The sequence below is a fragment of the Rhinolophus hipposideros genome, assembly GCF_964194185.1.
Source record: "Rhinolophus hipposideros genome assembly, chromosome: 1".
Taxonomy (NCBI): domain Eukaryota; kingdom Metazoa; phylum Chordata; class Mammalia; order Chiroptera; family Rhinolophidae; genus Rhinolophus; species Rhinolophus hipposideros.
The window spans coordinates 54,422,332-54,494,420 of NC_138047.1; positions in this window are offsets into that span (position 1 = coordinate 54,422,332).

Here is a 72,089-nt window from a genome sequence, read left to right on the forward strand (position 1 = left end):
GATTCTGCCTGTCCAGATGAGATGAAAAGCTGTTGGAAACCCAGACATCCTTTTAAAGGGCCCACGCACAGACTCACTCACTCGCAGCCCCTCATCTTGGGTTCTGGCAGAAGGGCAGCAACTCGAGAGGTTCCAGAGACATACAAGGAAAGACTGAGTTGTGAGGCTTCAGAGTGAGGGCTAGAGGGACTGCTTCCATTATCCCTATATGAAGCCCACTTTCTGTGTAATCTACAGATGGGCACCATCTTTCCTGTGTTGAGCCCTCCTCCACACAGCCAAATCTGAAACCACATTGGCCCAGTGCATACCACTAGCCCCACCCCAGTGATTCCCTGGGACCCCGCCCCACCCAACTGAAACAGCATCACCAACGGTACTTTTGGCAAGAGGGCAACCAGTACCACCCTATACACATCAGTATGCTTTCTCAGTGGCTGAACCTTATGGGCAGTTGGCAGATGGTGTAAGGCTTTGGGGTGCCCTGAACCTTTGGCTAAGCTACCCCAAGCCCAATACTGCTGGCAGCCAACCTTGGTTCTCAGCATGGCCACCTGCATACACCTCCAGTTTCAGCACAGGCAGCAACCAACTGCAGATAGCTTTGTAGCTCCTACCAGCTAGTCACAGGCAGTGGCTGAACTTGGCTTACAATGGACCACTCCCAAGAGATCCCAGCAACAACACACCTGAAGGTCAACTTCAGAGCACAACAGAGCACTACATGACTAGCCCCACTAGTGGCACACCCAAAGGGGTGGTCTCAACAGGCACAGGAGCCCACTGAGGCAAATCCCCATTTGAGAGGTCAGCTCCCACAGAGTACCTCATATGCTGTGGGCATGACCAATAGTCATAGCCACTCAGCATGAGATTCAATCCCACCCAATGACATGCCAAAAACAATCAAGGCTCAGTTACAATAGGAGAGTACACTCCACCCCCACAAGGGATACTCCTGGAACACACACACAGGTGATCAGAGAGACTATACCACTTGGCCATACAGAACACCGACTACATAAGGCCACCTGGCAAAGACTGAGAAACATAGGAGATCTACCTAATACATAAAAACAAATGCAGAGAGGCAGCCAAAATGAGGAAATCAAAAAACATGTCTCAAATAAAAGAATATGAGAAACTCCATAAAAAGGACTAAATGAAATGGAGGCAAGCAACATACCAGAGACAGAATTCAAAAAACTGGTTATAAGGATGCTTAAGGAACTTAGTGAGAACTTCAGTGAAGTAATAGAAAGCATAAAGAAGGACATGGAATCCATGAAAAAGAATCAGTCAGAAATAAAGACTACAATAACTGAAATGAAGAATACACTAGAAGAAATCACAGCAGATTAGATGAGTCAGAGGATAGAATCAGCAAGTTGAAAGGTAAGGTAGCAGAAAATACCCAATTGGAACAACAAAAGAAAAATATTTAAAAGAAAAAAGATAGTTTAAGGGACCTCTGGGACAACATCAAGCATAACAACATTCACATCATAGGAGTATCAGAAGGAGAAGAGAAAGAGCAAGGGATTGAGAACCTACTTGAAGAAATAATGACTGAAAACTTCCCTAACCTAGTGAAGGAAATATAAATACATGTCTAGAGAGTGCAGAGAGTATCAGACAAGATAAAACCGAAGAGGCCCACACCAAGACACATCATAATTAAAATGTTAAAGATTAAAGGCAAAGAGAGACTTCTAAAAGCAGCAAGAAAAAGACAACTAGTTACTTATAAGGGAGTTTCCATAAGACTATCAGCTTATTTCTCAGCAGAATTTTTGCAGGCCAGAAGAGAGTGGAATGAAATACTCAAGGTGATAAAAAGCAAAGCTCTACAACCAAGATTGCTCTACCCAGCAGGCTTTCATTTAAAATTGAAGGAGATAAAGAGCTTCCCAGGCAAGAAAAAACTAAAGGAATTCATTACCATCATGGCAGTATTACAAGAAATGTTAAAAATGACTTCTTTAAGAGAAGGAGAAAAAAATAGAACATAAATATGAAGAATAAAATGCAATGACTACATACCTATTAATCACCACTTTAAATGTAAATGTATTAAATGCTCTAATCAAAATACATAGAGTAGCTGCATGGATAAGAAAATAAGACCCATACATATGCTGCATACAAGAGACCCATTTCAGATTGAAAGGCACACATAGACTGAAAGTAAAGGGATGGAAAAAGGTATTTCATGCAAATAGAAATGGGAAAAAAAAGCTGGGGTAACAATATTTGTATCAGACAAAATAGACTTTAAAAGAAAGACTATAATAAGAGACAAAAAAAAAAGCATTACATAATGATAAAGGGATCAATCCTACAAGAAGATATAACCATAGTAAACAACTATGCACCCAATATAAGAGAACCTAAATATGTAAAGCAAATATTGACCAACATAAAAGGAGAGATGGACAGTAATACAGTCAGCCATATTAGGGGGCTTTAACACCCCACTGATATCAATATATAGACCTTCCAGACAGAAAATCAACAGAAAAACAGCAGACTTAAATGACACACCAGTCCAGATAGATTTAATTGATATTTTTAGAACATTTCACCTCAAAGCAGTAGAATATACACTCTTTTCAAATGCACGTGGAACACTTTCCAAGATATACCACGTGTTCAGCCACAAAAACTGAAAAACACACCAACGTGTGGAAGCTGAATAACATGCTACTAAACAATGAATGGGTAAAAAATGAGATCAAGAAAGAAATCAAAAGCTGTCTTGAGACATATGAAAATGAAAATACAACACAAAATCTATGGCACACAGCAAAAACAGTCCTGAGAGTAAAATTCATACCAACACAGACCTACCACAAGAAACAAGAAAAATCTCAAATAAAAAAATCTCACTTTACATTTAAAGGAACTAGAAAAAGAAGAGCAAACAAAGCCCAAAGTGAGTAGACAGAAGGAAATAATAAAGATCAAAATGGAAATAAGTGAAATAGAGTCTAAAAAAAATACAAAAGATCAATGAAACCAAGACCTACATCTTTGAAAAAATAAACAAAATTGATAAGCCTTTAATCAGCCTCATCAAGAAAAAAAAGAGAGGACCCAAATAAATAAAATCAGAAATGAAAGAGAAGGGTCAACAGAAACCACAGAGATACAAAAATTATAAGAAAATACTATGAGAAATTATATGCCAACAAATCGGACAATCTGGAAGAAATGGATAAATTCTTAAAACATCTTCCAACACTGAATCAAGAAGAAACAGAAAATCTATTTCTGACTGATTACTACTAACAAAATTAAATCAGTAATCAAAAAACTCTCAATAAACAAAAATCCTTGACCAGATGGCTACACAGATGAATTTTACCAAACATTCAAAGAAGAGTTAACACCAATCCTTCTCAAACTATTACTAAAAATTCAAGAGAAGATAAAGCTGCCAACCTCATTTTACAAGGCCACCATTACCCTGATTCCAAACCAGACAGACATTACAAAAAATAAATAAATGAATAATAATAATAACAATAATAATAATAATAGGCTGATAACCCTGATGAACATAGATGCAAAAATCCTCAACAAAATATTAGCAAACCAAATTCAGTAATACACTACAAAGATCATACACCATGATCAAGTTGGATTTATTCCTGAGGTGCAAGTTTGGTTCAATATTCACAAATCAATTAATGTGATACTCCACATAAACAAAATGAAAGACAAAAATCATATGATCAAATCAATAGATGAAGAGAAAGTGTTTGACAAAATCTAACATCCATTTATAATAAAAATTCTCAGTAAAGTAGAAATAGAGAGAACATACCTCAAATAATAAAGGCCATATATGACAAACCCACAGCTAACATCATACTCAATGAGGAAAAGCTAAATGTGTTCTCCTTAAGATCAGGAACAAAACAAGGATGTCCACTTTCACCACTTCTATTAATACAGTACTGGAAGTCCTAGCCACAGCAATCACACAAAAAATAAATAAATAATTTAGCATAGCATCCAAAGGAAGGAAGAAGTAAGTTATCTGCAGTAAATTATTTGCAGATGACATGACACTATAGAGAGAGAACCCCAAAGATTCCATCAAAAACACTATTAGAACTGATAAATTAATGTAGCAAAGTAGAAGGATACAAAATTAATATTCAGAAATCTGTTGCATTTTTATACACCAATAATGAACTATCAGAAAGAGAAATTAAGAAAACAATCCTGTTTACAATTGCATCAAAAAAAAACACCCTAGAAATAAATTTAACAGAAGAAGTAAAAGATCTGTATTTGGAAAATTAGAAGACATTGAAAAAAGAAATTGAAAAAGATACAAATAAATAGAAGCATATACCGTGCTCATCGATAGGAAGAATTAACGGTGTTAAATGTCCATACTACCCAAAGCAATCTATAGTTTCAATGCAATCCCTATCAAAACACCAATGGCATTTTTCATAGAACTAAAACAAATAATCCTAAAATGTAAATGGAACCATAAAAGACCCCAAATAGCCACAGCAATCTTGAGAAAGAAGAACAATTTGGCAGTATCACACTGCCTGATATCAAATTATACTACAAGGCCATCATAATCAAAACAACATGGTATTGGCATAAAAACAAACACATAGATCAATGGAACAGAATAAAGAGCCCAGAAATAAACCTGCATTACATGGTCATGTAATCTATGACCAAAAAAAGGCAAGAATATATAATGGGATAAAGACAGTCTATTCAATTAATGGTGCTCAGAAAACTAGACAGATATATACAAAAAATGAAACTGGACCACCTTTTTACTCCATATACAAGAATAAACTCAAAATGGATTAAAAACTTAAATGTAAGACCAGAAACCATAAAACTCATAGAAGAATGCATAGACAGCAAACTTTCTGACATTTCCCTTTGTAATATTTTTTTTCTGATTTAGCTCCTCAAGCAAGAGAAACAAAAGAAAAAGTAAACAACTGGAACTACATCAAACTAAAAACATTTTGCACAGCAAAGGAACCGCGGACAAAATGAAGAGACATTTTACTGAATGGAAGAAGATATTCACCAATGATACATCTGATAGGGGGGTTAATATCCAAAACTTATAAAGAACTCATACAACTCAACACCAAAAAATCAAACAATCCAACTAAAAATAGGCAGCGGACCTGAACAGACATTTCTCCAAAGAGGATATACAGATGGCCAGTAAACAAAGAAAAGATGCTCACCATCACTAATCATCAGAGAAATGCAAATAACAACCACAATGAGATTTCACCTCACACCAGTCAGAATGGCTATCATCAATAAATCAACAAACAACATATGTTGGTGAGGATGTAGAAAAAAAGTAATCCTGTGCACTGTTGGTGGGATTGCAAATTGTGGCCTCTATGGAAAACAGTATGTAGATTCCTCAAAAAATTAAAAGTAGAACTACCTTATGGCTCAGTAATTCCATTTTGGGTATTTATCCAAAGAAATTCAAAACACTAATTTGAAAAGGTATATGCACCCCTATGTTCACTGCAGCGCTATTTATAATAGCCACGATATGGAAGCAACCTAAGTGTCCATTGATAGACGAATGGATAAAGCAGGTGTGAGATATATATTATATATATAATTATACATGTAATATATGTATTGGAATATCATCTAGCCATAAAATATAAATTCTTACCAGTTAGGACAACATGGATGGACCTAGAGGGTATTATATTAAGTGAAATAAGTCAAAGATAAATACCGTATGATCTCAAACATATGTGGAATCTAAAGAACAAAATAAACAAATAAGACAAAATAAAAACAGACTCATAGAACAAACTGATGGTTACCAGATGAGAGTGTGTTGAGGGGCTGGGTGAGAAAGGTAAAAGGATTAAGAAGTACAAATTTGTAGTTACAAAATAGTCATGAGGATATAAAGTACAGCACAGGAAATATGGTCAATAATATTGTAATAAATATCTAAGTGCCAGGTGGGTACTAGACTTATTGGGGGGAATCACTTCATAAGTTATATAAATGTCTAACCACTATGCTGTACACTTGAAACTAATATTAAATAATGTTCAATGTCAACTATGATTGAATATTTTAAAAGAAAAAATTTTTTATAAAGACCCTATGAGTTCAATAGCTGAGTGATTCCATAGCTGTTCTTGGTCCACAATCGCCTATGAAACAGCAAGGTCCATCTGAAGAATCAGACTACCATGTCAGAATAGGGAGTTTACATCAATAGTCTGTATAAATACCATTTTTAAAAAACACAAACCTAGCTTTTATTAAACATAACGTGAAATAACAAGAGCAAGGACATAATTTGAAAGAGAAAAAAACAAAGTGAATTGCATTCTCATTATTACAGTCATAACTGATTATAAAAAGAAATATTCTATAGAATAGTGTGATTAAGGATTTTTGTTTACTGTAAACCAAGAAAGCTAACCAGCACTTCTGCCATTTTCTTGACATAGTACACCTACTTCATTTCCTGGCCTCTTTTCATTGTTAAACTATTTTTGTTCTTAATTCTCTACTCTCTGGGGAACCACAACATACAAAACAGGAAGTTCTTTAATACAACTTAAAATTTTAGAAGGGAAAACCCCAAGCAACTGACGAAGAAATGAACATTTTAGTCAAATTGTTGTTTTTCATGTCACCAAATAAACAGTATGCTTTTATTCATCGGATAAACTAACGTGAATAGTTTATTTAACATCAGATGTTAAAATCAATGTTAAAACACCAACAAACTAGTAGTCTATTTGTACTATATCAAATTAGCAACTTTTACTATTTCCTGAAAAAAAAAAAAAGGCGGTCTTTCTCAATATACATTTGTTCTAGGAGCAGTAAATATTGTTAACGAAAGCCACATAGAAGCAATGGTAACAAAACAATATGTAGTCACCATCATCTGTAGTATTTAGATTCACCAATCATGACAGAACTAGATTCGATGTTAGATTGCAATATCCAAATAACTCAAATGTATTATCATTACATCTATCAAAACTATACACAATACAATTTATCCTCCTTTGACAAATTATTAGCCACTATAAAATTTTGCACCCTCAGATAAGGACAGGCATGACCTCACTTGCTACTGAACAGTGCTGAGATGCAAAGGATATTAATAGATTTGATGGAAACTATTGTGATCTTGTGAAATCAAAAGGCATCACTTTAATTTTTTTTATAAACTTTTTGTTTTGGGATGATTCTTCAATTTACAGAACAGGTGCAGAGATGGTACAGAGGGTTTTGTGCCCCTTGCTCAGTTTCTCCCCATGTTAGCACATCATATTCGCCTGGTGCTTTTGCCAAAACCACTGAACTATCAGTCAATTAATAAAATGCAAAGCTTTGTCTGCCTTCTGCACCTCCAGTGTCCTTCTCTGTCCTGCTAATTTTTTTTTAATCCCCCTATGAACTTAATGATTCCGTTTCTCTCTGCAATACAAATTCCCAGGCAGCAAAAGCCTCCTTGGCTTTTAGCAACTGTCATTTTTTCACCTAGGGTTTAAGGGATGTTTTTCCAAATGATATTGTCTTCTACACTAAATCTCTTCATTGTCATTAATTTCTCAAGATTCAGAAGCTTCTATATTCTTTTATTTTCAGAAGCTTTGCACACTGTTTTGTAATATCATTGCTATGTGCCTAGTCAGCTCTTTCCCACATTTTATACTTCCTTCACTTGCTCTAGGTCAATCAAAAAGTTTGTCGATAAACATTTATAGAGTTCCCATCATGTGTCAAGCACATTATTTTCACTACATTTACTGTCTGAATATGAAGGAATAGACTTAACTATTTCAAGAATTGATGTTTATCTATTCCTATAAGATTTATTCCAAAAAACATTCCTATGCTTTTCCATCATGAGAAATTTTGCAAAAATAGGGTTAGGCCATGATTCTTTTTCTCTAGACTAACCTTGAAGTGTCATACTTAACATAATTTTAGGCGTAACGATAATAATAAAATTATAAGCACAGCATTTTAACAAAACTTATTATTTTCCACCAGATATATTTAGCTTCCTGATACCACTTTAAGATAGGAAAGTAATTTTTTAAAAACATATGACTCATTTACTTGTGTTTGCTTGTGAAATTACTGTGACTTTGGAAAGGTCATTGGACCATAGATGGAGGCATCACTGCAGTGGTTCAGTTTGAAGCGCTTACAGAAAACTATCTGGCTGTGGGGATTTAGGCAGATGCTAAGGATCACAAAGCTTTATTATTTTATATTAGCCAGAAGAAATACTTCTTATTAAGTCTCTTTTTTTTCAAATTGACTAAATCTCAAGATTATAAAAAATTTTTTTTTTTTTAAAGAAGATCTGGCCAATCATCCCATGCTAGAAATGCTTTCATAGCCCACCATCCCACTGTACAGAGGAAACCCAGAACCCATAACCTTCACCTATGACAAACTATGGAAGGTGCCTGATGATTACCAAAACACCCTTGAAAATTGTGCCTAACCAAATTAGATTCGGTCAGGATCTGAATTATTAGAAGACTCTTAGGTGATTCTGAGTTGAGACATAACTGAATTAACGTGTATCTCCTTTCCTATTTAAATGGAGGGCCAATGAACACACCAGCATTTCTTAGCAAACATGCAACAATCTACCACCAGTTGCCAAGACCCAATGGAGTTCTAGCTCTCAATTCCTGCAGGTGCTTCGACTGAACCTTTGGGTGCTCAGTTTACTGGAGACAGAGGAAGCAACATTCTGGCAGCAGGATTCAGCTAACGATATAGTCAGAGTCAGGAGATCAAGAAGTCTCCAAATAAGCAGCTGAAACACACTATTGAGAAATCAAGTTCTGGGGGTGATTTATGAGGATGCAGACGACTGGGCCTGCTACATTTTTATACCCTGTGTGGGCAAGGGCAGCAAGGGTCTCTAATATCTACCCAAAAAATCCACATATAATGAAAACTACTAAATTCATGAAGAAATGCCCGGTTCTAACATTCAGTAGTCAAATTATCAAAATTTGTGGTATTATTTAGAGATGAATATAAGTGAATGCCTCTGGGTTGTAGCCTTTTGATTAAATGCTAGCTAATCCCTTTGGAGTGTACATTTCTGACTAAGGCAACTAACCACAACAAGGGTAGAGATTCAAACTAACACAGATGCATATGTTCGTGTCACACAGTCTATGCTGAAGTACTTTAAAGAAAATACCCAAGAGATGCTGACCCATCTCTGACCCAGAATATCTGAAAATCTGCCTTTATACAAGTTCCCATATGATGTCTATGCACGCTGGAATTTTGTGAACCAAGGCCACAGATATTCTAGGGGCTCTCCGGGAAACAGCCTTCTGTTAGAATCCTGGCTCTTCTATTTTATAGCTATGTACCTTTGCAAAAATTATTTAAACACTGTGATTAAGTTTCTTCATCTAGAAAATGGTCATAATCATACTTAGCTTACATGATTAGTGTAATAGTTCATGGAGGTTATTCAAGTAAAGTTCGAGGCCCCATGCTTTGCACACATTGTGATCTAAATTTATATGAAATACCCTGAGTTTTCTCTTCTCCAGAAAACACAAACCCTGGATAATGCTCTGATTTTTCTATCCCCCTTTTAGTTGAAGAGATCACCACTGAATGCGCTGTCCCTATTGTGATCGGAACAGGAAATAATAAAACAAAACTCTCATAGTCCTTACTCTGGAGAAAACTTCTACAAATGCTAAACTCACCGCAAGATTTTTTGGAGATCATATCACGTGATTGGTTTGCTCTTACTCTTAATTAAAATACAGAAGTATTCTTTACACATACTGTTACAAAGTCAAATTTATATGTTCCAAACTTTTTTGGGGGAAAACAGTTGTAAGATTGCATATCCTTTTGAATTTCCTCTCGTCAAATACAACATATTAAGATAGTTTTGAATTCTTATGCTGTCAGGTAACTTAGTTGCTCTCCTCCAACTTCATATCATGTGTAAGTGTGATTAGTATAAAAATAAAATTTTACAAGTCTTTGATTTTACAAAATGTTAGACACACCAGAACGTGCCAACCAAGTTGGACTCATTACCCTTGGTGAGAAGTTGTCATACCAGTGATTTGTCTCTTCCATTGTTGCTATATTCAACTAATGGTTTCTCACTTTTTCTACAATGATATCATAAGCAAGAATGTGTCAAATTCCTTGATACAGATAGGCCAAAGAATACCATGTCTATCATAGTACCTTGCTCTATCAATTTTTACAAAGAAAAAAAGGTAAAATTGTTATGACATGATTTATTTTTATTGAAATGATATTGAGATTATGAAACTTCCACTTTTTGTTTCTAAATAAGGAATAGGTTTTAACTCATGTGTCAAAAAACAATTAATTTGTAGTGATTGCCTAGAGCACAGTTTTGACAATGATTCTAGGTCCTATCCAAACATAGCAGTCAAGAATGCCATCATCTGATTATTTAGTAATGTCTTCTATGGATATACAAGGTAAGAAAGTGGTAGCACTCTTGTAACATACTTATGTGTCATACTTGGCCTGGATTTTGAAATCTAGCCCTTCATTTACGAGACTCTAGAATCTTAGCTGGCCTGCCATTTATCGAGTCCATCTTTTCCATCCTGTGGACAGAAATGATATATACCAATTTCCCAGTGTGCCAATGTCTCCGATTTTTCATATATCTTCAAGATAGGTGAAATGTCTCAGTGACATGATTTGCGAGTTTTCTTAGTACTTTAGGATATAATTCATCTCAGTGAAGATATTTTTCACTCATATATAGCAAGAAAAGTGTTCTATTATGTTTTCAACTATACTGGGCTTCCAGTTATCCTTGTCAATTTTTTGACAGCTTTCAATTAAATGATTGGTCTTTATGACAAATTTTATTTTCCAAAGATAGCCACAATAATCCCATTCTATATACTTTACTTACAATGTGAACTTGACAGTCCACAAACCTGGACAGGTCTTTGTAACTCCCTCAAACTTATATAGTATGATAGAAGTGACATTATGTGACTTCTAAGTTATGTTATAAAAATAACACATACTCCCATCTTGCTCTCTTGAGACGTTTGCTCTTAGAATACAGCTGCCATGCTATGAAGAAGTCCAAATTATCCCATGTAAAGAGATACATGGAGAGGCCACATAAATATATTACAGCCAACAGCCCAGCTGAGGTCTTAGCCAACAGCCTTCAACAACTACCAGGCATGTGAACAAAGAAGCCTCCAAATGATTCCAGTCCAAAGCAATAGTCACCTTCAGCCTTCAAGTCTTAGTTACTAAGGCCTCAGACATCATGGAACAGAGACAAATTGCCCCTGCTATGTCCTGTTTGAATTTCTAAACCACAGAATCCGTGAGCATAATAAAATGGCTGTTTTATGCCACTACATTTTGGGGGGGTCTGTTGCACAGCCATAGAAACTGAACAATCTCCTTGATAGAATAGACAAATACAAAATAGAAACTCTCTCTTTAGATGTCATTGTTTCTTAGTTATTGCCCACATTGGAAATACGTGGTATGCTTGTTAAAATTCATATTTCTAGACACACACACAGGTGCATGCACACACATGCATATAGTGGTCCTAGAACAACTATACCAAACTCAAGGGCATGGTGGAATCACAGGCCTTAGAGAAGGCCAGCCATACATGTGTGTTGAGTACCCTGTCCATTAGGGCTAACTGAGCACGGATTGAGAAATCATTGCCTGACCATTCCAGAAAATCCTGGCACTCTTTCAAAAGTCCTAGTTCCAAAATTCAAATTTTTTATTATTGAACAAGATTCTAAAAATAAATCAGGGTCAGATAAAAATGAAAAACATATAATTTCAACTTGAAATGGATAATGAACGAAAGAAGAAAATTGCCCAAAACCACAATAACATCATCTTTTTTATTATCCTGACCCCAAAGTCCTGGGATTGCTCCTGGCCACTCATTGCCTATATGGGAAGGAACTGTCCAGCACCACTGCTTTCTGAATGAAAGCCATTAAAGCCAGTGGAGGAAATCCTGGCTCAGCCTCCCGCATGTGTTCCAGGACTGAACTCCTCCCTTAGAGGGAAACCAAGGCCCTTACTCATCTAAACTCCATAGTGAGCCACACAGCCCCACAGGTATGAAACCACGCTAATGCCACAGTCAACAAATGATGTAGAATGGGGCCAGTCTACTCAACTTCTTAGCCAACTAGAACTTCCATAATCTTTGAAACATAGGGGAATTTAAAAGCTTATCTTTTCAGGAAAGCAGAAATTGTACTCTCCAATTGTCTTCTTGCCTACTCACTAGATTCTAAGATGAACTTAAACCATAAAAAAAAAAGTTAAAATAAGCAACTTTGTTATGATTACTATTAAGGAGGCACAATCAGCTCTGGAAAATAAAAATGTTAGGTGATGATTGCCAGGGATCCTTAAACATGAACAATTGTGTGGGCATAATAAATTTGACTGCTTCTCTCTCTGTAAGTAGCTATTTGTTGAGGTTTTTTATATTAAGTTCTTTTTCTTTTCTTGAAATTTACTGACTGAAAAATAGTTTGAGAGATTAAGAATCTTGCCATTGATGTCATAGATTCATGCTCACGAAAGGTAGGGGAGGATGAGATGAATGTTTATGAAATGGTGATCATGTTTCAAATGTTTTAGAATTAGCATATTTTAAGATCAGGTTTATAGCTTTTAATGAAGCCTATATTTATCCCATTTTCAAATTTATGTTTTTTTAATAAAGAATATTAAGAAAATAGGATGCCAGTGGAGACAGTAACTCAGATAACAAGATATGAGACTAGGTGTTATAGAAGATTTTAAAAATACAACAAGATGCAGGTAAGACATGCTCCAGCTCCATATGGCCCACTCCATGAAACATTTGGACTGTTGCATTTATCATATTTTTACTTTTGTTAAGCAGTTCTGCAAACTACATTTTCTAAATAATAAATGATAAAGACCAATCCAAATTTTGTATTTTCTGGCAAAACATATCTCTGCTCCTTTTTTTCTGCAGGCATAATTTTGTCCTACAATTCATACATGGTTCATATTTATTCATATAGAGGAGAATATATTTTATATTTTGATTCCTGTCTTCTGTAGAGGATGTTATTTAGATTTGTTCTGTTGGATTCCAAGTATGCAAGATAGGATGATCAAATGGTAACCATGGTGACAGAAAGCAGAGTTCAGATCTTAGCAGGGTCATGTCATTCTTTCCCACAGTGCAGAACTCACATTCTAAGACTAATCCAGTATCTTAAAATATATCTCAGAACAGCTCATGTTGCCATTTATGGGAAAATATGACTGAGTCAGTTAACTAATCTTCCTGTTGCTGAAAAAGAATTCCCGGTTGGTAAACTAAGAGATCCCAGTTTTAGGGAAATGAAATGACAAAGGAAAAGGGAGAACTTTCTTCTCTTCCAGAGTAATTCTTGAAGCTTAGAGCTACCTCTGAACCAACAAAAATGCAAAGTCAGATCCAGAGATAAAAACTACCACAAAAACAATAATGATGATAATAAAATAACCGTATTTGACAGTACTTATGATATAGTTACATACACAGTGGCAAAGAGGTCACTAAAAAATTCCTCCAACTGGGACTTTCTCACAAATCGATCCACTACTCTTTAACTACTTGGCTTTGTAACTGGCTCAGACCCTGTGACCTTCATCATGCCATAGAGTAGCTGGTTCATGAGCTGATTGTGCATATGACCATGGCTCTGTCTGTGCGTGGTCAGCCCCAGTCAGGTGTGAGAGACAAACTCCATACTTCTCACGCCTACTCTGAAGTTGATAATGAGAGGCTTTGTTTTGATTTGATTCATGGGCTTCAGATTAGGTCAATTCTGAATAGCAAAAACGGCAACCAGAGTGACAGAATAAAAATCTTAATTTACTTGCAAAAAATACAATTATTAAGTAACCAATCTAGTTACTTAAAACTAGCATAAAACAGCTAAATTTTTAAATCACGCTTTACTAGTTTATTTTATTTCTCAATCTTAATTAAGCTTGTATTTTTTATCTCAGCTCCTTAGACATCCCAAATTTCCGTCACCAGTTCTTTCACACTCTTATTCCAAAACTGAATTAAAATTACTTCTATTATACAACAGTTATCAACTGTAGTCTATTGTACTACATTAGATTCTCAGATCTTATTTATCTTATAACTAAAAGTTTGTGCCCTTTCACCAACCTCTCCCTATTTCCAACCCCCCCAACTCTGGCAGCCACATTTCTACTCTATTTCTATGAGTCCTACATCGAATAATCACATTGTACACATTAACTGTCTCACAATTTTATTTGTTAATTATACCTTGATAAGTCCGAGGGAAAAAAATCTATTTCTCTTTCAGCTCATTGGACATTAAGGAAGAATGTTTCCTCTGTCTATTTCAGTTCCTGGACCTTACTTTCAAACTTAGGCCATGCATCTCTAGGTCTTAACATTTACCAGTTTCCCATTTACAAGGACTTCCTCCCTCCCAGCTACACAGTATATCTCTATTCTCCCCAGCTCCTTTTCCAGTGTTTAAAGCTTTCAAGTGGTGCTATCATATGTACGGACACAACTTAAGATGGACTCACAGCAAAGACTGGTGAAATGTCTATTATTTAGCAATACAATGTTTGTCCATTGTAAATAAATGTGTGTGTGTGTGTGTGTGTGTGTGTGAGTGTGTGTGTGTGTGTGTGTGTGTCAGGCATGGCAGAAAGAAGAATAACAAAGCACTTGTCTTGAGAAGCATCCTGAGTTGATGGACTCGGAGTAAGCAAGACAGAGGACTGGAGACTCTTTTGTACAATTCTGGAAGAAGGGATTGGTGCTAAAAGGGAAAACAAAGCTATTATAGAGTAACTGGAGAAGGCATATAAAGTGTGATGGCTAGAGAGAACAGCCTTAAGATAAAGATAGCAAGCTAGTTTAAGTACATGACCATGTGTAACTTATCTTTCTGGAAACAGTTTGTACCCTGAGATGTTTTCACAGACAGAAAGTAGTTTTGCGATCTGGCCAGCTAACCAAATGGGAACAATCACAAGGAACAGGGATAATGAGGAACTGTGCATTCCAAAACCTCCGTCTCTAGGAAAGAAACTTCGGGAGGTGGCAACTATAGCAGAAAATCTAGAAGCAGTGGAACTCGGAGCTTTTCTGTTTAGGAGATTAGGCACATTTAGTCTGAGATCATGATATTTCTTTTTTGGAGGAATGCCAGTTTTTAAAGTTACTGAATTTAAACCAAGAGATATGGCTTTAGCCCTAGGGCAAAGCTTGGAGGCACAGCCCTTATTCATTCAGCAGAGCACCTACACGGTGCAGGACATAAAAACGCATGAGATTCCTTAGAGAGCCAGACCAATAATCAATGCAGCCTGACCCCAAGATGGCTAGAGTGTACGCATGTAGCTCTAACTTCCATAGTATTGTCCACAAGACAGAGAATCCTGAGAACTTCAGCGCCTTTTATTTACCTAAAGATGAGGTAAATCTCTGCCAGGTTTTAGTTTAAGGCAGTGCAGAAAAGACTTAGAACTCTAAGAGATAGATACTGGAGAGGTTTACAACATGGGGCTTTTTATTCTCCACTCAAAATAATATTCAATAATACTCAAATAGCTCCAGTTCTAGTTTTCTACTCTCTGCTGGTGAAATTTCTCTCCTTGAATTATTTTCAAAGTCTGAATCGTGAAGACCACTCTACTATATCAAGAATATTGGACACAGGCAGGTTTGTCCTTCAGCAAGCTGTGTGGCCATCACCTGGGTTTTTTGCCCCTGTAGGCTAGATGACATGTCTCCCTCTTTTATACCAAACACGAGTGACAGTGATGAGATCCCATTATAATTCTTCTTTTCTCATGTAGCCCTGAGAGGGGGGACTTCCTCCACTCACCAATATCTAGAAACATCGAGGAGTAACAGGTGAGATGACATGGAACAAGATATAAAATTTTCGAAGATTTCATGACTTCTTTCCTCCCCTTTATTGTTAAGTCTATAACGTATCACTTAGGAATGGAGTAGCCCACGCCTTAAGGTACTATGCTATCCCATGAGAGTTTACCAAGTCTATCCATTTTTCAGATGAAAAAAGGATTGTCATAAGTCAATAAGAGACTTGGATTCCTGAAGCAGGATTGTCCAGAGTTTCCCGGCATCCTAATTACAGGTATATTAATGTATGACTGAATCATTTGCTTGAATAGATTGTGTTTTCCCAGCACTACAACAGAGATGGCAGTGCTCTCAGATAGGCCATGTGCTTTCTCTCCTTGTGGTCAGCATGGGACTCTGGGCCTGGTTCTGGCTAATGCCCGTGAACATTCGAAGTACTTAAAAGCAGGTGAGTTTTCCACACTGTCTCTCCCCTTACACGAGTGACCCTGCAGAGAGCTTAGGTTCCCCCACCCTTATAGGGTGGTGCAATGCCCTGGAGCACCAGGCAATCTGCATTGGACTTCATAGGAGCAAGAAGGAAACCTCTGTGATGCTTAGCCACTGACAGCTCACGGTCCATTTGTTCCTGATATATAGTCTACCCTAACTTGACAAATTCAAAGGGAAATACATTTTACAAGTTTACTACCTATTGCTCCAAGTCCTGCCTTTGTGTATTTGTGTGTGGCAAACTCATTCCCACTTCAAACCCAAATATTCGCACTGAACAAAGCCTGGGTTAGAATCCAGGTCCTGCCACCTACTAGCTGTACAACTTTGGGTTACGAAACTCCAAGAGTTTGAATTACTTCATCGCCAAAATGCATTTAATAATATTACTTAGTTCATAAAGTTGTTGTGAGGATTAAATGAGTTAATATATACAAAGTACTATGGACACAGCATAAGCACTTAATAGATATTATCCTAGACAGTTCATCATAAAATTTTGGTCCTGATGCTCCAAAGATGAATTAAAGTGATACCAGGACTGTAGGGTGAAGAGGGAATGGTAATGGTGCTGTGGTGAAAGGTGATGGTTGTCATACTGAACATGGGGGCAGTTCTGATGCTGGTAGGGGTGGCTGCGATTGTGATGGTGGGGGGCTGGGGGTCGATGGAAGAGCCAATGGGTTTTTAAATAAGGATCTGAGATCATAAATCTTGCTAGGAAACTGACTTACAGTGAGAGGCCAGCTACACTTAGCTCCATTTTCCTACCTTCATTTCAATGGCAGACGAAGGACTGTAAAAATATCACCCATAATATTCAGCAAATCCTTTCCCTTAATCCTTTAAGAAAAAACGGGAAAGTGCTGGCTTCTGAGCTGTGGGCAGTATCAGTCAATGGAATGAAATGTGCCCATTTTCTGGCTTGGAGAAGAAGCCACAGTTGTCTGTCCTCTCTCTAACCCAGGTTATACAAAAGTGGAGGAACCAGGGTGCTATGGAGTTTTAACCAAATCAAAAATGATGGGCAAGTATGGTGACTTTATCACTGTCAGTGAACTAGCGTTGACTGACAGAACATCCCCTGTCAGCCACTAGAAGCCGTATCTCTACTGAGGTGGTGGCATTTGGGATATAGAAATAAAATGCCCCTCACAAATGTCAGGTATTAACTAAAGAACAAAACAAACCATCAGCTATTATTTTTAAAACTTAAAAGAAAAAAATTAAAGGGCAACTATATAAGAAACATATTGTGTATGTGGGAGGGAAGGAGGTAAAGATTGCTTATGGAAAGAAACATCATACCTTAGAGAAGACAGCAATCTGGAAATTCCTTGTGATTATCTGAGGCAGAAGTCAGAAGCTGAAAAAGAATAAGAGTAATGGGACTGTGATGAAGGGATTAAGTAAATGTTTTCCTGTCAACAAAACATCAGAACAAGTTAATTTCCTCTTTCCCCTTAAGAAATGTTTCAGGAAACATGATTTCTCCTCTTCAGTCCTTCCCAGCTTTTAATATAATTAGCAAACAGTACAAGGATAGAAACCACATTCTTTTAATGCAGGTGACTGGAAAGAAACATATGTCAAGTGGAAGAATAATTCAGAACTATCTTGGTTACAGTGTGTTAGTAACTTCCTCTTTGTTTACAGAAAACCGCACATTTTTCATGAAGAGGAATTTTAAAAGCCTGTCTCTTTTTGTTCTGAAGATTATAAAGCCACCGATTCTTTGATGTAAGACAGTACAGGCTGTTGACACTAATTTTCTCATTTTCCAAATAAGGCCCCTGAAGCAGAAGCAATCATAGATTTTTAGTGACAGAACCAGGACTAGAACACAGCTTTCCGGACTTCCATCTAAAGTACAATCTTTAGGGTATATCTGAAAGCCAACAGTTGTTCTAGGTCCTTCACATCTGATCATAAATTCCGATAGGAAGTCTCAGATTTCCAAATTCAAATGTAACCATCTCAACTTTAGCTGATAAATGCAACTGTAGCATTGCAGCCTCCAAAAGATAAGTGCATATGGAAAGCAGAGTTATGTGAACGTAGGTATTTATCTTACACTGTGTTGCCAGGATCCATTCCTGGTATGATTAATTTATTTAACAGGTATTTCTTGAGAGTCAAATATATGCTAGATACTATTGTGCTGGATACTTGACAGAATCTCGTCAAAATTAATGACAAACCATTCAACTTTTACTCCTATGAGTAAGATGCTGTATAAATAAGGAGAGGGGGATAAGAAAAGGGAAAGGAGGGGAGAGAAAACAAAAACCCACATTCAAGTGAGCAGTGTTTTGTGTACACTGTCACATTTGAGAATCTTATCAGTCAGCACATTAAATATGGCAGGTGACCACATGACACTAGAATGTACCCAAAACTAACTAAAATGCAAGATTTGAAACTAAACTTGCATCATTTGATTGCCTCAGGAAGACTCATTGGACCAGCTTGGCATTGCCTCAGCCAAGGAGAAATAACGAAATCCTATGTATTTCACCCCCTACCAGGGTTCATGAAAGGAATACAAGCTAATAAATGCAAATTTGAAAATTACCTTGAAGATCTAATGATAGTCATAAGACAACAAAGTGAAAAAGGTCTGAGGCAGTCTTTTATTTTCCTCAATTCTGTGTACTTCTGCACTCTAAACCAGCAAGTGAGCAATTTGTCTTCCCTGCCCCTCCTATAGTCAAATCTCTGCTGTGACAAAAGAGATGGACTTGAAATGCAGTGGAAAAATACCTGCCTTGGATGGGTTTCTAATCAGATATTCTAGATGCTGCCAGGAAAGTGTGGGGGTGTCATGTGGCTAATGATGTTCTAGAAGAAGGGAAGCACTAGCTCCCTGTCCAAGGGCTCTCCAGGTCAGTAGCCCACAGAGCTGAGGACACCTGGAGTCCCCTCCCTTGCCCTGGCCTCATTCATTCTGACTGCCAGCTTCTGCCTGAAGCAGGAGGCAGGAAGAAATACATAAGCAGCAAGAGAGTTAATAACAGCACTTGAATCAAAATGATATGGATAACAAGCTTCAGAGTTGGCAGTCAGGTGTGAAAAAAAAGAATTTACAAATCACTTAATACATAAAAACATTTCTTAGAAAGTAGTACAAGAAGAAATCCTATACTTTAGAAATAAAATTCCCTACATTCAACATCACATTGGAATCAATTCCCAGAAAAATCCACCAGGACTTTGCTTCATTGTACAGTGTTGATTTCATCAACAAATATGTCTTCATCAGCTACTATGTCCCTGGTGCTATATTAAGGGTGTGTGTTGTGCAGCTGGGGTTGAAATAATTCTCAACTAGGCAAAATATATTTCAGTAATTGAAATATAATATGTAAGGAGTGAAGGAAGAAGGAAAGGAGACATAATACTAATGCAGGTATTGGGGACAAGACTCTACGTGCAAGTAACTTATGTAAAAGGTAGCTCCAGGAAGTGCTGGGAGGGAGTAAAGTAGCAAGATGGGGAAGGAAAACCAACAGGGGTGTAGGATTGAGCTGGTGACTACTGTGAGTAACTGAGGCTCAGTTGTACTGGAGACCCTCTGAGAGATTGGGTGGAGCACACCTGACAGTTACCCCACTGTGGGATAAGTAAATGCAGTATTTGTCAACTCCTACCTCCCACTTGTTGAAGGTAGCTCCTGGGCTGTTAATTCCCCACTACTTCTGACCTACTTGGCACATAGGGCAGAGATGCACCCAGGTGAGAGAACAGCCCCAGGCAGAGAGATGCAGGAAGCCATCTGTGTGTGAAGGAGGTGACTTCTGGGCTAGTTCAAGAAAGAATGTGGGCAGAACACTGACATCATCTGCTCCAGAGTGATGCAGAAGCCATGCCTTTGGTGCTTAGAGGAGGGAGACACTGTTCTGGGCGGAGGAAATCAAGACAAGTTTCTATCTGGTCCTTTAAGGATGTGAAGGTCTGAGACAAATGACAAGAGGCTCACTAGCCTCTTATGTGTTCATGGTTCCCTTTCTAACACTGGAGTTTTTCACCAACATACTTGAAGGGTTTAAAACGTAAACACCATTTTCTGTTTAAAGTGAGTTTTAGTAACTGGAAAAAAAAAAAAAAACCCTTACAATTATCACTTTATTCCTCACTCATGCCTCAGCATAATATCCCTCCCAGAGGTGAGTTGTTTACTTTCCTGACCATGTTCTCATAAGGCAAAGTTCTTGAACCTTCTACTAAACCTGCCCGGTTTCCTTGCTATTGACTTAGGGATGTACTGTACTTCAACAGAATCTTTCATATTGTCAAAATCACATGTATACTTTGTTGTAACAAAAAATAATTTTGTACATTGATTAAAAACTTGATGCTAGAATGCATGACACTGCTTAAGTTTGAAAGATACCCCATCTTTTATTCTTTTAAATTAGTTAAACGTAAGAAACCAGGGGCAGAGGAGTGCTCCAGGTGAGAGGAATGGCATCTCAGGGGTAGGGATCACGGGACATGCTTGATGAATGCTAACTAAACCAGTTTTACAAGAGTGCAGAGTCCACACCAAGGAGGATGGGACTTAAGGCTGCAAAAGGAGGTCATGAAGCCACCAGTCTCCAGGGGGTTCTGAACATCCAGCAAGTTGCTGGCAGTTCACCCTGCCAGCCAAGGGAGATACTGAAGGCATTGGGAAAGCTTTTGAAGATGAAGTATAAGGAAGCATTTATGAAATATATTGGAATAGCAAAGGGCTTAAAGCAAGGAGACCAATTATGAGGTCATTTGCCAATTCAGGCATAAATGTTAAGGACTTATAAATGTTTCACAATTTATAATCAAATGCGTACAGTTATACAGGTTTTATAGAAAGAGCTTTGGTTGAGAGAGGAAGCGAAGGAAGAGCAACTTTTTCTAATTTGTCCACCAAGAGGGGGCGCCTTTTCTTAATTCCAGCAAAGGAAATGCAAGTGCTCTGCAAGAAGTCTCTTTATAATCAAAACACACAATAGTAAACATATACACACAGAGAAGTGTTTGTACTAAGCAGGTAGCAGTGGAATGGGGGGAAAGCTGAATGAGAGAAATGTTTAAATTGGCATTAACAACACCTGCCTCACTGCAATATGGTAAAGACATGAATGTTAGAATATTAAAATGTAGTAAGTTAGATGACACTATTTCATTCATGATCTAATAAACGTCATTTAATTAAAAAAATTGTAAGAAAGGGTCATCTGGATTTTAAAATATTCTTGTTAATAATATTACTGAAGCTATAAAATTTGTATAATACCTAACTTACAGAGCTTGTGATCATAAGAAACATAACTGACCATAAAACCACGTGAAGAGAGATTTATTTCTTCTTTGATAATTCAGAAACCCTCAGAAGCTTGCAGAGCTTCAGGTGATTAGTGAGAATATCTACAAGTACCCTATAGTACTATATAAAGAGAATTGGGCATTTTATTCTCTCTGGTTATTGTAATGCCCTCGTCCTTTCATTTATCATTTCTTTCACAAATGTAGGAATGCTCGCGTGTGCGCTCACACACCGCACACACACACACACACACACACACACACAGAAAAAGAGAGAGAGCCAAACCTGTAAACACTCCCCTTGGAGCTCTTTATGACATTGTTTTCAGATGTGACCTTTACAAACAGCTTACTCAACCAAAATTAGATCAGAATGAAATTTGAAGGATGTTCCATCCTTCATTCTTTTAAATTAGATAGGAACTAACTCTTCAATATTTATGACCACTCACTGAAAATACCTGATTGTTCTACTGGGAAAATAAGGTTGCCTTGAGCAGAGTTGCAGGAAATCTGATTTGAAATTCAAGTTAATAACCTCCACAATCCTAATAGGGCAGTGTTGTAAATGAGACTTAAGCTAATAGGTACAGCAAAAGAATGACCTCTGTGGACTCCAATTAGAATAAACATATCAAAGAGGAGAGGTGGGGGCTCAGACTACAGTTATGGGTGGTAGTCATGACTATGTCATGAATAGGAAAACAAAATCAAAATCTGAATATAAACAAAGTATCTCTTTCTTGCTTATCCTTTAAGATCATTATTATCTGAAATGTAAGTTTTGTTGAACGGTTAAATAATTCCTGAAAGAAACTCAAGGTGTTATTAGTGCCTAGAACATGAGTGTTTAAGATCTACAGACTCGAATATCAGCCCCATCACTTAATAGTTCAATAACTTGGCCAAGTTAGTTGATGTCTCTGAGTCTCCAAGTTTCTTATCTGAAAAATAGGTCTGATAATATCTAGCTTACAGATAACATGTAAAAATGCCTAACACAGACTTGCTTACATGAGTGTGCTGACATGCTCAATTGCTCCATTTCTTCTTCCGCCCCTTCCTTCTTAGATATATGAATAACGTCAGAGAGTACTGGTATGTTCTGAAACATAAACACATAGGACATTCTCCCAGGAGTAAGCGTTATTTTTGCAAACGGTATAATTGTTGTCTTTTAGTGTAGCAGTCTCCTTGCTAACAGTGTGAATGGGTAGCTCCTTGAGGCAGTGGGGTGCAATATGTAAGATTCTGGACTCTCTGGCCATACTACCTGGGTTTGAGTCCTGACTGCCACCTACTGTGTTTCCCCGAAAATAAGACCCAGCTGGACCATCAGCTCCAATGCGTCTTATGGAGCAAAATTTAATATAAGACCTGGTATTATATTATATTATATTATATTATATTATATTATATTATATTATATTATATTATATTATATGACCCGGTCTTATATTATATAAGATTAGGTATTATATTATATTATATATTATATTAAAGACTGGTCTTATATTAAAATAAGAGCAGGTCTTATATTAATTTTTGCTCCAAAAGATGCATTAGAGCTGATGGTCTGGCTAGGCCTTATTTTCAGGGAAACATGGTACCAGCTTCATGACCCTGGAAATGTTGCTTAATCTTTCTCTGCTTAAGTTTTCTTAGCTGCAAAATGGAGGTTAATAAAAACATTTTCTCTTAGGTTGTGAGAATTGAATGACCTAATCCATGAAGAAATTTAAAACAGTGCTTTATACACAAAAACTATTCAACTGAATGTAAGGCAATTAACGAGAATTTCAACCCTAGAAAACAAAGAAATTTATGGTGATTTTCACGATAGAGGAGTACACTTTCATTATTAAGGAATTTCCATCAGGATTCCTTCAGAAAATAAATCAATTTATAATTTGTTGACCCGAAGGATGCCTGTGGCAGCAGCGGTGTGCTTAGTATAGATGCAAGTCAACCATATACATGGATTAATTTTTGTATCCATTATGTGCAAGGTCCTGTAATAGGACCACCATGTGCAAGGGCACAGCTTCTAACTCTTCATTATTTGGAGAATTCCTACCCAGAAACTTATGCAGCATGTTTGATCTTACTTATATATTCACAATAGATGTTCTCTTTACTGTGGACTTATTTTAATGTAAAATGAGCTCGTCTCTCTAATAAAGGTGCTGGACTCTATATAAAGTAGGTACATCATAACAAAGGAATAATCACACTTCTCTAAGTATGTTTCCCTGTTGAAGTCAATCCTTAGTAGTTATTAATAGGACTCCTTAATCTGTGAATTTCAAGGAACACTAACATTTGATTGAACCAGTCAGAGCTCCTCCATTTAGTGTAACATGCCAAAAGTGTCACCTTTGCATGTCCATCACATTCCTCTCCAGGGAAGGTGGTAAGGGCTCCACGAACCCTGGAGGCTAGTGAGATGACAGAGCATGTATTCTTTAAACCTTATGGAAGCCCTGAGATTACCCACGGAAGGCCATTTTCATTAGAGGAATAAAAAGAAGGCAGAAAGATAGGAGCTTGGAGCTCCCTATGATGACTGGTATGGCCAGGCTGGGCCCTCAGCGAAAGGCCATGTGACTTCTGCCCCAACCACTGTCTTTCAGTTGGCAAATACTGAAGAGCCTGTCTGTCACCTACCTGTGCTTCAGCTGTGTTTTTATTATCTTCATCATCATCCTCACCCTCTCATAAGATTGGAAGCCAATATGTATCACTGTGTGTGCCACTTATGAAGCTACTACCTCCCACCTCCAAAGCCACAAGTTTGGACAATTAAGTTCATGAACTCATCCTAGAAAAGATGCTACAGACCTCATTGCTGAATATCACTATGGTCACCTTCAAAGTACTCCCCTTGGGGAGTTATATACCAATGTCAGCATCTAGTTCACCCTTCAAAGCAGTTTTGGAATTCTTTTTCTGGAATGGCCATCAGAGCTGTTGTCATATTACCCTTGATGTCCTGAATGTCATCAAAATGTTTTCCTTTCAATATTTCCTTATAGAACATAAGGAAAATTACATGAAGGTGGAAAAAAGCAAGGTGAGGATTGGGTTACAGGATAGTAAACAAGATTATGTGCTCCTATGAGGGTGGTTATGTTTCTGAGGGCTCTGAAAAAAGAAGTGTCTCAAAGGTGTCTAAATTTATATGCACAAGAACAATGAACAGGGCTTGCTTAAGGCAAAGATAAACCTTTCACTAAAGAAGTTATATGCCTGTGCATGACTACCCACCATAACCAGCCCAGTTGAGAATCTGTGATCAGATTTCTCTATAAGGTTATTTTCAGTAAGATTTATTACAGTCCTCCTTTTCCATCCACAGACTGCTCTAAAAGTTTGGGAAATGGAGGCAACAATATGAAGTAAATGAAATCCATTCTCCACTCTTCTCGATAACCCTATCTATGCCATCCTGTCACCTGCATGAATATGCAAGTTACCCAGGAAAGTGTTCATTTCTAATAAAGTTGTCAGCTAATAATGGTTTAAAACATAAATTCTCAAGTTATTGACATTTTCCGAAAGCTTCTGATAGTTATGTGTTAAATTAAATTTAAATAGAAATGTTTAATTTCAAATATTTGGTACTGAGTTGGACACTATCAAGGAGACCAGGGATGTCCCTGTCCTCAAGGAAGTGTAGTTGAGGGAAGCCAATGTACACAAGTTAGTAAGAGGAATATATGATACACACTCTATATACTGAGTTGGATGGTGCAGACCACAAATGCATTAGGAAATGACAAATAGAAGAGGTTGCTGGGTGTCAAAGTAACTGGGAAGACTTCACCATAGATTATGAGGTGGATTTGGAAGGATATAGACATGGAAAGAGAATTGGAAAAAACTGTCCAGACAGAAAAGCAGCATGAACAGGACATTTGGTATGCATATCTAAAAGTACCAACTAATGTGAGTTTGCCATTATATAGATTTGCCATAGAGATTCTCCTAGGTTTGCCACCTAAGTGGCAACCAAGACTCTGGTGAATTTATAAATAGTCAAACCAACTGAAATAACATCTGACACTTAAAAGTAGCCTCTATGAAAAATCAAACTCAAGTGTCACTCAACTGTGGTCATTTAGAACCAGACTTACATTTTTACTAACAGCTGGGGATTTGATATTTGGGATTAATATCCTGGTAATCCTTTTGATTGACTTGGAGGTTAATCCAAGAAATTTCCATCCTTCAGTAATGATTCAGATGCAAATATCAAATGCAACTGCTTGCTGGAGAAACATTTGGGAACTTAATTAGAATCAAATCTCAAGAATCAATCTACTTAAAACAAAATACAAACTGTATCATTAATCACCAAAACCGACCATTTAACAAGTTATGACTCTTCATACCTGGTTAAAAGTCAGATTTTAAAATGGGATTTTAAACGCTTTTTGTGAAGTTTCATAAGGAACCAAGTAGATTTTGCAGTCACCTCCACCCACCAAGCACTTGTATAAATCAGCGATTTCAAGTGGGAGTAGAATTCTTTAAATTATAAACAAGAAGATCATAATAGAATTAAATCCTGACCTTTCCCATAAAAGTAACCATTCTCTTCTCAGACCCTACCCTTCTCTAATTTACAGTAATGCAATCTGTATGGAAGAAGTCAGTATGTGTTTGGGAACCAACTCCTACACTTTCTTTTCCATCATAAAAGCCAGTTGTTTTTCAGAACCATCCATCAGGATCACATTACACTCTGAAGCTTCAAAAAAGGGGACCTGAGCTCCAACCTCCTGCTGAAAAGTTAAGTTGTCAGTTGTTAGGAAGAAAATCAATCAGAAATGCATTTGAGACAATGGCATGCTGCCTGGAATTACACAGGGCTGGAGAAAAATCAACCCAAAGGCAGAAGAATACTAATGGTTGGAGATACTCACATCACCTTAGACAAGGCAGATCAATTTATTTGGACACATTTGCGAAACGGAAATATGCTGGTGCCAAGTGTCAGATTTACATACAATTATAGCAGAACATTTGCAAAGTTTTCTCAGAAGGATCAAGATACTCTATTGCTCAGTATGTGCCAGTAATTTCAAACTTGTTATGGGTCACTTCACTAACTCGCATTCCTATCTCTAGGTCTTACATAAATAGAGACTTTGCTACAGTTTGTGAAATTTGTCACACTTTTGCAATGCACATGGCAGACACTTGAGTAGCCAGTATTTATCACAAACCCACTCTCCATAGCCCCTTGCTGAGTTAGTGGAAAACAGACAAAACTCTTGGGCCACTCTCTCTACATGTAGATTAGTCTTACTTCCAAAGTGATAATAGAGTTGGATCGAAACTAGTGCCAATGAAGTCAGGCCTTGTCCCCAAAGAGTAATAATATTAAAAATAATAGTTAACAGGATTTGAGCGTTTATTATGTGTCCATCATAGTGCTAAGCCCTTTATATGCTCCTGTAACCCTCCCAACAATCTTAAGAGGTGGGGCCTATTATCGTCAGCTTACAGAGAGGGAAAGCGAAGCTTAGAGAGACTAAGTTATTTATTCAAGGTCACTTGGCCAATGGGAGGAACCAGAAATCAAAGTCAAGCTGAATGATCCCACATCTCTGTGCTCACCACTTGGCCATGCTACCTCCCACACACAGTAAAATATCTATGCACAGAGGAAAACTACTCTAAATCATGGACCAGGGCCTCAACCCCAAGTTGACCACCTCCCAAATGTTTCTGTGCCAATAGTTTCCAGAAAGCCAGAGAGCTTGGCCCTATCACACCCAGAGTCCTACTGGGTAGGGTTATAGTATTTTCATGTTTGTTATCTTAAGTATGAAAGCCAGAAGTTATCAACAACCTTGATTATGGACTCGGAAACTTTGAGGCCAGGCTGTGTGCATATTGTGAGTCTCATCAACAAATCACTAAACAACTAGCAGTGCTGTAGAAGTAAGCCTTTCTGTATTTCTCCGCACACCTCCTCTTCATTGTGGGATGTTTTTGCCTGGTCCTGTGGAATTTGTCAAACACGGGTGTGTTTATTTGGGCAATCCTAATGTGTGTGACTACATGGAGTAACTGCTTTAAATGCTATGATTAAATTCTCCAAAGACTTTCAAGCATTATTCCTATTAAAATGTGTCTGTGGAGAGAAGAGGTATTTCCATGTTATAGATACAAAGAGTAAAGCACAGTGAAGTTACAAAACTAAAATTTTCTACTGCTTGACTAGGTGTGCTGTTTGAGTTAAGCACATCTTCATTATGAATTAGATAATGACTGAAACATCTGGTTATGCTGCCCAGTCTCTCTGAACTCTGGTGCCACGCTCCTTGCTGCAGGGCACGTTATAACCTTGAATGTTTAATAGTTTCTTCTTAAATTACTTCACTCTTGCACTCACCCAAGTAACTCACAATCAAGTTCTTATTCTAGCCTATGCTTTCAGTGCAATAACCATGTTTCCTAATATGAGCTGTGCACAGGCTGGTCTGTGATTAGCATGAGATAATTTCCCTTCTTAAGAAAAGATTGCTGCGATAGCCCAGTGTAGCCATTACATGCATAGATACTGGAGCCAAAATGCATAGGTTCAACTCTCAACTTCAACCATGTATGTGACTTCGAGCAAGTTAATAACTTGGTGTCTCATTTCCCCCATCTACAAAATGGAAACAAAGATGGTACTTGATTCATAGTCATGAAAATTAAATGAGCTCATGTGAAGCCTCTAAATAATTTCTAAAATATATTAAATGTTTGCTGTTTTTACTATTTCAAACAATTTTCCTTCCTCAGTCTTAGAGGAATGACTTTTTTATGCTAAAACATCCTTATTCCCTGTTAGTCTCATTCAGAAAGTTCTAATCAAGTCAAATTCAGCACTACTATTTCTTCCTCTCCTCCCTCCCTCCCTCTGAACCATACACAAAGGTGACACCATAGCTCTCTGACACTATCCCAATTCCAGTTGCAGGCTGTGGGTGCAGCAGTTTTTCTCTCAAAAAGTCAGGCTTTCATATAGACAGAGATCGTTCCAAATTTCTAGAAATAACCCCCACAGTAGATGTCACTTAGCCAAATCACAAGTCGATTCTGTCTCTAATTGTTATATAGCTCTTCTCCCCACAGGCATTTGTTAGTAGGAATAGATGTCTCGCATAAAATTCTCAGAAACCCTCTTTTTTACCCTACCCCCAATCTAGGGCACTATCCTGGGAAATTTGGCAACATAGACCATAGAGTCCAGTAGTCTTGGTGGGAATGCACAACTTCCTCTCATCAGGATATTTTTTCTTCTCTTTTCAAGCTCAGATTGCTCCCTGTTACAGACACTGCTTCTTCTATTGCAATAGAATTTTAGCCGGGCACGTGGTCACTAGAATAAAGACTACATTTTCCAGCCTTTCTTCCAGTTGGGTGTAGCTATGTAACTGAGTTCTGGCCAATGGGATGTGAGTATAAGTAAGTGCATCACTTCTAGTTTGTGTCCTTAAAGGGAGGGGTATCATTTTTCTGCCCTCCTCTGACCTGCTGCTTAAAAGGTGGATTTGGTGGCAAGACAACTTGGATCATGTAGATGAGAGCAATAACCAGAGATAGAGAAACAACAAATAAAAAGAGCCTAGGTCTCTAGAGAATCTAATAGAAGAGAACTGCTGTGCCAGCCCTGGTGCCCCTACTTACAGATTGTACATCAACAGAAATCATATAAAAGATTTGATGTACTATAGCTTAATCTATCTCCGAACTAAAACACTCATACATTTTGTGTTGTTTTTAAAGTAATTTATTTCTATCTGATTTTAGATTTGCCTCATGCAAGAACTATTACATTTCCTTGATTCTAATCCTTTCTTATTTTCCTTTCTAAAGGGCATGCTCAATAACATATAAATTTCACCTTAAGGCTGTGTTTTGTTATTTCATGTAAAAGTAGTGACTTCATTGCCAAAATATAATTTTTCCCCAGATGTTCTATATTAATTTAATGTAGGACTTTGGACTTACCTGGAATCTATTTTCTTGATTTCCATATAATTTATCTATGCCAGAATTCTACATTTCTGAATGATAATGATGCATATAATGCCTGTTTTATAATCTAATTTATTCTTTTCTTATTTTCAATGATTTAACTATTTAGAGATAAAACCTAGGTTTGGAGAAGCAAAGGTATAACTTGTTTCACCGATAACAAATTTCATTAGAGCATTTGGTATACAGCATTCGTCTTTAAATATGCTAGTAGATATTTCAGTTCACTAATGTTAATGTTTTATTTATAATTTTGCTTTACATTTCAAAGATAAATTTCCTAAAATATATTTGTATGAGATTTATCATAGGTATCAATGTACTTTTCTGAGCTACTACTTTAATTCAGGGTATTTTTTTCCCAATTAATATTCAGTTTATTAAAGTTACCAAGTCAAAACATAGTTTTCCGTCAGCTTTTAATTTTACTTTACAAGTTTTAGTCTATTTATAAATGTCAGTTTATTAATGGATGGACCTTGAGAGCATCATGCTAACTGAGAAAAGTCAAACAGAGGAAAGAAAATACTATATAATCTCACTTATATGTGGAATCTAAAAAAAATAAAATAAACTCATGGAAACAGAGAACAGATTGGTGGTTGCCAGAGGTGGAGGTGGGGAAATGGGTGACGGCGGTCAAAAGATACAAACTTCCAGTTATAAAATAAATTCTGGAGATGTGATGGACAGCCTTGTAACTAAATTCAACAATATTGTATTATATATTTGAAAGTTGCCAAGATAGCAGATCTTAAAAGTTCTCATCACAAGAAAAAAAAAATTGTAGCTATATGAGGTCATGGATATTAACTATACAGATTGTGATAATCATTTATACCTACAGAGGGTGCCAAAAAAAGTATACATATTTTAAGAAAGGAAAACTCTTTAAAATTGTAATACTCAATATACATTGATAAGAAAAGATGAATAGAAGTCACATTTGACTTCTGCAATTACAAGAGGTGCTCAAAGTGGTTACACTTTGTGGTTACACATAAGCAGACACTTCTGCTTATGGCGAACTACTGCTTGAGCAATGCTAGCCAAAGTGACCACTTGTATACATTTTTGTGGCACCCCCGGTGTATATGTAAATTAAATCATTACGTTGTACACCTTAAACTAACATAATGATACATGTCAATGGTATCTCCATATTTAGTACAAAAACTGGAAAAAAACAAATAAAACAAAAATAAAATACTAAATTTAACAATTATTCTCATAAAGTAAAATCAAATATTTAATTAATTCTTGATCAACTCAATTTGTTTGTTTTTTTAATAAACTTCATCTCAAACATTTTACCACATTTACATTTTTAATATAATTGTCTATTTAAAATTATTTTTTAATTCCCACTGTCAAGAAAACTTTCCAAAGCATATAAAAATTCAACAAAATTCAATATATTAAATTTAAAATATAGTGAATTCTAAACTCGTAATCAGTACTATTTACAAACTTAGTAAAATATTCTATGTATCTTAACTTAAAAATCCTAAGTCTAAATTAGCCACTTAATTACACATTTTAAATTGGAATCACAAGACATGTGTTTATAATACGTTCAATTCTTTTTAAATCTAAATGAACAGTTTTTTTTAGTTAAATTAACATAAAAATAATAACACTATGGGTTTAAGTCATTATCTCTAAGATTAATCTACACTTGCCTCAGGTGAAATGAATTTTTTTATAATAAAAATGGCAAGTTGGATTTGTCACCTCAAGCGCCTTGCAGTGACTGTTGGCATAGTGAGCTTGCTTATTCACTAAAGGCTTTATACAGGATCGACTCTCCCCAGGACACTAATGGACAAGGGGGACCCTTTTAGGGAGCCACTCGGCCCAGACAGAAGCCAAGCACATGTAGTTCAGTTTCATGGCCCCCTGAATTCAAATTATTCATTTTCTATTTCTTCATTCTGGTTTGAGTCTGCAAACCCCAAGATTTTTTCAGTACTTGATTAGATATATCTAACCCAGAATGGACTGCCTGGTCCATTCTGAATACTTTTCATATTTTGCTGTGGGCTCCCACCACAAATCTTACAGATATTTAAATGACATCTGATTGAATTCTGCATATTGCTCATCTTTGTCTGACTCAACAGATCCTGGACACCGTACTAAGAACAGGAAGGAGATAGGTACATCTGGATATTATTACTAGTTGCAGCTCATTTATAACAAATATATGCCTTCGAACTGTTTTTACTTTTTGAAATCATTTGTATCCACAGTTCACATTGTTAAACCTGATAATTTTGTTGTTGTTAAACTTGAAAAATAAATTTTATACTTTTTTTTAATCATTTTGTTTTTATTATTATAAAAGAATGTAATCTTCCCCGGGGGGAGGAAAACCTGGCTTATAAGCCTAACCTTGTCCCCTTCTCTCCCTGAAATTTACTGCTACACCTCATGCAAAGCTACATTACCTGCGGCCTCAGAACTGATACACTGTCTTAAAACTGTCCTCTATAGCCTTTATAAGGTAACTTAATTTTGAAATAATTTCAGACTTTCAGAAAACTTTTGAAGTAAAACAAAGAATTCCCATGTACAATACCAAGATTCCTTAAATATTATCATTTTATCACAGTTACTTTATCATTCTTTTATATCCATTGATATAAAATAATGTTGTCTGAAACACTTGATAGTAAGTTTTAGACAAGATACCTCTTTACCTTTAAATATTTCAGTTCTATTTCCTAAAAATAAGGACATCCTCGTACATAGTCCAGTGCAATTACCACAATCAGGAAATTAACATTGATGCAATGCTATTACCATTTTAATGCCAATATCATCTAATTTATAGATAGATCTTATGCAAAGTTTGCCAACTGTCCCACCAGTGTGCTTTAAATGGTCCAGGAGTAAATCCAGGATCACAAATTACAGCTGGTTGTGAAGTCTCCTTGATCTTTTTTAATCTAGAACAATTCTTCATTCTTTTTGTCCTTCATGACCTTGATATTTTGAGGAGTTCAAACTAGTCATTTTGTAGACTGTCCCTTAATTTGAGTTCACCCAATACTCCCTCATGATTAGATTCCGGTTATGCATTTTTGTGAGGAATATCAGATAAATCTTGTTATGTGCTTCTCAGGAAGTCTATGATATATGTTTCCCATTATTGGTGACGTTAACTTTGATTGCACAGTTAAGATGATTTCTGTCAAATTTCTCTACTATAAAGATACTATTTTTTTCTCTGAAATTAATAAGTATATCGTGGGGAGACACTTTGAGACTATGTAAGTATCTTGTTTATCGTCATACTTTCACCATCTTGTTTTAGGGGTCATTAGTGATTTCTGCCTGAAATAGTTATTAATATAGTGGCTGCCAAAGGGTGATTTTCTAAATCTGTCAGTCTCTCTGTCTTTATTAATTAGAATTCTACAGTAAAGAAGAACATTCTCTTCTCCCTCACTTATTATTCATTTATTTATATCAGTATGGACTCGAGGATTTTTATTTTATTTTATTTTTTATAGTATAATATCAATAGTTATTATGATGTTCAGATGGTCCCAGATTTGGCCAGTGGAAGCTCCTTCAAGCTGGCTCCTATGTCCTTTGCACATGCTCCCTTCATTCTTGGAGCACTCCCTTGCTTTATGGCACAAGAAATGTTTCAAGTTCACATTGTACTTTTCCTGCCCCAGACCTGGAATCAGACACTTCTCCAAGGGGCTCTGGATTCTTTTAATGGAGAATGATATTTAGAAGCCAAGAGCTGGGTCGTATGTGTGCTCATTGGTACTATTCTCTGAAGCCTTTTCAAGCATTCCTAATGACAGCTATTTCAGTTGACAGATGCCTTTGGAAAGTCTACACATTAATCACCCAATAGTCTCACAACCATAGGCTGTACCCACATGGTAATAACTGAGTCTCCTTCACACCAACCTGTCCAATTGGTGTACTCCTGGGTTGTTCTCAGTCACTGGGCTTCTTAAGGACCATTCCTTTGTTGTCTCATTTATCCTCACCCCAAGGGCAAGGTACATTGAAGAGGATTCCTATGGATTCCCCTACTCATCCTCCCAACCTGGAATATATAGCTCCCTCCCTGCCTTGACATTTTCCTCTCACTTATCCCTTACTTCATACAAATTTCTTTCACTTGCTTTTTATCCTGGTATTCTTATAAGTGACTCCTTGCACAGAATTTGCTTCTTGCGCTCTTTTTACAGATTCTGGAGTTTTAAACTAGGGAGAAAAAGTACTAACAGAGACATCATCTCTCTCTTCTCTACTTCTCCATCCAAAATTCATCACATATATCCCAGGAAGCTGGCAAAATAGAGAGAAACTCATCAGACACTGAAGATTGTAAGACTTAAGCATTGAGACCATTAGAGTCAGATCATTTAAGACAGAGAGTCATTTCAAAAGAAAACAAGGTAAATAGACTATACAAAAGAAAATAAAATAGAATGAAGAAAAAGAGACTATTTAAAATGTACTAGACATGAGAAGGCATGTAAGTGTGGTTCCTATACAGAGATTTAAGGTTTAGGGTTGCCCAATGAATAATATATGCAGAAATCACATCAAGGAGTTCAGTTTTCTGTTCATGAGTCAGAGGTCGGGCTTTGGTCCATCATGGAAGAAGTCTTCAGAGAAATAATTCTGAGAATTGGGAGTCAGGAACCATTGTGAAAGGATTTCTATGTAACCACGAGGGATCCCAGAGATCTGGGAGTAGAGAAACCAAGGAAAAGTTACAAGAAATAGTACATGGAGAGTTAACTTGAACATTACTAAATATCTAACTGATAAAACATCGCCCCTCTCTATTTATGAGTACAGATGAAGTTCTAAATATATATGCATACCTATTTATCTTTTCCACTGGAAATCATTTCACTTTAGAAAGCTAATGGAGAGAATTAAGTGTATATGCTGCACTTTGAGGTTAAAAAATGTCTTTTACATTATGTGTTATTTATCTATAATAACTTCAGAAATAAACTTACATCCCCAAGGGATTTACAGTACTTATTGGTTGTCCAGACCTGAGTCCAGCCCAGTCAATGTGCTACATAATTTTCACCTTCCGAAACCTGGTGTGCTACTGACCTTTTGCCCAGGCTGAAATCCTGGCTATCCCACCAAGATAGAAGGGGCATGCGAAATTGAATACATTCTCCCTTCTTTTCTAAGCCACCACTCTCACTAGACTATGGGAATGAAATTCCATGTCCTGAAACAAGAAAAACCCTAGGTTCACTCCTCCCCATCCCCAGAGTCAAGAACAGAATATCTCCCTGCCACTGCTGCTTCTATGTCTCCATACAATCTAGGTTTCTAACAGTTATATTCAGAAGGAGCTCTTAGAAAAATTTCCCTGAAGAGACTTTTTTCTTTATAGCCTTCTATTTTTACAAATGTTGTTGTTGAGCATGTGGTAGTTCTTTAATTCTATAAACCATAATAAGCATTGTTTTAGAGAAAAGAAATGTCTCACTATGAAAATCCAAAATAAAGGACCAGAACACACTTGATTCTTGACCTTGATAGTCACTGTGCATATACCACTGATCTAAGATTAAACCTCACCCGAGCTGGGATCCATACCAGAATGGGACTCTTACTGCTCCCATTTTTGTGATGGGCAGAAAGGGGAAGACTAAAAGACAGAAACATTACAAACAAATATATTGGGTTAAACACTTATTGCAAATTAGTGTTTTATAATCTGAGAGCTCCAGTCTGTGATCCATAAGTGTTAACTTCCTTCTACTCTTCAAGATAGGGAAAAGCTCATTTTATGAGTTTTAGGCAAAGGAGAGAACCAGGTTTGCTTCCTGTTAAATTTTTATTTTCTTTCCTGATCTTGAACTTACATAAGCCCTTTCGTTATTCTATGTGTGGGCTCTATTAAAAGTCCATTTCTCTGTCTAAGGGTCAGGGGTCAGACTTAGAAATGTCACAGATGGGATTTATTCTGAACACAGATGCTCTTGTCTGTCACTCATTGTCCCCCCCAGGAATGCTGTCCCTGAGGGAGGACTCCCTTCCATGGTTGAAAAGTGATGAAAGGTCCAAGGCTGTACTCTTTACTCTGAAAGTCGGGAAAGAGGAAAATCAGCATAAACAGTACAAGGAGTTAACTTGGACTTTTCATTATAAAATGTTTGAAATAAAAATTTCCTCATGAAAACCAGAGGTATTTTTGCTTACCTGTTTTTACTTATTTACTGTTGTGATGTAAAGAACAAAAAGGGGGGGAACACCTGATCCCTAACAATTTGAGGTCAAAATGTCACACTCAGTAGCCCAGCCTCCACCCTTTAGGATCTCCCACCAATGAGAGAAAGTGGAGATCCCCTTCTACCCTTCCCTCCTTGATTAGTCCCCAAAACAGCAAACGGGGGCTTATAAACTGTGTGTCTTTAGAAAACCAGATTCAGCATATCTATGTGGTCCATGAAGGATCAACTTCTCGTGGTCCCTTTTCTGTCCAAAATCAGAGGTAACTCACCAATGAAGAAACATAGTTTCTTTCCCATGGTATGCACCATTTTCATCAAAATCCACAGGAATGATGAGGATGGAGAAAAGAAATATTCCAAACTTCCCTTATCGTCACCCCACCCTCCCACCACCACGACTCATGTACTCCATTCTTGATCTCTTCAAAAGTCAAGATCTTTCTCCTCTACTGACAGTCCTTGCTCCTGACATTTCTCTGCTCTAGCTAAGAATTCTGTGCTCATGCAGGCAGCCGTTGATACAGTTGTTGTGGAGCACCTCTGACACACTAACTCTGGTAACAATCCTTAGGGAAGGTACATAGGTCTCCCTGCACAAACCCTCGTGGGGACTGAAGTTTGTAGCAAGGTGAGAAATAGGACATTTAGTGCACTACCCCACTGGCGAAGTCAAAATGTTAAAACATTTTCTTTTCATTAACCAGTAAGAAATGCATACTTTTCTTCATGATAACCCATGAGGTGATAGGATAGAGTGAGGGAAGAGCTAAAAGATCTGGGTGTGGATAAGTTTGAGAGATAGGGGTAAAGAAAAATGTCTAAAAATGTAATGTTTTGGTTTTAGTCCAAATTAAAATGTCCCATGGGTTATGACAGCTTTGTCAAAATGGCCACATAAAAATAGATTAATTACTTTTGTAGATTAAGGAGACAGGCATTCTCCCACCATAAACCTGGAGGGAAAAAAAACCTTCAGGCCAATTCATGTGAGGGGGAAACCCTACAATCCAGGGCCCACTGGAATAGAACTGCATTACCTGCGTCCCAAGAACATTGCAGGCCATGACAGCAGGAACAGGAGAAAACAGCAAGCCCAAAATAAGCAACACATTTACCTGGGAGATATCCCAACATCGGTATTCAGAAACAAAGGGACCGGTTCAAACATTTTTAATGGGAGTTGGATTCTTACCGAATGTTTTAGAATTTCAAAATTGCATAAGTGTAATTACCATTTCACACTTAAAACTCTCTCAAAGATTCCAGTTCTCCAATTCTCTGGCCCTCCAGGTTGGGACATCTCAGGGACAGAAACCCCCTGGTACAAAGCTCTCTCTGCCAAATGCAGAGGTTTCAGCTGCTCCAGGGCGGTGCTGTGATGGACTCCGCAGAACCCCAGGTGGAGATCGTCAAGGATATGTCACGATCAACACACCAGGTCTTTTAATTACAAAGTACAAATTTAGTCCCAGAATTATAAACAACTGCCTTTTCAAACTGAACACAATTTAAAGGACTTATCAATCTTGAAAAACACTATGGAGAAAGGAAAATGGGTGTGAAAGTAAAATTATCTTTAAAGACAGACAGACAGACAGACAGATTTATTTGACTTTTTGCCTTTAAGAAAGTTCCTATTCTAGAGAAAAGATGAAAAAGACACCGGGTGTCTTTTTTCATCCCACCCTCCACAATATCAAAGAGTATCTGTATTGCATATTTATAATAAGAATAAATAATGTTATACTCCTTCAGAATCAATATGTGATTGCAACATGTCATTGTCTTAGATTTTGGACTGTGGTCATGGCTCATTCCCTCAAGGAAAGCTCCCAAAATACCCGTAGTTCTTAAACTAAAGGTCCATGTGCTACTGTAAGGGGAGAAACCACAGAGCTCTCTGGTCTCACCAAGTCTGTTCTTTCCCAAACAAAATTCTCCTGCTTTCATCCTGTTCTTGCCACAAACTCTTCTGCCCTCTTGGATCTCTTTTGCCCAGTGTCTCAGTGGACCAGAGGGCTCAGCACACCTCTAGCTTCTATATAGAAACTTGGGAGGAGGTGTGCATAATGCACTCTGGCTAGAAATGGGGATGATATTTGGGGAACAAGAGCTTCCTCTGATCTTTCTTCCCCACAGGTCTGGGGCATTCACAACCATCCCTCTCTCTTCCAAGATGGGGTCAGCCTGGAATGGGAACAGAAGAGAACATCTACCTCAAAGGGATGAGCAAAATAACCTCAAAGACATTTCTAGAAACCTGTATTAAGTGGGAAAGGGGCCATTTTATCATGTTTAATAACAATAGAAAACATATTTTACGTTTGTAAATCCCAATTATCTTTATCAATTACTTTTCATTTAACCAATCTGAAGAAGACTAAATTCAGGTCCCTCAAGTCCAAAGTGAGCCTTGGGTACATCACAGAGGAAAGAAAACGTGAAATTTATCGGGACATACATGACTTTCCCTTTTTGTAGGAGATCTGGTTGAGGGATTTGTCTCCCATTCCAGATTCTAGAGATCTTCATGCTGCTCTCTATGAAGCACTAAGTAGAGAAACAAAGGGACTATTACTTGTTGGACCTCCACTCTGGTTACACATTAGAATCACCAGGGGAGATTTTTTTTAAAAATACCAGTGCTAGGTGGATTAAATAACAATTTCTAGAGGTAGGAAGAACCACTGATTTAAAATCATTCTCCTCAACTCCAAAATATAAAACTCATTGTGCTCTCCAACAACATCTCCATTTTAAAGGACAGTAGAGAAAAAGATAGTTGAAGCACCGTAAAAAAAGAAAAAAATTCACCCCAAATCATTTTAACTGACCTCTCAGCTCACCTCTTTTCCTTCTAAGAAGGTGCCATTCTACCTACCTTTTTTCCATAAATATTTCTTAAAGGTATATGGAGCCTATTTATAACCCCAAGCTCTTAAATTGTACTGGTTGAAGGGCTGAGACAATAAAACTCAAGGTTATCAAATTTCCCCAGGTGTAAGATGGGTGAATTTCTCTCCTCCAACCAACGAACAAAGAAAGCTGCTTGGCTTTCCCAGAGACTCATCCTCCTCCATCCCCAGCCCTTATTATATCTCCAAAATTATATATTGAAGTGCTAACTCCTGGTACATCAAATGTGACTGTATTGGGGAAGAGGGCCTTTAAAGAGGTAATTAAGGTAAAATGAGGTCATATGGGTGGGTCCTCATCTAATATGACTAGTGTCCGTATAAGAGGAAAGAGTAGGACACAGACAAGTGGATGTATAGAAAAAAGCCCATGTGAAGACAGAGAGAGAAGATAGCCATCTACAAGCCAAGGAGTGAGGCCTTAGAACGAACAATCCTGCCAACATGTTGATCTGAGACTTCTAGCCTCCAGAACTGTGAAGAAATGAATTTCTGTTGTTTAAGCCACCCATTCTGTGGTATTTGGTATTGGAAGCACTAGCAAGCTAATAGAGCCCCTAAGAACAAAATCCCTTTCCGCCTCTTTCTGCCCCTGCCACCTCTCCTACCTGACAGCATGTGGTTCTTCATTAGGTTGTCTGGATATGACCCAGGAGAAAATAAACAAAATCCAGATATTTAAGACAGGATTTTTTTTCCCCAATCATTCATCTCCTTTCTTCCCTTCTGCATTCTTAGTGGGGAGCAGGACTTATTAAGACGGGGTAAAGAGAAATATTTTGCTGACATAAAAATACATGAGAATTATGCTATTACAGAGGTAAGAACCAGGGTATAAAGCAGGAGACTCAGCATCCAGAGACTAAGGATAGGGAGCAAGGCAACTGAGAAGCTTGGGACCACTAGGGAGAGTTATATTAATGATGAGAATGGAAATCAAACTATTATTTTAATTATATCTTCTTTCCTTTCTGTGAAAAGGAAAAGACTAACTAGACATCAACAAAACTAGGAAAATATTCCCACAATCTATCAAAAAGATGAGAATCAATCAAATATTTTAGTTAAAAGGAGGTATTTAGACAAGGCTCATGAAATTTTCATTTTACCTTCTTAATCATATACCAGTATTAGCCCTTTCATTTCTCTGTAGGCAAGCTCAATTAAGGAGCCCAATTTTCTACCCATGGGTTAGAGGTCAGAGGTGGATAAATCTCAAGATCATGAAAGCTGATCACCCCATATGCAGGAGTCCCTAGGGGAATATGATCTTTCAACAGCTATGAGGACGATCTAGAAATTGAGACTCAGGTTAAATAGCTCAGGACGAATTAAGTGTTTATTTTAACTGTCAAAATATTGAAATGGTAATTTTTCTCAGCACATTGACCAAAAAATGTTCTTCACTAAATGTCTAAATTTAGTGAATTTACAAAATTCTCAATTTAAAGTATAATAGGGAAAACGTTAACTTCTTTTTTGAAGCCTAATGTCAAACAGGATAACTCAGAATAATTCCTTCAAGGAAGTCACAGGGCCAGTTGGGAGACACAGAAACGACATAATTACAAGCTCTTTAACATCATCCTCCCAACTCTCATTTACAAGTTTGTTTTTCCAGCTATAGCCGAATTATAAGCATGACCGCCCTACTGCCATTTTCTCCCCGGGCTGGGGTCAGAGGTCACCTCCCCTAGTTGCAAATGAAAGATTGGTAATTCTTCTCTCTTTAACCTTCCTAGTACTACACTGCTCAAGCCCAAGGGAAGTTGTCCCCATCTTTCCCCTCTCAGTCTGCCAAATGAACTCATATGTCTCCACATCACCCATTCCTCATTCCATTCTTTGTTTTCCCAGAAAAACAGTGCCCTTTATCCTCTTCCTGACCCAGCTTTGTCTTATCCTCAAAGGATTCTCCCTGGAAGGGAACTGATGGCTCTAATTTTCCAGAATATAATGAACTTGGACCCTGTGTGGATCGCCAGAGAGTTGTATTATCCCTTGGTACAAACATTGATGGAAATAAAGAAGGAAGGGAGTGGCCGCAAAAATGTAGGGGAAGAAGGTAGCAAAATGTTCAGCAGTGTTCTAGTCTCTTTCCCTACTACAGGCTTTGGAAAGTTATTACAGAATTACTAAACCCTCATGGAAAAGTTGGCAGGAGGGAATAGCTTCCTTGGATTCTGGTAATGTGAGAACAAATTTTCAGTGAGAACTAGAGATGCTTGTCCAACAGAATAAATGTGACTGAATACTATTTTGAGATATTAATTTCCATGAGCCTTCTTCTCCCTGTATTTTCTCTATCGCTCAAGTACTCAAATAGCAAAGAGGTTGTTCTTTGTCTCAGAAGAGCTGAGTGGTAGGGTTGGAAACAGAAAAATACTGGAAGATGTTTCACTATTGTTTTGCAAAACTTAAATATTTAAGATATGGTCAATTATGGGAATAGAAGAAACAGCTTGAAGAAACATGAAAAGAAATGATTTCTCTCATATTTAAAAGAGACCAATATTAAATATGAATGGACAACCAGAGAGTATCACACCTCTGCAGAAAGAAATAGAAATAAATACACAGAAACAGGAACTCAGAGAAAATAAAGACAATGACAAACAGAATAAACTTTTTTTCAAGTTATAGTTAAGAGTTCTACTTCCAAGATGAAACAGACATACTTTTCCCTAGCCCTTCCTCTAAGAACAACTAAAAGCCCTGGACATTATTTTCACCTGTTCTTGCATATTGCCCGCTTTTTCCATAGAGCCCTTAGTATATTAATCATAGTTGTTTAAATTACAGGTCTAATCATTCCAAAATTTCTGCCATATCTGAGGCTGACTCTGATGCTTCCTCTGTCTCGTCACACTGTGTGTGTGCTTGTGTGTGTGTGTGTGTGTGTGTGTATGTGTGTGTGTGTGTGTGTGTGTGTGTGTGTGTTTTGTTGTCTGTTAGGATGCCTTGTAATTCTTTGTTGAAAGATAGACATGACGTACTGGGCAAAAGAAACTATAGTAAATAGGCCTTTTGTGTGACGTTTTGTTTATCTGGCTAGGAGTTAGGCTGTGTTTAGTGTTTGCTGTAGCTGTACGTGCCAGAGGCTAAAATTTCCTCTGGTGTCCTTGTTTTTGTAGCCCATTATTTCTATGTTTCCCTAAAGACTTTTAAATAATATTTTTAAAACATGCAGTTCTTTCCATTGTAATCTCATTATTATACAAGAGTCTTATTGATGTGGTGGTAAGATGAGGGAAGAGAAAGGACTTTGCAGTCTTATCATTAGGTCTCAGCCTTTTAGTGTGCCTGTGCCCCTGGGCTGGAACCTTCACAAGTGCTTCTCAGTTTCATTTTGTTTTTTTTTTCCCTTAAGTGAAACAGCAAAAGTTATGAAGAGCTGGAATTGGGTTTTTCTATTTCCCCAGGTGGGTTAGACTCTGGTACAATCCAAGTCTGTTATGCTCTGATAAAATAGTTCCCCTTGAGGCAGGACTTGTTAAGAATAGAATATTATAGGCATATTTCAAAATGGCTCCTCCTCCCGCTGAAGCATGAAGGAATTTCTCCTATCTTGACTTTGACAATGTGGTAGAGCTCCTGAAGCTAAAACTCACAAAACTGAGCCTCTCCTGTCCCTCCCGCCGCCCCACCTCCAAGCATAGACCCTCCTGGAGTTTTTAGCTCCCAAACTTGCCCACACTGAATCTCCAGCAATTCACCAATCATCTTGCCAGTTTTTCTACCCTGGTGATAGTTCCTGCAGACGTTTCTGTTTGTGGATTTCTGCTCTGGGAAATTGTGATTCTCTGTACCCACTTATCTGTTTCTCCAATTTTGGGGGCAGCAGTTTGCCTTGTGACCACAATTCTCTGAGGGATCTGATAAGAGTTGTTAATTTTCAGTTTGTTCAGCATTTTGTTATTGTTGTTTTGAAGATGGAAGTGACAATTTCCAAGCTGCTTACACAATGGGTGCTGGACTGGAAACCAGAGTCTAATTTCATGAACTTTTGGTTTCACACACACATTCCTTTAGGGATTGCAACCCTCTGTTCCAATGGCCTGATTTCAGGGCTAGGCACAAATTAGACAGGGGTCCCAGAGCAACAAACCTCATCTGTCCTCTTCAATTCAATCACTTCTTCCCTTAACAGCCTCAACACAACAAGAAAAAAAAAAGGAGCAGATTGGAAGGTCTGAACCACGGTACCTTGAGACACACCAATACTGGTCAAAAACCCTTTGCAAAATATCATAAACCATGCTTTTCTTCCCTAGAATCCCTAAAAGAAAAGAGACAGTCAGAAGTCCAATTAATCTGAGGGAAAACATTCCTACAAACTTTCATACCATTAGTACGAAAGAAGCTATTTCAAACATTTGTAACTAAAAGCAAGAATCAAATTGGGCTCCTGTGATTTTCAAAGTTCAAATCCTTTTAGTCTTTAATTGATTTGTACTTGCACTGAATTAGGCAGTCTGACCACCAGTCTAAAGTCAGAAAGAAATCCTCATGTTTAATTTTTGGTAGAAGGAAACGCTTTCAGTACCCTTTAGTAATTCTTGGGGATTATCCTAGAACAGAGGTAATTTTGAACTCTAGGGACACTAGAGATAGTTATATTAAAGAGAATGGAAAATATCTCATACAGAGAAACTGAAATTAAACTAGAAACAATTTCTGCACTTGTCATTAAGGGGAAAGGGCTATTTCTAATTTTCAACAGAAAAACTAAAGTTGTGAATAATTTCCTTTTATTTATGTTTTAACTGCTTCCCTTGGTAATTATGGTTGCATCAAAGGAGAAAAACTTAATGGTTGCAGGGACAGGAGTAGGAGTAAAATCTGCCTTCCATTAGAAACACCTTTGTATTTTTGCAGTTGGTACCATGTGCATGTATTAATTACCTCAATCATTTATTAGTTGCTTATAAAAAATGTGGGTGCATTATCATTATTATTTTGCTACCAATTTTGGGAGCACAATTATTTGTCCCAAAAGCCAGAGAGGAAGCTTGAAAGCACTACAAGGGAAAAATATTTTGGACTAATTTGGGGAGTTGGGGAGAACACATCTCCCCACCTTCGCAGGAGCACCGAAGAATCTTTCACCTCTTATTCTAGGCTGTGCAGGATTTAGTACCATGCCATTATGAGCTAGAAAATCAAAAGCAATAGCACATGCTAAAATCACCAAGGCCTCAGTCAGTAGAGCATGAGACTCTTAAAATCAATAAGGTATTTTTTTTCGAGTTAGTGCATTTTAAATAGTCAATCTTAACTCACCAATAAGGAAAACAAAAACCAATGGTCACTAAATTGCTGTCCTCTCCACTAAATTTACATAGTATCTCAATTTTAAGAGATACTAGAATAAAAAGAAAAGATGTTTGACATCATAACAACAAAAACAACAAAAATAATAATTGAATGGCCAATTAACCTTTATCCTTTTAAGGAAGTTGTACTCTAATGGGGGATGTGAAAGACTACAGATGATGTCCTAATTGTATCATTCCAAATGCATCATATAATCTTGTCTATAATTTATTCAGCAGATGTTTTACTTGGTCTTCTTCTCAGGCATTGGGTTTACAAAATATCTGTTACACTTTCAAGAGGGCTCTTCACCTTCCTAAGTTCAGTGGGATGATATTCAGTGGAGACTTATACCCCCACACCTCCCCATACTATAAACCTTACTTTTAATGACTCCAAAGACAACATTTCTCACTTTTCTCTTTCCCCTGACTCATGCCCTGGCTTCCTCTCAGATTCTCCTCATGGGGTAACTATGGTTCCCATACAAACAAGGTAGTCTAGACTTTCTCTTCTAAGTGAACTCTTAAGTATAGAAATCTTAAACTTTAAGGTGCCAAAAGAGAAGGGAAAGAAGTGGTGGACAATGAGCTGCAGCTTATTAGAATTTGTTCAAAAGGGTATGAGATGATTCTGTTGTAATTCACAAGGGTTGAAACCTACATTAACAGAAGCCAGAGCCAGCAAAACGTGGATTCTAAAAAGAATTCAATGATTGGAGGTGGGGTGCTTATTCATAGAAAATGGTGGTAGTAACAGGAGTTTACTAGAATTTTCCCTGAAGGGCGCCTCCTGAAAGACAGGTAGCTAGAAATATGTTAACAGCTTTATTGTGTGCAACTAAAGATTCATGAGAAGAAAAGGGTTAGTGAGGGCTATATAGGATTTTTTTTTTTAATTGAACCAGCAACCTTGTGGTTGAGAACCCACTGGCCCATGTGGGAATCGAACCGGCAGCCTTCGGAGTTGGGAGCACGGAGCTCCAACAGCCTAAGCCACCAGGCTGGCCCAATATATAGGATTTAAGGTTGGGGTAAAAAGGGAGGTTAGAGATACATAGGGAGTGAGATAGGAAAAAATTAGGGGTTCAAAATCTCTTTTCTCCTGCTGATAACAACGATTTTCAAACTCCAGAAGAACCTGTGAGTTTCCCTTTTTTGCTTCCCCTCACCAGCTTTCCTCTTTCCCAACCTGAAGTGGGAGTAGGTTTTGGGCAGGTGGCAGAGAGCCGTAGGGAGTGGTCTCCATAGGCTCTGACTGCTCTTTACCCAGGGTGTCCATTGATCCCATCCTACCCTTCTACTACATATATTCCCTATCCAAATTACCGTTTCACATTCAGTGAAAAGCACAGTGGACAGTTTCCCTAGGGATGAAGAACCTAAAGCACACCCCCTTTTCCCTCCTCATTTCTTACATTTAGAATAACTCTACTCCTTATACTGATTTCTTTCCAGGTCAGTAGAGCATCTCCTCTGTAAAATGGAAAAGATTATAATTAGACCCATTTACTATTTCATCTCACGTGTGTTTCAAAATAAGACTGAGCTGTAGGAAATAAGATTCCACCAATTTTTTACAAATGAAGAAAATGCATTGATTGCCTATAATGGAACCAGTTTCACTGCTCAAACATTAATTTTATTCACAATGCCCCAATTTTACAAGGAAAAAAATCAATAAAGAAATCATTCTAGGTAGCATTAGAGTCTATCTCAAACCTAGCTATGAGCAACAGCTATTGAAGAAGTAGAGTTGTTGTAAAATAGATAAAAAGGAGTTCCCAGCTTGAGCACCTGTAGCAGAAGAGAAATGGGAATATACATTTCCAAAAAGATGAGTTAAACTGACAGGAACATTCTTCTACTGAGGAAAACCTAGGGTGTAGGGAGTGTCTTTCCTTCTCAAGTACAGTGACACCCTTCACAACTATTGCTATTTTCTGCTGAGATCTATAGAGATACGAAGAAGGAGGTCTCAGAACAGGACGTTGAAAAGGCAAATTAGGGCTTTTCACATGATCAGACTGAACAGGCTATACTGAAAGATTAGATCTGTGTGTGGCTCTTTGGAGATATAACCAGCTGCCCAGGCCACCAATTTCTAAGGAGGATTTAACCCCTGAGAATATTCCAAAATAAAAGAACCTCTACCTGCCAGATAGCCTTTCAGGGAGGCTCCTGGATATGGGTGATAAAAAAGCACACTCCAGTTTGGAGTGGGTGCAGTGTGACACCCCCGCCCCCCCAAAGGTGTTCTTGAGTGACAAAAATGTGCTAAGGAGGGTGGGTGCAACTGCAGAGCTGTGTTTTTTAACTGTTTCAGGTACATTCAGGACCAGAGCTGAACTGCCTGGGATAAGAAAGGAAAGTTGGAGCCCCATTTCCTTCCCATGTAGAGCACTTTAGAACCCAGCCTCCCTCCCAATAAACACAAAATAAAAAAAAAATAAAAAAAACTTTATATACCCATTTGAAGGGAAACCAAATTAATAGTCAGCCTGGGCTGCCTCATGTCTTGTCATCCTGATCAAAGATAGGGACATCTTTGGTAGTGAGTCAGGCCTAATGTTCGATGTTCAAGGAGTATTTATAGAGCACCTACTGTGTGCCTGGCACTGTTCCTGGAATACCTCAGTGAATGAACAAAAATCCTTACCCTTGGGAATTATGCTACAGTTTGGTGGGAGGAGGCACAGATAAATTTAAATTATGTTAAATTATAAAGTATGTTAAAAAGAAGAAAGGTGCTAGGAAAAGATAAAAATAGAACAGAGTAAGAAAGATGATAGGGCTGTGGCAGGTAGGAGTATGCAACTTTGTATTTTACCCAGGATAATCTGGGTAGACCTCCTTGGGAAGGAGACATCTGAACAAACACTGGAGAGAGGTGTAAGAGTGAGCCTGGCCATACGTGGGGGAAGAATTTTCCCAGTGGCAGAGAAAATAGCTGTGGGTGGGGCCCCACAGTGGGAATATGCCCCAAAACATTAGAGAAATAGCAAGGAGTGAGTGAGAAAAAAGTAGGGGATGAAGTCAGAGAGGTAGGGGCAAAGAGCACTGGATAATCAGGTTGTGTAGAGCCTTAAGAGTAATACAGAATTTTGATTTTTATTGTGAATAAAATAAGGAAGACTTACAGGATGAACAATAAGATCTGGGTGATTTATGTTTCAAAAATATAATTCTACCAGCTATGTTGAAAATAGCCTAGAGAGGTGGGAGGGAGAAACAAGGAGGTCAGTTAAGAGCACGTCACAGCATTCTGGAAAGAGATGTTGACGGCCAGGAAGCAAGGTTTTAGCAACTGAGGTGGTGAAAGTTGATCTGATTCTGGGTTTAATTCCAAATCTAGAGGCAGTAAGATTTCTTGACATATTGGATATTGATATGAAAAGAGAGAGAAAGAAAAGAAAACAAAAGAAAGGAGGAAAGATAGGTGGGAGGGAGAATTCAAGGCTGAATTTAAGGTTTGTGGTCTATGCCACTAGAAATATGGAATTGCCATCAACTGTTATGGGAAAGGCATCAGGTAAGGCAAGTGTAAGGAGATGAGTAGTTCCATTTGGGACATGTTGATTGGAGATGTCAAGACAATCAAGGGGAGATGCTGAGAAAGCAATTATGTCTCAAAATTAACATGTTAAGCACCAAACTCTTGCATCCATCATCTCCCACTGCTAGTCCAAAGCAGTCTTCCGTTTTTAGGATATGGCCCTTCTATTCAACCAGTTGCTCAAGCCAAAATCCTTTCTCTTTCTGTAATATGTCACACCTAATTATCAACAAATATTATCAGTTCTACCTTGAAATGTATACCAAATTTAATCATTTCTCACCTCTTCAATGCCAACATCTCAGTCCAAACCACTATCATTTTTATTCATTAAAATAGATTTGGCTAAAACCAAGAAGAAATGAATTCGGTTAAATTGTAAAAATAAAATTTGATCTAAAAAATTATTACTTATTCTTATTATTTAAAATTTCACTGGTCAAGAGCTAAACTACAGAAGAACTATCAGTGAGAACCTTCTAAAGTCTAGATGAACAGAAGTCCTACAACAAAGGATATAAGCTACGTTGAGACTCGTAGGAGGCATGGAAATGCAGAAGGTGTGCTCCTATACCCATGAGTGGTGGTTAAAAATCTGGAAAGATATCTTAGCTTCGGAGGTCTTCCTGAGAAGCAAAGGGTCCCAGCCCCATGTCAGACTCCCCAGCCCAGAGTTCCAGTGATGGGGAGAGACATCCCCATAACTTCTGGCTATGAAAACCAGTGGAAATTGTGGCTGAGTGAGACAGAGAGTGGCTGGAGTCTCAGGTATTCCTCTTAAAGGACACGACATGGACTTACTTGCTGACAGACTCACTCTATCTGAGCTCACTCACAGGGCAGCAGTTTGAAAGGTGCCAGAGACATACAGGGAGGAACTAAACGGTCTGGCTTTGGGGCCAGGGTTGGAGGAACAGTTCTCTTTCAGACAGAAGTGCTGGCATAAGTCATTCTTCGTTTGTCGAGTCCTTCCTCAACCCAGCCTGGACTCCCAGGCAGGCACCATATCTAAGACTCCATCAACCTGGCTAACATTGTTCACCCTGCCCTGGTAATTCCCTGAGATCCTGCCCCATCCAACTTGGGGTCAGACAAGCCACTTCCAGTGGCTTTTCCCTACAAACAACCTGTCTTGGCTCATGCTGTAGACTTTCCTAAAACCTCCCAAAGGTTCACAAACCCCAAACAAGCAGCATCTGATGTTATTGTGCCCTGTACCTCTTGCTGAGCAGCCCCACACCTGGCATTGGTGGCAGCCAGCATCAGTTTACAGCTTAACCTCTCCCAGGCACCTCCAAGCCCAGTGTGGGTGGTGGCTCTCTACGGATTGCTTTGTGGGTCATGCCAGGTGGTCCTGGGCAGGGTGTATGCTGCTACCGAATTTGACCTGTGATGGGGCCCCTCAAAGAGGCCCTAGGACCGGTATGCCCTGTGGCTTATTTTGGACTAAGTCAGAACACCACACAGATGCCTCCATGTACGAACACCCAGAGGACATATTGGGCAGGTAGCAGAGACCTGCTACAGTAAGTCCTGCTCCATAGGGTCAGCCTCTACACAGCAACTCCTCCACTGTAGCCACAGCCAGTCCTCACAACCAATCAGCTGAGGGTCAATCCTTCCTACTGTTGGTGAAAATAGCAACCAACGCTCAGCTATAACAGGGGGGTACACACAACCCACACGTGGAGTACCCGGCTCAGGTCACCAGGGAGACTGCACCACTGGGTTCTGCAGGACACCTACTAAATAAGACCACTGTACTAAGACCAGGAGACACCCAATCAGAACAGCAAAAAGAAAAAAGAATCGAGAAAAATGAGACTAGTTTAAGGGGCCTCTGGGAGAATATCAAGTGTACCAACATTTGCATCATTGGGGTGCAAAGGAGAAGAGAGAGAACAAGGAATTGAAAACCTATTTGAAGAAATAATGATGGAAAACTTCCCTAACCTGGTGAAGCAAATAAGATATACAAGACCAGGAAGCACAGAGAGTCCCAAACAAGATGAACCCAAAAAGGCCAACATAAAGACACATAATTTAAATGCCAAAGGTTAAAGAAAGAGAGAGAATCTTAAAAGCAGCAAGAGAAAAGCAATTAGTTACCTACAAGGTAGCCCCCATAAAAATGTCAGCTGATTTCTCAACAGAAACTTTGCAGGCAAGAAGGGATTGGCAGGAAATATTCAAAGTGATGAAAAGTAAGGACCTATAACCAAGATTACTCTACCTGCCACAGCTATCATTTAGAATTGAAAGACAAATAAAGAGCTTCCCAGACAAGAAAAAGCTAAAGGAGTTCATCAACACCAAACCAGTATTACAAGGAATGTTAGAAGGACTTCTTGAAGAAAAAGGAGGAGGGTGAGGTAGAGGAGGAGGAGGAGGAGAAAAGAGAGAAGAAAAAGAAGAAAGAGGAGGAGGAGGAGGAGGAGGAGGAGGAGGAGGAGGAGGAGGAGGAGGAGGAGGAGAGAACGAAGAAGAAGGAAAAAAGAAATCCAAAATATGAATAATAAAATGGCAATAACTATATACCTATCAACACTTTAAATGTAAATGAGTTAAAACCTCTAATCAAAAAACATAGGGTTGCTGAATGGATAAGAAAACAAGACCCTTACATATGCTGCCTACAAGAGATTCACTTCACATCAAACACACACACAGACTGAAGGTAAAAGGATGCAAAAATATATTTTATGGAAATGTAAAAAGAAGTTAGGGTAGCAATACTTGTACCAGACTAAATAGACTTTAAAACAAAGGCTATAACAAGAGACAAAGGAGGACCCAGTAATCCCACTTCTGGGTATGTATCTGAAGAAACCCAAAACACTACTTCAAAGGGACATTTGCACCTACATGTCCATTGCAGCATTATTTACAATGGCCAAGATATGGATCTGGGTGTCCATCAATAGATTAATGGATAAAGAAGAGGGGATACATATATACAATGGAATATTACTCGCCATAAAATAGAATGAAATCTTGCCATCTGCAACAGCATGGATGGACCTAGAAGGTATTGTGCTGCGTGGAGTAAGTCAGACTGAGAAAGATAAATGTCACATGATTTCATTTATATGTGGAATTTAAAGAACAAAATAAACAAACAAGCAAACTCTTACATAGAGAACATTTTGATGTTTGCCAGATGGAAAGGGGGTTGAAGGGGTAGATAGAAAAGGAAAAGGGATTAAGAAGTACAAATTGGTAGTTACAAAATAGTCAGGGGGATGTAAAGTAAACCACAGGGAATATAGTCAATAATATGGTAATAAGTACATGTTAGATGGGTACTAGATTTATTAGGGTGATCATCTTGTAAGTTATATAAATGTTTAATCACTATGTTGTACACCTGAAACTAATATAATATCTTATGTCAACTCTAATTGAAAATTAAAACAATTATTTAAGAATATTAAATGAAAGGGCATCCGAGATCTTTGGGAGAACATCAAGTGGCTAACATACATGTAATTGGAAAAGTCCCAAAGGAGAGAAGAATTTGGGATGTTCAGGAACAAATTTAAAAATGTGAAGAAATAATTACTGAAAATTTTCCAAATTTAGTAAAATCTATAAACAAAATCAAAGTACAAGAAACATGAAGAGAGCAAAACCGAGACACATGATAATACATTGCTTAAAACCAATCATAAAGATAAAATCTTAAAAGCAGACAAAGAAAAAGACGTGTTACATATAGAGGAACAAAGATAAGGATGACAGTAGATTTCTTGTCAGAAACAATGAAGGAACATCGTATTGGTATGTTTAGGGACTTGCAGATAATATGTGTTGATAACACATAAGGCATGGGGAAGGCATAGGCAGACAAATGGGGGGTTTGTGGCAGGAGATAATGTCTGCATGGATTTGTTGAGTACAGGTAAAAAAAAGTGTTGGGTGCCCTATTACAGATGCTAAAATTTATCCTGGAGGTAAGAAGAGCCATTAAGGAATTTGTGGCAGGAAAATATCATCAGGTTTGCATGTTAGAAAGCTCATTCTACTGACATTGATTATTTTAATGTAATTAATAAATCAATGGATGAATGAATGTAAGAAAATACTTTGGAAGGTTGAGAGAATGAAAGAGAGTGCAACAATAAGGAAGCTACTGCATTTATTTAATTTCATTCATTCATTCATTTGTTCAACATATATAGAGGGTGCCAAAAATATGTATACACATTTTAAGAAAGTAGAAAACTTAAAATTGTAATATTCAATATATACCAAAACAAAAGATGAATACAAGTCTGTTTGACTTCTGCAATTACAAGAGGTGCTCAAAGTGGTTCCCATCAGCATCCAGACACTTTTGATTACGGCGAACTACTGCTTGAGCAACATTGACCAAATTGTCCACTTGTATGCATTTTTTTTGGCACCCCCGGTATTTGTTAAGTCTTCCCATATACCAGACTTTAAGCCAGTTCCTTGAGATACTATGGTGAGCAAAATGACTGTCTATATAAAAAGCATGCTACTGTATATTTATAGACATCTTTCCATGTCAGTATGAGTAGATTTTATTCTTTATAGAAGCTGCATAGTATTCATTCATCCATCCATCCATCCATTCATTCATTCATCAAATATTTATTAAGTGTCTTTTACATGTTTGACTTTGGGTGAGACACCAAAGATATAGTGGTAAATAAAAACAACTTCCTGCATTCGTGAACTTTATATCCTAGTTGGGGGTGAGAACAGACATATAATAAATACATAAATGCAAAAATATATAGAGAGGTGTACCAGAGATCATCCCTTGGTGTGCAGCCAAAATATGCTCTTCATTTGGACTTTGTCTTCAAGGCCAGATAGCTGGAGGCCTGCTCCAGTATTATTTCTTGCACCTGTAAACTTTGTGTGATGAATGAATTCATGATCATATATGTTACCATCATTTGTAGTCAGGAAAACTAAGTAATTCAAGGATGTGTGAATTTCAAATTTATTGTTAATATGAAAAAATCACTGCCAAATATTGGCAAGTATTTTTTTTCTTTTTGCAGGAAAAATTTACTTATTTGTTTTATATGCTGAAATTCTATCAACTGATTGAAGTATAAGTGTACCTTTATTACTATAAGGTAAGATAATTAGTGATGGTGGTCACAGTTACTAATTTTACATATAAAACCAAACATTAAGTATTTCCAAATGGCTTAATACGGAAATAGATTGACAGTTAATACAAATAATGAGAGAGTATGTTCTCTACAGAATTTTAGGAAGAATATTATATACGTTTGTGCTAATAAATGCCTATTAAATGTAAATAGCAATAATAACATTATTATTATACTACTAAAAATAGTAAGAATAGTAGTCATAATAATAAGGATGAGTATAATTAGGCTACAATAATTATTCTAATCCTTGTAGATTATAGGATAGTATTTATCACAGTAAGCAAAATAATTTGTAAGAACTGTGTTTCAGTTTTAGTTAATTTTATTTAGGCCATGAGTGTTTTATGAAAATAGATTATTTGAGATTTCTTCACATCTTGTGAAGATAGATTAAAAGCAGAATGCAACTTTGGCATCTCAATATTTCACAGGAATGAAAAAAATCTGTAATCATACTTAACAACATCCATAAAAATAATCTTTGATTAAAGCATAAAAATTTTGAAGAAAAGAAAATGTTAGAGAAAAATTTGGTACCTGAAACACATTTTGTTTACATAACAAGCCTAGAAACACAGACTGTATTCGAATCCTTCCAGAAAATGATTCCTTATAATTACGAGTCTATGAAGACTAAATATTTAAATAAAAGAATTGTAAAAATGATTGTTATCGCCTGTGTACAATTTTCAATAGTTAAATATAAAGGATTTTTTTAGATATGTACATGAAATTTAGATAAAAATTTCTTCTAGAAAAGAAACTACTAAAAATCTCTTTTCCTGAATTATATCTGCTTTGAACACAAAGGCAGTAACATCATTAATGTACCACTTTTATAAACTATACATCAGACATTTGGGTATGCAGAGACAACCAGATGTCTGTTTTAAAGTTTGACAGCCTGGTGGGTTAATGATAAATTCAACTCTTTCTGTTTACCAGCTTGCCGAGAGATGTCGGGTCTTTCATAGCCAACAACATAGTAAATCGGATCGAAGAATATTTATTGAATAGAAAATGAGAAGAAATTGTCACGTGATTGACATTGAAAATGAAACAGACATGGTGAAGGCTATGTGTGATTCAGGAATCATAAATAATATTTTGTTCACACCCTTTAGTTGTGTGTTCAAAAAGTAATTATAGCACCAAAAAATATAACAGGATTCCTGAACCATAAGCAGGAGATGGTGGGTCATTCTCAATGTTCTTTAGCTAGACAAGTTTCGTAACCTGTAATAAATTTTTTAACTACTTTGTCAAGGACTTATACAAGGTGTTCAAAAAGGGTGGAATAAGAACTATTACATGTTTAAAAGCTACACAAAAGGAAGGCATAATATAACATTTGGCAGACAAAAATATCAACAGGACAGGATTTGCTATCAGTCAAAGGGTTGCTTTGGCTGATAACAAAGAGAAAGTAGTTTGTTTTGAGAATCTACTGAAGAAATTATCAGTATGAAGTACATTGAATGTGCAAATATTTCCCCCCCCCCCATCTCCAGTTCAAATTGTTGATTCTCAGTCTAGTGAGGCAGTCTCATGCTGGCCACCGGCCACTCATGGCACACATGGTAGCCCACAGCAGCACAGTCCATGTGGGAATCGAACCGGCGACCTTGGCATTAGGAGCACAGCACTCCAAACACCTGAGCCACGGGGCCGGCCCAAATATTTCTTACATGACACCTTACATGGGTCTACTAGCATTCGACTACAGAGAAGGTACTGATATTGGTGCTCATGCCATAAAAACTAACGTTCAGATGTAAAGTCAGAGCTAATTTTTTAATTTTGGAAGAGAGTTACATTGTTCTGTTGATATTATTTCTAGATCCAAGATTTAAGGACAGATATTTTAAAGTGATTGTGTCAAAATATCAGATAGAAGCAAGGGCAACAATCTTAGGAGGGCTTCTTAAAATGGTCAGAAAGCATCTTTTGCAGGCAATTCCCAGAGTTTGTAAGACTGGTTCAATAACATTAATCACACCCTCGATCAAACCTTCAAATCCAGGAGTTGAGGGGGTATTTACCTATGAGAGCTATTATTAAAAAATAAGGAAAGCCTTGGTGGCAACATTACCAGCAGTGCCCTAAAATAGAAGAGATTGCCCTCAATACCACCCTCAGTTAAAAGTCAGATCCCTCTGGTATTACAAATGCACACTATAGTGACTGTAAGAGCCAAGAAATGATCCTTTTTGTACTGTACTATCAAACTTTAAAATTGTGACTACTAATTTTTTTTAAATAATTATTTTATTTGTCAATTACCACTTCCATTGTCATGAAATATTTTTTTCCATCCCTTTATTTTCAGTCTGTGTATGTCCTTCAATCAGAAGTGGGTCTCTTGTAGGCAGCATATATAAGGGTCTTGTTTTCTTATTGATTCAGCAATTCTACCTTTTGATTGGAGCATTTAATCTACTTACATTGAAAGTAACTGTTGATAGATATGTAGTTATTGCTATTTGATTATTCATATTTTGGATCTTTTTTCTCCTTCTCCTTCTTAAAGAAGTCCTTCTACTATTCCTTTTAATACTGGTTAGGTGTTGATGACATCCTTTAGCTTTTTCTTATATTGGAAGCTCTTTATGTGTCCTTCAATTCTAAATGATAGCTTTTCTGGGTAAAGTGATCTTGGTGATAGGTCCTTGCTTTCCATCACTTTGACTATTTTGTGCCAATATCTTCTGGCCTGCAGTTTCTCTTGAGAAATCAGCTGACAGTCTTAGGGGAGATCCCTTGTAGGTAACTAACTGCTTTTTTTCTTGCTGCTTTTGAGATTCTCTCTTTGTCTTCAATCTTTGGCATTTTTATTATAATGTGTCTTGGTTTAGGCCTCTTTGGGTTCATCTTGTTTGGGTCTCTCTGTGCTTCTTGGGCTTGTATATCTATTTGCTTCATCAGGTTAGGGAAGTTTTCCATCATTCTTTCTTCAAATAGATTTTCAGGTCCTTGCGCTCTCTCTTCTCCTTCTGGTACCCCTATAATGTGAATGGTGATATGGCTCCTTAAACGAGCCTCATTTTTCTGAATTCTTTTTTCTTTTTGCTGTTCTGATTGGATGTTTTCTGCTACCTTCTGTTTTTCAAGAGACAGAATTTAATTTCCAAATTCTCACTAGAGATCTTTTTTGATTTATACTTTGTTTACTTATTTTGACATTCAATATTATTTTATATTAATTTCAGATGTACAGGAGAGAGGTTAGATATTTATATAATTTAATAAGTGATTTCCCTGACTAGTCTAGTACCCACCTGGTACTATGCCTAGTTATTACCATATTATTGACTATATTCTCTATGCTTTACTTTACATCCCCATGATTATTTTGTAACTACCAATTCATACTTCTTAATCCCTTCACCTTTTTCACCCTGTCCCCAAACCCCCTCTCACCTATCACCCCGGTAAATCTAGTACTCATCTGACACCCTACATAGTTATTACAATATTATTGACTATATTTCTTGTGCTGTACCCTACATCTTTATAACAACCAATTTGTACTTCTTAATCCCTTCCCATTTTTCACTCACCCCCAACCTCCACCCATCTGGCAACCACCAGAATGTTCTCTGTACTATGAGTTTGCTTCTGTTTTATTTGTTTGTTTTGTTCTTTAGATTCCACATATAAGCAAAATCACATTGCATCTGTCTTTCTTTGTCTGACATTTCATTCAGCACAATACCCTCCAGGTCCATCCATGCTGCTGCAGATGGCAAAAACTTCTAAACTAAATTGCAGATTGTATCCTCTCCTTCATCTAATCTATTTTTGATTCCTTCTAATGTATTCTTCATTTCTGTTATTATATTCTTTATTTCTGACTGATTCTTTTTTATATTTTGTGTCTCCCGTTTTATGTTTCCTATCACTTTGTTAAAATTCTCACTGAGTTCTCACTCTTCCCTTAAATTCATTGAGCATCCTCATAACCTGTGTTTTGAATTTTGAGTCTGGTAGATTGCTTGTCTCCATTTGGTTTAGTGTTGTTTTTTTTTCTGGAGCTCTGCTCTGTTCGTTCATTTGGGACATGTTTTTTGGCTCCCCAGTGTAGCTGCCTCCTTGTGTTTGTTTCTATGTATTAGGTAGGGCTAATGTAGTAAGGCCCTAGTACAGGGGTCTTATGTAGTAAGTGTCCTGGAAAACCCAGTGGTGCAGTCTCCCTGGTGACATGAGCTGGGTGCTCCACGTGTGTCCCTTGTGTGGGTTATGTGTACCCTCCTGGTGCAGCTGAGCCTTGATTGCTCTTTCCATATCAATGAGAGGGACTGACTCCTCAGGCTGATTTGCTGTAAAGACTGGCAAAGACTACAGTGGAGGAGCTGTTGTGCAGAAGCTGACATTATGGAGCAGGAGTTGCTTTATCAGGGCTTTGCTGCCCACCCAGTCTGCCCTTTGGGTGTGTGCCTATGGAGGCAGCTGGGTGGCTGTCTTGAAATGCAAACATATATAGCTGGGGTTAGGTAAATCTCTCTGCTGTTCTCACTATCTATACAGTTGTAAATTAACTTCTAAGACTTACTCTTGGATCAGATTCCAAGTTTCAGTAAAATTTGTTCAGAAAAGTCTACTGTGCAGAAACTTAAAAACATTTTCTCTACCATCCCACATCTTCCCTGTGTCTCTCAAAGTAGTAAACTGGAATAATTACCTTACTAGTTTCCCATCTCTCAGGGATCACTATCCTTTGTTGACTAATGTCCAGTGTCTTGAAAACAGTCGTTGTATGTATTTTCTTTGGTTTTATTGGTTGTTCCAGATGGAAGTTTAAATCTAATTCCTGTCACTCAGTTTTGGAAAGAAGCAAATTTCCATGCTCCTTCATATTTCCTTGGCTTTGCTCTTGTTCCTCCTATTCAGTAGATCCTTTACCACCCAAAATAATCCCCTACTTATTATCTACCTATCAAAGTCTACATCTTTCTTTCAAGTCTTAGTTCAAAGTATTAACTCATATGTAAGTTTTTCCTTTTTTCTTTCTTTCTTTTCTTTTCTTTTTTTTTTTTTTTTTTGAGGCTTGCAAAAAGCCTTTATTTATCTAGTGCAAAGTATACACTATCACAATCTTCTGGTGCTCCTTTTACTAAAATAGTTCAAATCAATGTTTTAACCACACAATCAAAAGGTTCTATCTTTTTTCTCTCCCCACAAGTTTTTCTTGATTTTCTCTGCACATTTGGATGTCTGTACTGGGCATGGTTGGTTTCGGCCAAACACGCAACCTGTCCTTAGTTCTAACTCAACCTTGATTTGATTCAGGTTTCCACCCTTCCCTATGCATCTAGGTCCTTTAAGAGAGGCTAACCTCATCTTTGCTCCAGAGTTTAAAGGTAACCTCATTCTTCCGGGCAATGATTTGTACAGGGTAGGCATATAACTCATGTCTGGCAAATGGCATGAGAGAAGTTGGCTAGTGGACTTCTGGAAAAAGTTTCTTCTCTCCTAAGAAGAGATACAGAAAGAAATGTTCTCTCTTCTGCTATATCATATTTGGATGTGTTTGAATATTGTGCCTTTTTACTAACAGTCTGAGAATGAAGCCAACACTGTTAGAGCAGAAAGATGGAAAGAATTTGGGCCTTTGACAGCACCACTGGGCAGCAGAATCTTTCAACACTCAGTTATGTGCAGTAATAAATTTTCAAATTATTTAAGAGAATTTGAGTTAGCTTTCTATTTCTTTCAGCCAATCATAGCCTCACCAGTGAACTGACTTTGCTCCTAAGCTTCCATATCATCTTGTACATGCCTTGCTTTTAGCTGTGGTTGGCTTCCCTCTATACTCCACACCTCTTTGAGAGCCCACAAGACAGAGAGCATCTTATCTCTCTAGAACCAGGGCCTGATACAGAGTAGGTGCAGAAGGTGCACTGAATGAATGACTGTCCCCAATCTCCCCAGAAGGTTGTGAGATTTCTATCAATACTATTAATAATAGCTAGTATGTTTTAAAAACTTAACCACATGCCAGCCACATATATATCTCAGGTTACCTTCCCAACAACCCTGTGGAATAGATGCTATAATAGTATTACATTCATTTTAGAGTAGGAAACTGAATGTTGGGAAAGTTCCATAACTTGCCCAATCTTATTCAGCTAGGAAGTGGTAGGACCAGGATTAGTACCTGTCAAGAGCTCAGCTGAACTGTCAGGTGTCAAAGTAGCCAATTAAACCAATAAGCCAAAATGAATGTATTAATAACACTGAAGCCTTTAATCATTTATACGATAGAAAAGCAAGAGACTAAAACCAAAGAAATCACCAACTGCCCTCTGTTCCACTCTTCCCAGTGGAATGGCAAACTGGTCAAGAGAGGGTGAATCAGTATAGATGCAGGCACTTTCTCACTCTTGAGGGAACCCAAACAAAAAACTCCTGCAGTTTTATAGACCCTAGGGCCTGGGGGATGGTGGGAAGAGCTAGGAGTATAAAAATACTGAGTACTGAGTCAGAGTGGGGGAAAAGTGTTTTCAAAGTTTCCCTTCCTCCCCCACCCCCATCAGAAGGCGTCAGCAGAGGCATCTGAGAAAGACCTCAGCCTACATTCCCAATTAAAGAGACTGAGGAATGAAGATGCCTGGGCCAGGAATGCAAATATTCAAAGACCATGACCAGTCAGAGGGCTGGTCAACTCCCTTCAGAGACTGTAATGCACTGGCTTCACACGGAATCTGGTGTGGAGAGGGCAGCTTACTCCCACAAGGCTTGTCACGTAGAGCCTTTGTTATTGCTTATGGTTGCCCCCAAAAAAACACACACGTTGAATTATCAGCCAGAAGCCAGACTCCTCAGAACCCAAGTCTTTTAAAGACTAGACCTTTTCTTTGAAAAAATAACCTTATTTTATTAATTTCTATATTCCCTGAAAAGTCTAGCACTGGACTTTGGTACATGCTACATATAATAAAGGTGAATTGAATTGAATTGGAGAGAGTAGAGAGAAGGATAGCAACTGAAATTCAAATACTAGCCAAAAATCCTGCTATAGTTTAATTATATTTCTTCTTAATAAATAAACTGATACTTCAGAAGCATAACCCATTAGTTATGAGTAGATATATTCAAGATCCTAATGCAATCTCTTCAATAAATTCCAAAATTATTCAAGTAGTTCATATCAGACTCAACTAGTTCATTTATTCCCTTTTCTACCTTGTCACCAAACTCATAAGTGTTTCATCAACTATCATAAAATTCCAGATTCTTTTCCCTTTTCAAGATAAGCAAGATGTCTAGACACCCAATAAATATTAATTAATGAAGATGATGAAGGTTAACTTGATGTTTCTTTCCCCTAATTGCTGTTGAAGACCTTTGGCATCATTTAGCATTTGATGTGAAAGCTTTGGAAAAGCACATTTCAAATCTATACATTGTTAATTAATATTGTCAGGTATTGCCATTTTTCTTTGTTCAAAAGGCTTGGCAGTCATTAATTACATATTCAGAGTGATGGGAATAGATCCAATTTACTCTGAGAATCCTAATGCCTGAAACCCCTTCTCTACTGCTGCAATCAGGATATGCCAGAATAGCATTCTACTCTGGGTCATTCTCCTTTCTTCTTCCTCCGTCAGTTGGGATAGTAAAGCAGACTTATGCAAATCAGTTTGCAATGTCAAAGTTAGAAGACATTACTTTTAGAACTACAGAACAATAATAACAACAAAATGAAACCCTATCCATTAGTGTCTGTTTTCTCATTCTCCACACATTAAAGCAACATCCCAAAAGAGAAACCCTAAGAAGGTGTTATAGGAGAACACAAAGTGAATTTATACATATATATTTTTAAGTAACCTGTTGTTTTTAAAAGCTAAAGTCTCTCTGGGATTTGTTAACTTTCCTGAACTTTCCCCTTGCCTAGACCTGTCTGACAGTTTCCCACCTTCTTTCCCTCTTTCAGTGTGAGACCAATACACACACACACACATACACACACACACAAAAAAAAATGATGTTTAAGTCTTTACAGACATATGAAAAAATGCTCAACCTCACTAATCATTAGAGAAATGCAAATAAAAACAACAATGAGATATCACCTCACCCCAGTCAGAATGGCTATCATCAATAAATCAACAAAAAACAAGTGCTGGCAAGGATGTGGAGAAAAGGAAACCCTCGTGCACTGCTGGTGGGATTGCAGATTGGAAATCTATGGAAAACAGTATGTGGTTATCTCAAAAATCTGAAAATGGAGCTACCTTATGATCCAGCAATTCCACTCCTAGGTATCTATCCAGAGAAAACCGAAACACTAATTCAAAAAAATTTATGCACCCCCATGTTTATTGCAGCACTATACACAATAGCCAGGACATGGAAACAACCGAAATGCCCATCGGTAGATGACGGGATTAAGAAACTGTGGTACATTTATACGATGGAGTATTACTCGGCCATAAAGAATTAAATCTTACCATTTCTAATGATATGGATGGACCTAGAGACATTGTGTTAAGTGAAATAAGTCAGACGGAGAAAGACAAATACCATATGATCTCACTTATATGTGGAATCTAAAGAATACAATAAATGAAAAAACTAATCAGAAACAGTCTCAGAGACATAGAGGAAAAACTGAGGGTTGCTAGATGGGAGGAAGGTGGGGATGAGGGAGAAGGTTAGGGGATTAGAAAGCGCAATTGGTAACCACACATTGCCACAGGGCTACGAAAGACAGTTTGGGGAATAATATCAATAATGTTGTAAAGATTTTATATTTGATGGACACTTGTCTTATTAAGGAGACCACTTCATGGATGGTGTGGGTGCCTGACCACTGCAGTGTACACCTGAAGCTGAAGCTGAATAATAATGAATGTCAACTATAATTTTATATATATATAATTTATATATGATATATATTATATATATATTCACAGGATGTGGAGTACAGCATAAGGAATAGAGTCAGTGGAACTGTAACAATTATATATGATGTCAGAAGGGTAGTAGATTGGGGAGAGGGGTTATCACTTTATGAGAGGTATAAATGTCTAACTATTATATTGTTTTGTACACCTGAAACTATTTTTAAAAATGATGTTTAAGTCTTTAAATAGCCAGGTTCTCCAGTGTGTGGAAATGAGATCTTCGGAATCTGTTTAAAGTTGTCTTAACCTATGAGATCACCAGGATAAAGGTGTTACAACTACCGTACAGCCATCCTTCCTCTCATAGTGTGCTCACTCTATGCTGTCCAAATGTCAGACAATAATTCCAACAGATACTTACCCTAGTCCTCAGTTTTTATCTGCACTTGAGTTTCTAACCTTCAGGCCCAGTTTTCTTCTTCTTCTTTTTTTCTTCCAGTCTTCTTAGTGAGTACTTATAATTAGATTTTACAAGGCAAGTTTTTAGTTTCTCCTCCAATCAGGCTTCTTCATCAGTTAAAGTTATTTCCTGCACTGCAGCATACTTTCTCACTTGTCTGCTCTCCTTTTCCACCGTGTGACAGCCTCTTCTCCCCAAATATTTTGTCTGCTAAGGTGTTATAGATCATAGCTTTGTTATATCATGATTGTATATACAAGATAAAAATATGAAGCAGAAGATTTAGAGTAATTGAAGCAGCCACTGGCACTTCCCTTTTAATTCAGAAAGAGCATGCACTCTGGCCACAGGGTCTGGGTGATACTCTGAGGTACAAGGAGAGGGAAGATGGAAAGTTCAAGGAATAGTATCTTTTTGTTCATAAAGGAGACTGCTAGAATTTCTCCAAGGATGGGTTCTATGGTTTTCTTTTTATTAATTGACTGACTGAAGCAAATCACAAATTTCAAAGGGATTCAAGTAAAGGAAATATATAAGATTAGCAGTAGAAGTCTGCATTTAATTTGGGCAGATAAACTTCTGATCTTAAATAAGGAGAACTAACTCCTTTGATATGCAAAATAGATCAAAACTATCTTCCTCTGCTTTTCTCTCTTTGGGCAGAAGTTTGCAGATAAAAGAGCTCCTTTAGAGGATAGAGAACATCCCTCCACGTTCTCAGAAATCAATGAAAAAGGAGTTGAAATGCTTGGGTTCTAATTCACAGCCACCTTGGATGTGGTGAGGTGGATAACTAGCCTTTCTGATTCACAGTTCCTGATTTGCAAATTGAGGATAAGGGTACCTTAAGACTCACAAGACTGGTGTGCATAGCCCTTTGTAAACTTCAAAAGGTTACATAAATATAAGGGACCATTAATATGATGATCCAGGCACATTTCCAAAACAGTATTGTCACCATTAAAAAGCTGGGAACTATAGGTTGTTGAGCCATAATCAAAGCTCCTGAGGAAGATATTTTCTGCAGATAAGACATGTGTGCCGTCACCCTGAAAAGAGAGTAAGTAAGAAGTCTCTACTGAGAACTAAGACTCACCCTCATCATTGCTTTGGAAGGTGTAAGACCTGGCAGTGTTCACTGCCTAAATCTCCTAAGCAAAAGAGTAATTTTGAACAGAAACACAATGGAAATAGACTGTTTCCACATACACAGTAATTAAACTAGTACCTAACATTTAGGAAATGCTTCCTATGGGCCAGGTACTGTTCTAAGCACTTTACTAGCCTTGTCTAATTTAATCTCCCTGTGATGTCGGTACCATTATTATGATTTACCTCATTTTACAAATGCGATTTATAAAAACTAAGTAATTTGCCCGAGGTAATATAGAGATATAGAGGCAACAGAGATTTGAACTCATACTCTTAGCCACTTCTTTACTCTCCCTTCCTTTAAGATTTAGATAAAATTAACCTTTCCAGAGAACTGTGGGAAACCCAAAAGCCTTCCACAGGATTCCTGTAAAATCTTGGGTTGGGAAGAAGGGATGTCAGAGCGAAGGGTACTTCTCTATCACAGTTCCCTCCGGTTCTCATCTCCTGCTATGATTTCCCCGTTTGGGACTACATCAACCCAGAAGTGGATTCAGGCTCTCATAATTTCCATGCAAAGATTTTTTGAAGGTTTCCAGAGATACAGTTTACAGCCCAGTAGTGGAAACAACTTGAAATTTAATTTTAAATCCCTAGGCAGTTTCTACAGCTTGGGCTCCAGCCACCTGTCCTGTTGCTCAGCCCTCCTCTCTCTATCCTTTCTCACCCTCTCTCCAGTCTCTAGTCTCCTCCCGCCCATCCTCAAATTCCCATCCCATTCGGCTGTCCCTTGTTTCTTTAGTTCCTGACATCCTGTATTCTCAGGATCTCACGTTGATCCTCAAGTGATTTATCGAGATAATTTCCTAATCAAAGATAGTTCCCTCCCTATGAGAAATTACCATGCTAGCTCTTAAGATGAGAACATTTTCCCCTTGGTATATATTTATGTAATAAGTGTTTCTTCCTGGAAGGTAAAAAGAGGGGGTGGTAATACATAAAACCAGAGTGATTTTTGGTATCTTGAACTCTTGTACTGCTAAACAAGTAAAGAATAATTAATAGAGGAAATCACAAACTCAGAGTCACTATAATTATGATGATGACATTTGTATAACTTATCTTAATCTATTATAAAGTCATTACAGCAGGGAGTACTCTCACCCCAGAACATTAAAATATTCTGTTATTAGGCGAGAAAACAACATGGTGACAATATGCCATGTTTTTGAAAAACTACCTTCTTCACCCAGACATTCTGGCAGTTTCTCAGATCCATCAGATATCCAACTAGAAGCCAATTCACTCCAGTTATCAAGATTTTATCATTGCATTGCTGGGTTGTAGGCATTTGCTTTACATTTTCTAACAATCAATTACTTGTTCCCATTTTCATTAATGAGTTCACAAAATTATAATTTAATCACAAACATATTGATAAATTAACCCTGTCATCTCTTTTGTTTGCCCACAATTACCACTTTTCATCCACCCTTTCATCCACCCTTTCATTCATTCATTCATTCACCAAATATTTATGGAGAGCTTTCTATGGTAAAAGCCTCAGAGATTCACACAGGCAGCATGGTGGCTGCCTTCAAGGAGCACCCAATGTAATGTAGGAATCGGGCGTTACAAATGCTTAACAGAGAATTATAAATGTTATTATTCATTCATTGAACCCATGTTTTGAGGATCACATCATCTACATTATGTTTCCTCCTTTAATCTTCACACCACCACCACTGTGAGAGGGGAGCGTAATTAGCCTCATTTTACAGACAATGTCAGTAGACAGTGTCACTAGACAATCAGAGAGGTCAAATAACTTGCTCACAGTAGCTGGTAAATAGCTGGTAAGGGGCAAAGTCCAGATCTGAACCCAGGTCTGAACCCAGACTCCAAGTACTGTAGAAATAAAGAGGAGGAGACTGCTAACTCGAGACAAGCAGTGAAGGCATTTTAGGACAGCGAGTACTTAAACTGATGTATTAGGAGTTCACCATGTAACAAGGCAAAAGGATGGTATTTATGGTGGAAAAAATCATATTGTCAAAGGCATGATTATATGTGGTGCCCTGGCCCTGATTCAATCTTACCCTTCCACTGCAGTAGAATGACTGACTCATTAAGACCAGTTGCTCTACCTGCAGAGCTTCCTGGAGTAGACAGGATGCTCCTTGAGGGCAAAGGCCATGCCCTCCTTATTTGGTAGTCCACCCAGAGCCCAGCTCAATGTCTTAAAGATATGGTACTCGATCATTGCTTGAAAAAGTGAGTCAGAGTGTGCAGTAAGATGGATGGAAGGAAGGAAAGAAGGAGGGAGGGGGAGGGAGGGAGGGAGAGAGGGAAGGAAGGAGGGAGAAAGGGAAGAAAAATACAACTAATTTTTATGACAGGGCATCTTGTAGTGTTTATTTTCTAAAATGTTCTCAGGTTGTACTTAAGAGTGCTGAGTTAATTCTCTTATCAATCTCATTTTGAGAGATAATTGCTGGTGTGTAATCTTAGCAACATGATTATACCTTTTGTCATGATCCAGCAGCTATGAGACTTGGCATGTGCTTCAGTCATGATAGAAATAGTTTTGTGTACACAGTCCTGCCTAACATAGTGTGAGTAGTTCACAACATCACCTTTTGTTAATTATTAATTGTAATATTACACTTCTGTAATAATAGCAAAGATAGTTCGCATTATTTATCAATTTACTTCCAAAGCAGTTGTAACTCTGTTGTCATCTCACCATAACTCTGTGAGCTCTTGCACAGCTTATGGAGCCCAGGTTCAGGGAGGTGAGCAGTCTCCTTTTCCAGGAAAAAAAGAAATTGCCTTGCGTAAATAAATTTCCGTTTTCTTTTTTGTTTCTTTCTCTCTCCATTTCTCTGTTTCTTTCACACACACACACTTTTGTTGCATTTTGTAGGAAGTTGAATTTTTCCTGAGGTACAACTTGCCTCTAACTAGTTTTAACCCTATTCATCTGACCTTAGGTGGTCTCATTGGCATTGTGAAAATGGTTTTTAAAGTGAGTCCCGAGTTTCAAATGTGTCTCAATCTGGCACTTCTCCTGCCTTCACATTCCTATTATTACGTTTTATGAACCAGTGGAGTCTATACTTTCATTTCTGACATGAATTCACTTTTACTATACCTTACCGGTACTTTGTACAGTTATTCTTCTCATACACCTGGCTGGATTTTGGTTTAGCTCCCACCTCCACACCTCCAAAATGAAAACCACTGCTCTGGAAGTTTCTGACCTAGAAACTCCCCAATCCCATCCCAAACACAGGACCATGGAATTGAAGGGAAATTTTATTACACATGTAAGTTAAGTCCTCTCAGTATTAAGACTGTATATAGAATTTTTCAACCAGTTGAATGGCTGAGATTTTTTTTTATTCCGTTCTCATTTAGGTTTGGAAAACCACTTGGAATCTCTATTATCTTCCAGCTATACTTAGGTTGTGGAAGAGAAAGATCCCACTTGCTGTCTGCAATCCTTAATCACATGTTGGAAGTGGTTGGGAGGAAGGGGAGGTGGGAAAGAGAAGCAAGGAGGGAACATGTGACAGGCCATATGTCATGAAGCAGCAGCTGATGACCACCGTACATTGCCAAACATCTAAAAAGGAACTAACTAGTAAAACCTCCCAAAGTAAACCTTCAATAGTTTGAGAGTGATAGTCCTAATAGTCCTAAATGTGGTTAAAGCTGATCGGGAAGCTGCTACAGGCTTGAGCACAATAATCTTGGAGGTACACAGATGGATCCAACCTGAGATGGGGGGTGGGGCTCATGACCGCCTTCTTCCCTAGACACAGCTCCCTATCATTTGCTTGAATAGTTCCACCCAAAATGTGGCCAGCTTTCCTATAACACCTCAAGTTCACTATGGTACCTAAGGTACCACAATTTATTTTGGTTCAACAAAGAGTTATATAGTCTACTACGTACCAAGCATGGTCTTAGGCACTGAGTATCAATAAGGTGTAACCCCTGCCTTGGGAGCTCTCAATCCAACAGGGGAGACAGATGTGTAACATTTGTAATCAGGAAGATACTCAGAATATATTAATTACCCTCACACCCAGTCAGAAGCGATATTGGCCAGTGCATATGGGCATGCCAGCTACAGGCCAGCTCTACCTATAATGCTGCATAAGAACAGTGGCAGAGGTCTCTAGAAGATGCTATGAGAGCTCAGAAAATGCTCAATGAACACTTAGATCAAGCTACTACACGGTCAGAATCCTGGCTCTTCGAGAAGGATAATTTTAGACCAGTAAGGTGAACAATAATAAAGATAATGACAAAATTACCATATTTAACACATACCATATACCAGCTCTGTGTTAAGAACATTCCAAGAGTTACTGTTTGATCCTCACAGTATCCCATGTTAACAAATGAGGAAACTGTGACTTAGAGAGGTCAAATGTATTATCCAAGATCACATAAGTTTTGAATGTGGTTCGAACAGGGTTTAAACCCTAACAACCTAACTCCCGAGCCTGCAGTCATCCCTGAAATTTGAGGTGTTAATTCTTCTGGGGGTGGGGGGAAGGAGGATATCATATTTAAGAATACAAAGAGCCTGAAAGAGCTATTCAGCAGAAAAAGTATGGTTCTTACCTTTTCCATACTGTAAGGCTGAACTGGGAATATTTTAGGTAGCTACAGATCGGTGAAGTCCATATTCAAAAAGTCAAACCCAGTTCAATGTAAGTAAAGGTGAATACCACGTATGACAACACTAATTATCACTTTTCTTAAGAATTCTTTAGAGTGAAGGACAGGCAGATAGAGCCATCCAGATAAATACTGTTCAAGTTGCTTCAAGAAGTGAGGAGTGGGCACAAGGGACCTGCATTACAACTGAAGAACCTTGTTGAAAATGTTAAAATAAAGCTGTCTTCTAAAATGTGCTTCTGGATCACAGAAATGGTCCCCTGGTCTGTCTTTTATCAGTTTCATGGAAACATCCTTTTTGAATCTAAATAGTTCTGTTCCTCTGCCTGATTTACAGGCAAAATCACATACTTTTCTCCTGGAGGTCTTTACAACCAAGGATAGGAAAAATAATTATGATATCAACCCCGAAGAACTGTAGCTTCACATGGAGGCAAAATATTAATAGAAGAAAAAAGATTTTCCATAATTTCTAAAAGATACTTCTAATATTGAAGCCTCTAAGTAATAAGAAGAGTGAAAATATCACCAACAGAACTGATTTTTCATGGTGTCCTTCCAAGAGTCCTATAGTCTCAGGATCACAGGTCACAGGAAATTTATATCTGTGGATTTAATAATAATACAAAAGTAAAGAACAAACAGCTATCCCCACTATCTCCTATCAAACTGCAAAGATTTCTATTTGGAAAAGTCTCAAATGCCAAGGTTGAGAGTATTATTGAGAAAAAAACCTACTGCTTTAAAAAAAAAAAATACTATTAACCAGAACAGCCAATGCAACATTTGAGAAGAACAAAGTCAGAGGACTGATGCTACTCTACTTGACCTTTATACTACAGGAGACGCTGTTGTTTTCAACCAAGAATGCTGTTTTGAAACAGTCATCTTATTCAGTTCTATGGCTGAAACCATGTATGTGTTTGTGATATCCAAATTTCTGTCTCTCCTCTAAGTGCCAGACTCATTTCCAACTGCTTATTCAGTACCTTCACTTGGCTACCTCATGGACATCTCCAACTTAAAATGTCTAGATCAGAACCCTTAATTTTATTCCTAACCCTGTTCGTTTCTCAGTCTCCCCCATCTCAGAAAATGTCATCACTAACCACACTGGCACTTAATCCCCAAACCTAAAAATCATCCTTGAATTATTTCTTTCATCATCCACTTGCCATCAGTTGCCTTTTCCAAACCTATTAAGAATTTCTCCACTTCTTTCCATCTCTGTTACTACTATTCTCATTGAAACAACTGTCTTTTTTATATAGTCTACTGCAAAAGCAGGGTATCTGGTGTCCTGACTTTTCTTACCCCAGAGCATCGTTCTACAAGATGATTTCTTTCATATAAAGTTTTTCAAATGTTTATTTTGAACACTCTTAAACTTATAGGAAAGTTGCAAGTATAGTACAAAGAAGGATTTTTTTCTGAGTCACTTCAGTGTAAGTTGATACCTTCAGGGTAAGGTGATATGATACCTCTGACCCGGAATACTGTAGTGTGCATTTCCTGCAAACAAGGGAATTAGCTTCGTAACCACAATACACCTTTCAAAACCAGAAAATTGAAATTAATACATTGCTACTATCTAATCTTCTTTCAAGTTTCACCATTTTTCCCAGTTAGTACTTAATAGCAAAATGATCTAACTCTGAATTACGTGTTGCATTTGTTTGTTATGTCTCTTTAGTTCTATTCGTCTGCAATGGTTCCTCAGACTTTCTTTGACTTTCATCACCTTGACATTTTTGAAGATCATAGGCCAGTTTTGTTTTGTTTTGTTAAAAAAGAGACTGTCCCTTAATTTGCTTTGTTAATTTGTTTCCACAAGATTAGATTCAGGTTACACATCTTTGGTAGGAATAGCATAGAAATACTTTTCATCTCATCCCATCAAGTGCCACACACTTTTGATTTCTCCTCATGCTGGTGATGTTCACTTAGAGTATGTGATGAAGGTGGTGCCAGGGTTTTCCACTCTGAGATTATTCTTTTTCCCTCTGTAATTCATAGGTATTGTGTGTGTGTGTGTGTGTGTGTGTGTGTGTGTTGGGGGGGTACTTTGAAACTCAGCATCTTCAAATTTTAAATTTGTATCTATTTATTCACTTATTTATGTCACTATGGACTCATAGATTTCTATTTTACTCAGTGGATTATAAATTTTATAATCACTATGTACTTGTTCCCAGTTGATAACATCATTACCCCTAGACAGGAGACTTAAGGTAGGTTTATTCTTGGTCCCTTTCCTGGGAATAGAATCTGCCCCAAAAGGAATTTTATGGCAATTCTTATTTCTCAGAAGTGTCAGCTTTTAGTCAGATAAAGGAAGCTTTGAGACGGCTTCTTTTTGCATCTGCTGCATCCTAAATGTCTACAGCTTAAAAATAATCTTTATACCAACTCTGGAGTTCCAAGTGGATTCCCATGCACCCAAAGTGGTTGCACGATTTTACATTCCCACTAGCAGTGGATAAGAGTTCTGGTTGTTTCACATCTTTGGCAACACTTGATACACTCAATCTTTTCAATTTTAGCCATTCTAGTATCACATTGTGGTTTCAATGCATTCCCAAAATAATTAATGATGTTGAGCATCTTTTCCTGTGCTTATTAACAATCTATATATTTACGTTGGTTAAGTGTTTGTTCAAATATTTTCCCAATTTTATTGGATCATTTGTCATTATTCAATTATAGAAGTTCTTTATGTAGTCTAGATGCAAGTCCTTTGTCTGATTTATGTTTTATGGATATTTTATCCCAGTCTGTGCCTTATGTTTTCAATTTAATAACTTTCCATTTGAAGAACAAACATTTTCAATTTTAGTGCTGTAAGTTTCCTTCTAAGCTGTATCCCACAAATTTCGATATCATGATATCACTTCAAAATACTTTCTGAACCCTAAGTATCCCTTTTTTGGGTCCATTACTCACCTCTTTCTTCAATCAAAGCTAGAGAAAGAGAGAAAGTAACTACCAATTTGGGTGATGGCAATTAAGTTTATAAAATATTTCTTCACTTCATTTAAACAAACTACTATGTCACGGATAAGGAAACTATAATTTAATCAGAAAATTAAAATAACTTGCCTGCAGTTGAAATATCAATAAAGACAGAGTCAAATCTTACTGAGACCATCTGACTTTAAATCCTTGTGGTTTTTTTCACTGTACTTTACACCTAGATCTCTGAAGGTCTAAGTTAAAACTTTTTTCAAGTTTATAGATAGTTTGTATTTTAAAAGGAGACTTTCAAGTGTATTCAAAGGATTCTCAGATTTCTCAATGTGGTAATATCAGACACAACAACCACAGAGAGTAGGCAATACCTCTAACCCAATCAGGCCTTCTCTGACTTTTGAAGTCATCTTCTGGTGGCTACCCTGGCTAATGAAGCAGAGCTCACCCACTGCAATACAGGAGGTTTGCATTTCATCTCTATTCAGCAATTTCAACAGCCTAGAAAATGGTTCTCAAATTGGCACTTAGAAGACTCTCCTTGAAAGCTCCCAGGGATTCTTGTCCAATCAGTGCTGGATGTAATGCAGGCATCTAAATTTCTTTATAAGCATCTTAAGGTAATTCTGATGCAGAATGTTAGTGGATATCCCCAAACTGGTAGGAACTGGGTAGAGAGTAGAGATCAAGTGAGAGAAGAGGAGGTGGCAGAGGTAGGCAAAGGATAGATATGAAGTGCTCTTGTGGGATTTCAATTTCATCCTAAAAGTACTGAGGAATAAGTAGGGGAGTTACATAATAGATTTAGACTTACAAAAAATCGTGAAGGTGGAATATAGGGAATGGAGTAGATGGGTCAAAGACCAGAGCAGTTGGAGGCTGTTACAGGAATTTAGGCAGGAGAGGCTGGGAGCTTGGACAACAATAATGGTGGTAGAAATGGAAAGACTTGAAGAAAAAAATTAACATACATGAAGAGGTAACACACAGTGAAAGGGTTCAATGAAATGGA